The sequence below is a fragment of the Malus domestica genome, chromosome 11 (genome assembly GCF_042453785.1).
Source record: "Malus domestica chromosome 11, GDT2T_hap1".
Taxonomy (NCBI): Eukaryota; Viridiplantae; Streptophyta; class Magnoliopsida; order Rosales; family Rosaceae; genus Malus; species Malus domestica.
Genome location: NC_091671.1, coordinates 9,008,549 through 9,062,607, shown reverse-complemented (window position 1 = coordinate 9,062,607; position 54,059 = coordinate 9,008,549). Strand labels below are relative to the sequence as shown.

At 39.1% G+C, this 54,059-nt stretch overlaps 1 protein-coding gene and 1 long non-coding RNA gene across 2 annotated transcripts; both read right to left on the bottom strand.

Moving 5' to 3' along the window:
• Positions 1-20,659: 20,659 nt before the first annotated feature.
• On the bottom strand, positions 20,660-25,314 carry LOC103429895 ((R)-mandelonitrile lyase 2-like). The gene is made up of 5 exons (XM_017330807.3): positions 25,196-25,314; positions 23,200-23,332; positions 22,421-23,080; positions 21,194-22,031; positions 20,660-21,019 (listed from the first exon to the last, which is right to left on the bottom strand). The coding sequence occupies exons 2-5, from the start codon at positions 23,300-23,302 to the stop codon at positions 20,968-20,970; spliced, it is 1,653 nt and encodes a 550-aa protein (XP_017186296.1). The 5' UTR covers positions 23,303-23,332; positions 25,196-25,314; the 3' UTR covers positions 20,660-20,967.
• Positions 25,315-27,103: 1,789 nt separating this feature from the next.
• Positions 27,104-27,949, bottom strand: LOC139189132 (uncharacterized). The gene is made up of 2 exons (XR_011572687.1): positions 27,587-27,949; positions 27,104-27,504 (listed from the first exon to the last, which is right to left on the bottom strand). It is a non-coding gene; the product is annotated as an uncharacterized lncRNA (long non-coding RNA).
• Between the last annotated feature and the right edge of the window lie 26,110 nt (positions 27,950-54,059).

Here is a 54,059-nt window from a genome sequence, read left to right as displayed (position 1 = left end):
ACATTACAAAGGGTTAGAAAATTAGGAAAGGAAGAACCATTTGTCATATATATTTATAGTGTAATGCCGTGTTTAAAATGGTAACTTAGAATCCTATATTGACACTAAGACAATCTCCAACTCCTGCGTTAAAACCTAAAACTTTTAACCCGTTGTCGATGCACAAAACCGGAGATCTTGAAACAACGTAAATCCGACCGTGAATCTGCAAGTAATGTAAATGACACAAGATGTATCGTGGTTCACCCCAAGGTTTGGGCTACGTCCACATTGATTATGTATTTATTTGAGGTGTTATGGAAGTGAGGGAGAGAGATTCAGAGCCTCTGAGGGAGAGAGTGAGATCTCTGATGGCCTATGAATTGGCCTCTTCTAATTGTGAGGGTGATGGGTCATTTTATAGAATAAGGACTCCTCACTTATTAAATATTTGCCCATTCCTTTATCACATAATTACATTTAAGTCCCCCGAGTATTTGTACGAGATCTAAATATGAGGCCCTAAATATGGTATAAATAGTAGTCCCCCAAGTCTTCAGTCAAGAGAGTTTTTTGGTTGGAGACTTGAAATTTAGTCCATGTGTGGGCCGAAGTAACTAGATGTTGCCTTGAACTGATGTTCGATATAAGGCAGTGCTCAATCTGAAATGATGCTTAACTAGAAGTAGCACATGCTGCGAGGCTGCTCGGCTTGTGACTTATGTTGCCTTGGTTGGCTCGGCTTGTGGCGTTTAAGGTGAGGGAGTCTCTTTTATAGAATAAGGGTTCGCTCCTCAATACATAAGTGATGAGATAGAGTTGATGCTCGCGGCGAGGCGGTTGCTCAATAGGTGGCGTTGCTCTCTAATGAACGTGAGGGAGTCCCTTTTATAAAATAAGGACTCGCTTCTCAATACATAAACGATGGGCTAGAGTTGATGCTCTCTAATAATGGTGAGGGAGTCCCTTTTATAAAATAAAGGCTCGTTCCTCAATACATAAATAATGGGCTAGAGTCCCCCAAGTATTTTTCATGAGGCCCAATATATGGTACATAGTGTAGTCCCCCAAGTCTTCGGTCAATAGAGTCTGTTGGCTGGAGACTTTAAATTGAATCCATGTACGGGCCAAAATAGTGGTTGTTTAGAAGCGGTCTTTGTAGACCATGCACTGAAGCTTTGTAGGTGAAGCTTTGAAGTTGGAGCTTTTGTAAATGAAGCTTTTGATGCTACAGCTCTGTAAATGAAGCTTTTGAAGCTAGAGCTTTTGTAAATGAAGCTTTTGAAGCTGATTGACGTGAGTGATGCTCATGAATGTTTATGTTGATTAACATGAGTGATGCTCATGCTCATGGATGTTGTCATGAGTGATGCTCATGAATATTGACATGAGTGATGCTTATGAATGTTTATGTATGATTGATATGAGTGATGCTTATGAATGTTTATGTATGATTGACATGAGTAGTGCTCATGTATAATTTTGAAGTATTGGGCGTACTTTTGATCACCTGGTTGGTGGTAATAGCGGCAGGCTGCCGAATAAATTTGGAGTACTGAGCGTACTTTTGATCACCTGGTTGGTGGTAATAGCGGTAGGTTGCTGAATAATTGTGGAGTACTGGGCGTACTTTTAATAGCCTGGTTGGAGCTATTTTGGGCATATGGGTCTTCGCCCTCCACATGACATTGCATCCTATTATTTTGGGCTTGCTTTTTTTTTTTAATTTTTTTATTACCCTCTGGTGGGGTTTATACAGATGTCTCCGAAAGATAAGAAAAATAAATTACATCATTCAAAAACAAGAAAAGTAAATCACATCATTCTGGTGGGGTGTTTATTCCTTACTTTTGCTTTCTGCTTTTACTTTTCTCTTTCTGCTTTTGCTTTCTCTTTTTTGCTACATGGTCTACGAGTCCTCCGTAATTATCTCTGGTCCTCCCTCACTTTTTTTCTTCTTCTTTTTAATGCTTTTCCAATCACTTCCCATGTGAAAATCCACTATGGTACTTTGAAAAAGCATCTAAATTTGTTTGACATTGTCCCACGCGGGGGCTTTGCTGGTATTGCCCAATACTAGGGTGTTGCTGGTATTGCGCATAACTGAATCTATAACATGTACCTCTCGCTCCATCGCTTCAATTTTCACTAGAGGTGAAACAAAGAACTGGGAAAATCTTCTCAAGGCACCCTTAAGAAACTCTGGCTTCACTTCAAAATGGTAGAAGGTATGATCTGCTTCTGTGTATGCATTTGATGAACCTCCATGCTTGGACAAGTAACTATCATACTCATTTTCATCTGGACACCCTGTACTCCCTATGAAGAGCATGTGTTTTAGAAAAATGCGCAAGCCCCTTTCCACGCTTTGTGTATCCAGCCTCGTGAAGATATTGGGGTATCTGTGTAGTTTTTCTAGAACCGGTTTCACCAACAATAACAAGGACCTGATGTTTTTCAATAGCAGCGAGCAATGATTCACGGTATGTGTAGATGGGTAATGTTTTTCTATCTTCTCGAAGCTTCTCTAAGGCTGATTTCGCCCTCGACTCAAGTAACTTTGAGGGTTCCCCATCCTCATCAAACTTATCACCATCCATCACCGATGCCTTGATAAACTCAATCTGGTCCTCAAATACAAATCTCTGCTTCCTATCTCAACGTACATTGCTGCTGCTGCTTTCTTAGTCTGAGAACCTCCTCCCTTCCTGCTTCCGGTTATCGGCAGTCGGCGGCGGCTTCTGAGCTGACATTGGTTCCGTGCTCGCGCTTGCACTCGCGTTGGAGCCTCCTGGCGACGACATCAGTGACATCTCACACGCTAGAGCTTCCTGGCGTTGTTGGGTTTTGAGCTGGAGCCAACGATAGAGGCAGATTTGTTGTCGGTCGGATCGGTATGATCGATGACGTGGCCTTGAGGAGAACACGATATGGCGGACCAGTTGCATGGATTGGAGTGGTGGAGGTTCCAGTGTGAGGAGAATGAGGGTGGCGGTGAAGTAGAGGAGTGGAGCCAGGAGAAGAGAAGGGTGGTTTCGGGGTTTCCGGCTGAGGCAAAAGTGGGTGTGTAAATAACAGAAGAGTGGGAGGAAGAGGCGCCTAAGGGGAAGGATTGCCTTGAGCTGGGCCGCAACACTGTAAACATTTTCCTCATTTTCCAAACCTTTCTTCTCGGGTTGTATCATTTGGGTTTTGCAGATTTTGCGGATTCACGGTGGAGGTGAAAAAATGAGAGAGAACCGACACAGCTTTTCGTGTCGTTTCCCACAGACGGCGCCAAATGTTGATGCACAAAACCAGAGATCTTGGAACAACGTAAATCTAACCGTGAATCTACAAGTAATGTAAATAACACAAGATGTATCGTGGTTCATCCCAAGGTTTGGGCTACGTCCATACTGATTATGTATTTATTTGAGGTGTTAGGGAAGTGAGGGAGAGAGATTCAGAGCCTTTGAGGGAGAGAGTGAGGTCTCTGATGGCCTAGGAATTGGCCTCTTCTAATTGTGAGGGTGATGGGTCCTTTTATAGAATAAGGACTCATCAGTTATTACATATTTGCCCATTCCTTTATCACATAATTACATTTAAGTCCCCTGAGTATTTGTACAAGATCTAAGTACGAGGCCCTAAATATGGTATAAATACCCGTAATATTTAGGTTTTAACACATAAACAACTTTTCTCGTTTAATCCTTCTAGATTAAATTTTTAGCCCGAAATTATTAAAGAATGAATTTAGGATACTTTTTTTTTTCTTAAACTAACATTAAAAAAAAATTATGTATACTATCCTAATTTAATTTTTTGAACATTTTAACGTCAAAACATTTAGATTCCGATAAATATTAAAAAATCAATAAACCGACATCATGAAACACTATGAAAGAATATGAAACACATAAAATAATTTTTTAAATTACTATAACAATTAGATTTAAATTTGGACCGTTTAGATTTTTTTTACCATTGGATTTTGTTGATGCACAAAATTAGTGGAAACTTCGGTACAACAGAAAATGTTAAGTTTATGACATTCGCTAGATTTCTCCGGTCACTAGTGTTGATATGTATGTAAATGGATAGAGATAGGGAAGCAAACACAAGATGTACGTGGTTCACCCAGATTGGCTACGTCCATGGAGTAGAGGAGTTCTCATTAATTGTGAAGGGTTTACACAAGTACATAGGTTCAAGCTCTCCTTTAGTGAGTACAAGTGAATGATTTAGTACAAATGACATTAGGAAATATTGTGAGATAATGATCTTTATTTATAGAAGAGAGTTTCTAGTTTCATTCTAACATTGACACGTGTCGTGTTGTGATTGGCTTCTGATGTTGACACATGTCGCGCTATGATTGGCTTCTGATGTCGACACGTGTCGCGCTATGATTGGCCTCCTGGTTGGAGGGAAACTCTTCTGGGTCCTTGACAGTATAACGTTAACCGGTGCTCAGTAGTTTCGGGATTGGTCAAGTATGGTACAAACAGTGCTCCCCTAAGTTCCCGAGTGAGGGAATCTCCACGGTTGGGGACTTGCAAGATCCAAGCCATTCACGAAACTTCTAAGTACTGAAGTGTGGTATCATTTTCACTTGCCTTATCTGTCTCATACGTAGCTGTGGCATCTTCTCTGGAAGTACTTTTCCTCCATCCAGGGGTGGTATCTTTAACCGATGAAGATGCACAAGGTAATGTATCAATTTCACTTGAAGCTTACTTGTAGTTTCGGCTTGGTCAAGTGCGATACAAAACCCTATAGTAGAAGTCCCCCAAGTCGCCGAGCTAGGAGATTTGCCGAAAGAGGTAACAGACAAGGTAAGCAATCAGACTTCCAAGCAAGCAACCTGGATTGGAGGTTCGACTTCGGATTCTGGTTGATTGTTCTCCTTCTCCTTGTGTCGTAAACAGCAACAAGGATAAGGAGAAGCAAATGGAGAAGAGATGATATAAGATACTTTTGCTTTTGAAGAAGTAACTTTCCACAGGCTTATTCTTGAACTGGGCTGGAGGGTTTTCTGGTTTCTTCCAGAGTATAAGGCCAACTCAAGAATTTGAGGGTCAAAACAAGTCCATCAAATCAAGAGTGCGTTTGACCTTGATGATATGGGATACTTTTGCTGTTGACGAAGTAATACATGAATCGGCACATGTTCCGTTGCGCTTGTCTCCACATGCTTCCTTGTATCCTTCTCACTTGTCCTATCTGTTCCTCATGCAGATGTGGTATCTTTTCTGGAAGTATAAGATGTTAAAGATGAGTACTCGAGAGCAATGCCAGGTAAGTAATCAGGCAAGGGGTTCCAGGTAGTTAGTTCATGACTGGAAGCTTGATTTCAAGTGCTAACTGATTGCTCTCTTTCTCCTTGTCTTGCAGGTAAGAACAAGGGCAAAGGAAAAGACAGGGAAAAAGCATGATATGAGATACTCTTACTTTTGACCCTGATTATATGAGATACTCTTGCTCTGGTGTGGCTGGTTTGCATAGGTATTATTGGGGGGGGGGGAAGAAAACTGAGTATTTTGAGAGTCTTCGTTGGGAGTGCCCTCTCAGATATGAGGAAGGGTTGAGCATTTTTGCAGGTCTGCCTGTCCGTGGAGGATGGATGTCGACATATATAGGAGTCTCCCTAACAACAAGTAGTAATGCTATTCCTTTACCCTTCTTGGTCGTAGCAATGTTATGGGAGCTGCAAGTTTAACGTGTTTTAACTTTGTCAGAGCACTTTGAAAAAGTGGTATGTGGTATCTGGAAAACTGATGTTGCGTGTGAAGATTACAGACAAGCTTTATCCAAGGGAATCTGGCTCTCGAAGTTCAGAGAGCGATGCCTCTTCGGTTTTCGAACAACCAATCATGTCGGGAATGTGGCTCTCAAGATTCGAAGAACGTGCCTCTTAGATTTTTGAGAAAACAATCCTGTTAGGAGTCTAGCTCTTGATATTCGGAGAGCAGTGCCTCTTTGATTTTTAAGAAAGTAATCCTATTGGGAGTCTGGCTCTTGAGATTTAGAGGGCGGTGCCTCCTCGATTTTTGAGCAAGTAATAATGATATTCCTTTACCCTTCTTGGTCATAGCAATGTAGTGGGAGCTGTAAGTTTCACATGTTTTAAATTTGTCCGAGCGTTTTGAAAAAGTGGTCTGTGGTATCTAGAAAGCTGATGTTGCATGTGAAGATTGCAGACAAGCTTTATCTATGAAAATCTGGCTTTCGAAGTTCGGAGAGCGGTGCCTCTTCGGTTTTCGAACAAGCAATCCTGTCGGGGATCTGGCTCTTGAGATTCAGAGAATGGTGCCTCTTCGATTTTTGAGAAAGCAATCCTGTTGGGAGTCTGACTCTTGAAATTCGGAGAGCAGTGTTTCTTCGATTTTTGAGAAAGTAATCTTGTTGGGAGTCTGGCTCTCGAGATTCGAAGAGTCATGGCTCTTTGATTTTTGAGCAAGCAATCTTGTTATGAGTGTTTTCTCGAATGTGAGTAAAGGTTAGACATTTTTGCCAGTCTACCTTGCCACGGAGCACGGAGGTTGACACACATTGGGACTTTTTAGTTATCAAGCGGTGGTGCTGTTCCTTTACCCTTGTGGGTAATAGTAGGGTAGCTGGATCTTCAAAATTTATGTGTCTAAACTATGTCAGAGATCTTTGGCAAAGTAATATGTGGTACCCGATGAGCTGATGTTGCCTGTGGAAAGTGGTGCCTCTTCAAAATCCGAAGAGTGGTGCCTCTTTGATTTTTGAACCAACGGCCCTGTTGCCATTTCTTTTATAAGGGCACCAATTGTGTGCAAGAAGTACATTCAGAGAGTTATTGCTTGTAGGAATTTTCCCCTTACTTCAGAGATTTATTGCACCTCATTTCTTCTTCATCATTTCTGATAATGTCTGGCCCATCCGACCGTCGCTTTGACTTGAACTTTGGTGAAGAGGCAGCCATGCCTTCTCAAGACAACATATGGCGCCCATCCTTCTTATCTCCTACTGGTCATCTTACCATTGGGGACTCTGTGATGAAGAATGATATGATCGCTGCGGTGGTGGCTAGGAACCTTCTCACTTCCAAAGTTAACAGACTATTTTCCAAACGGTCTGATGAGTTGGCTGTTAAGGATTCTCTGGCTCTCAGTGTTCAGTGTGCAGGTTCTGTGTCTAATATGGCCCAACACCTATTTTCTCGAACCCGCCAAGTTGAATCATTGGCGGCTGAAGTGATAAGTCTCAAACAGGATATCAGAGGGCTCAAGAATGAGAATAAACAGTTGCACAGGCTCGCACATGACTATTCTACAAACATGAAGAGGAAGCTCGACCAGCTGCAGGAATCTGATGGTCAGATTTTACTTGATCATCAGAGGTTTGTGGGTTTATTCTAAAGACATTTATTGCCTTCGTCTTCTGGGGCTGTACTGCGTAATGAAGCTCCAAATGATCAACCTTCGATGCCTCCTCCTTCTGGGTTTCTGCCTAGTACTGAGGCTCCGAATAATCACCCTCTGGTGCCTCATTTTTCTAGGGCTCTGCTGACTGCTGAGACTTCTCCTGAGCAACCTTTGTGAAGGCTCTCTCTTGTTTGTTTATTTTGATTCATGTATTTGTACATATTTGTAACTTATCGGAGATATCAATAGACAAGTTTTGCTTCATTTCAACGTATTGTGTTAAATACACCAAGGCCTTCTTCACTAAGTTCTTTGAATTTTTCCTTTTGTTGAAGCTTGTATGTTGAAGCTTTGTGAGTGAAGCATGTAGGTTGAGGTAGTGCTCCCTTAATTTCCCGAGTGAGGAAAACTTCTCGTTTGGAGACTTGAAAAATCCAAGTTACTGAGTGGTCGTGAGACTTCCGAGTATCAAGGTGCAGTAACATATGGTAAGAGTCCCCCAAGTCTCCGGTCAAAGGAGTTGACGAATGAGGCATTTCCTTTCTAAGTGGTAGCCCAAAACTCCTTCTTCATATATATTTGTTATGAAAGTTATTAGGCCCAAAGAAGAGGAGGTCTAAGCAAATTTTTTTTTCGAATTTTCGAATTTTTGAATTTTCCAATTTCCGAAAAAAAATATATATATATTTTTAAAGCTTTGTAGGTGAAACTTTGATGTTGAAGCTTTGTAGGTGAAGCTTTGAGGTTGAAGCTTTGTTGGGCACCATGAATTGATTTTGCTTCACACTATCTTGATCAAGATAGTGTGAAGCTTTTGTAGGTGAAGTTTTTGTGTTGAAGCTTTGTAGGTGAAGCTTTTGTGGGTGAAGCTTTTATAGGTGAAGCTTTTGTGGGTGAAGCTTTTATAGGTGAAGCTTTTGTGGGTCAAGCTTTTGTGGGTCAAGCTTTTATGGGTCAAGCTTTTGTAAGTCAAGCTTTTATGGGTCAAGCTTTTGTGGGTCAAACTTTTGTGGGTGAAGCTTTTGTAGGTCAAGTTTTTGTGGGTCAAACTTTTGTGGATCAAGCTTTTGTGGGTGAAGCTTTTGTAGGTGAAGCTTTTGTGGGTCAAGTTTTTACGGGTGAAGCTTTTGTGGGTCAAGCTTTTGTAGGTGAAGCTTTTGTGTTGAAGTTTTTGTGGGTTAAGCTTTTGTGTTGAAGCTTTAGAGTTGAAGCTTTGTAGGTGAAGTTTTGGAGTTGAAGCTTTTGCTAGGTACCATGAATTGATTTTGCTTCACACTATCTTGATCAAGATAGTGTGAAGCTTTTGAGAATTTGTAGTTGTCCTCCATTGATGAAACTTTGTTGAATTTTTTTTTTTTTTTTGGGAAACTAGAAATTTGAAAATATGGGAGACACAACATATACAAATTTTGCTTCCATACTGTTGAGCAAGAGATTGTGATGCAAGCCACACCTTGTAATAGTTGAAGGTTTGGATGAACCATATAAATTGAATTTGCTTCGAAGGTCTGAGAATTGTAGTTGCCCTCCATTGATAAAGCTTTTGTTGGCACCATAAATTGGTTTTGCTTCACACTATCTTGATCAAGAGTGTGTGAAGCTTTTGAGAATTGTGGTTGAACTCATTTGATGAAGCTTTTGTTGGCACCATAAATTGGTTTTGCTTCAAACTGTCTTGATCAACAGTGTGTGAAACTTTTGAGAATTGTGGTTGCTCTCCATTGATAAAGCTCTTGTTGGCACCGTAAATTGGTTTTGCTTCACACTGTCTTGATCAAGAGTGTGTGAAGCTTTTGAGAATTATGACTGCCCTTCATTGATGAAGCTTTTGTTGGCACCATAAATTGGTTTTACTTCACACTGTCTTGATCAAGAGTGTGTGAAGTTTTTGAGAATTGTGATTGCCCTCCATTGATGAAGCTCTTGTTGTTGGCACCATAAAATTGTTTTGCTTCACACTGTCTTGATCAAGAGTGTGTAAAGCTTTTGAGAATTGTGGTTGCCCTCTATTGATGAAGCTCTTGTTGGCACCATAAATTGGTTTTGCTTCACACTGTCTTGATAAAGAGTGTGTGAAGTTTTTGAGAATTGTGGTTGAACTCCTTTGATGAAGCTCTTGTTGGCACCATAAATTGGTTTTGCTTCACACTGTCTTGATCAAGAGTGTGTGAAGCTTTTAAGAATTGTGGTTGCCTCCATTGATGAAGTTCTTATTGGCACCATAAATTGGTTTTGCTTCACACTGTCTTGATTAAGAGTGTGTGAAGCTTTTGAGAATTGTTGTTGAACTCCTTTGATGAAGCTCTTGTTGGCACCATAAATTGGTTTTACTTCACACTGTCTTGATCAAGAGTGTGTGAATCTTTTGAGAATTGTGATTGGCCTCCATTGATGAAGCTCTTGTTGGTACCATAAATTGGTTTTGTTTCACACTGTCTTGATCAAGAGTGTGTGAAGCTTTCTACGAGTTGTAGTGTTTGCATTGTTACAGAGGGGAAATGTTTGAAGCAGATGCAAGAGGGCTGAATAGCTTAATTTTCGTATGCAATACACTAAAGTTGTTGTTAGCTTGCAATAAAACTTTGTTGGTGACCATAACTCTTGTTGGGCATAAGTGCTCCCATAGTTCAGTTGTCAAGTTTGAGGGTTTTTGATTATTTGTGAATGCTAGGAGTTCACATGTACAAGTTGTACCACTCGTCTTCTGGTAGGTGGAATGAATGGTAAGTTGCTTTCATCACTTGGTTGGTGGTACGAATGTGAGTTCTTTCTTCCCCTGGTTAGTGGCATGAATGGCAAGTTGCCAAATGATATTAGAGTACAGGTTGTACATTTCATCACCTGGTTGGTGGCATGAAGGATAGTACAAGTTGTATACTTCATCACCTGGTCGGTGGCATGAAGGAGAGTACGGGGTTGTACATTTCATTACCTGGTTCGTGGCATAAATGGCAAGTTGCCAAATGATATTATAGTACGGATTATACATTTCATCACCTGATTGGTGGCATGAAGGAGAGTACGGGTTGTACATTTCATCACCTGGTTGATGGCATGAAGATGAGTTCCTTCTTCACCTGGTTGGTGGCATGAGTGGCAAGTTACCAATTGATATTAGAGTACGGGTTGTACATTTCATCACCTGGTTGGTGGCATGAAGATGAGTTCTTTCTTCACATTTAATTACCTAGTTGGTGAGAATAAGGGCAAGGTGTCTAGGCACATTGTAGCAAGTGTCGAATGACACAAAATATGTTGAACCCTTTCAAAGCACAGTTAGCTTATGTATGAATGTGTTGGAATGTATGATTGAACGAATATTCTATGAAGCTGCTCGTTTATTTGTATAGTCTTGTTGACATATACTTAGACTTTGTTTCATGTTGGAAGCATTCATGTTGAAGCTTTGAATCCGAGTGTTTCATTGCTAGGAATGTAAGAAGATTAGGATCGAGTTGTCTAAATCACCTTTTTATTGAATTCATGCCAAATAGTCTTCGTTACATAGGATGCCGAAAGGCTGAAGCTTAACACTTGTACAATGTGAGTTTACTTGTAATAGTACTTCAAGTGATCAGCGTTCCATGGATGGCCAAGGGTCTAGCCATCAGAGCTTCTAAGCTTGTAGGAGCCAGGGTGACTGATGCCAACAATTTCAAACGATCCATCCCAGTTTGGACTAAGTGTTATTTCACTCGGGACTCTGTCGCAGAGTAATCTTTTCTTTAATACCTAGTCCCCTACTTTGGAAGAACGAGGTTTGACCCTTGAGTCATAGTAATTGGAGATGCGCTGCTTGTAGGTGACATTCTTCAAGTGAGTCTGGTTTCTGTGTTCCTCGACTAGATCTAAATTGAGGGTAAGTTGTTTGTCATTTTCTCTTTGCACGTAGTTCTGGACTCGGAACGTTGCTTGCTCAAGCTCAACTGAGACAATTGCCTCTGTACCAAAGGCAAGTGAGAATGGGGTTTCTCCTGTTGATGTCCGATACGAAGTGCGGTATGACCAAAGAACTTGGGGTACAAATTCTGGCCAACAACCTTTAGCCTTGTCCAAGCTGGTTTTCAAAGTTCGCTTGATTATTTTGTTGAGGGCTTCAACTTGTCCATTAAACTAGGGATGAGCTGGGGAGGCAAAACATAAGTTGATGTTGAACTTAAAGTAGAACATCATGAACTTATTGTTGTCGAACTGTCGTCCGTTGTCAGTGACTATCGCATTGGGAATGCCGAATCTGCAAAGGATGTTCTTCTATACGAAGTCTTCTATTTTTGCCTAAGTAATGGTTGCCAAGGGTTATACTTCGGCCCCTTTTGTGAAGTAGTCAACTGCTGCAACGATTGCATAGCGAACCTTGCCCTTCCCTGCAAGCATTGGGCAGATCAAATCAAGTCCACATTAAGTGAAGGGCTAAAGGCTGATCATAGGAGTGAGCGACTCGGAAGGGGAGTGAGGAATAGTTGCGTAGTGTTGACATTTATCACATGAACGAGATATTCTGATGGCATCTTAGTGGAGTGTTGGCCAGTAATATCCTTGGTGAAAAATCTTGTGTGCTAGAGATCGAGATCCAGCATAATCTATGCAGACTCCTTCATGCATTTCCCAAAGGACAGTTTCTGCCTCTGCGGGCGTAAGGCATCTTAGGTATGGTAGGTTAAAACCCCGCTTGTAGAATTGGTCAATAATGATCAAGTAACGGGTAGCCTTGTATCGAATCTGCTTAGCTTGGACTTTGTCATTTGGAAGGGTGCCGTGAGCAAGGAATCTATAAATCGGGGTAATCCAACTATCTCCTTGTTGTAAGTTGCACACTTCCGCAGCCATGGTGCTTGGTGCTGCCAACAATTCGACCTGATTTTTTCTCCCAATCTTGTCTTCCACCGCTGAGGTGAGGTGAGCCAAAGCATCTGCATGACTGTTTGCCGCTCGAGGAATTTGGGTGATCTGGTAGTGGAAGTGCTTGAGCAACAATTGTGGTTGTGCCATATATGCTGCCATGGAGCTATCCTTAGCGTCAAAGTTGTTGGTGACCTGGTTAACCACCAATTGGGAGTCACTAAAGATATCAATTTGTTTAACCCCAAGGTGTTTGGCCAAACATAAGCCTGCTAGGAGGGCTTCATATTCGACCTCATTGTTTGACGCCTTGAATTTGAAACGAAGAGCATACTTCATCGCCACTTTGTCAGGGGTCGTAAGGACTAATCCTGCTTCACAACCCTGTTGGTTGGACGAGCTATCAACATATAGACTCCATGCTGGGGCTGTTGGTTCTATTTTCTGAGCTTCCGATGGTAATGTAACCACTTCTTTAGGTGTAGAAACAATGTCAACAGGATATGTGAAGTCGGCAATGAAGTCTGTCATTGCTTGGCCCTTTTCAGCTGGCTTTGGTTGGTAGGAGATGTCAAACTCACATAATGTTTTCGAGCAGACATGACCAATGCTAAAGCTAATTTCTCAATGTTGGAGTATCGTGTCTCCGCATCTTGTAAAGCCTTGCTAACGTATTAGACATGCCGTTCGACATTACCATCATTTCAAATGAGAACGGAATTTACTGCTGAAGCCGATACCGACAGATAGATAATGAGAGTGTCACCAACCTCAGGTTTGGAGAACAAATGGGCTTTACTCATGTAGTCTTTGAGGTTCTTGAATGTCTTAGCACATTCATCAGTCCATGTAATGTACTTCTTACTTCCCTTAAGTGCTTTGAAGAAATGAGCACATCTGTCTGTGGCCTTAGAAATGAACCTAGTTAAGGCTGCCACCTTGCCAGTAAGGCTCTGGATGTCTTTTGAAGTTACCGGTCCCTTCATGTCGAGGATTGCTTTGATTTTCTTGGGATTAGCCTCAATACCTCGTTGGCTTATCATAAAGCCTAAGAATTTGCCAGAGCCTACGCCGAAGGCACATTTGTTGGGGTTCAACCTCATTCGATACCTCTTCAGAATGGTGAAAGTTTCAGATAGGTTGGTGATGTGTTGGTCAGCATGTTTGCTCTTGACTAGCATATCATCAACGTAAACTTCCATGTTCTTCCAAATCTGTTCGGCGAACATTGAATTGACCAATCTCTGATAAGTCGTTCTTGCATTCTTTAGGCCGAAAGGCATGACTTTATAACAATATAGTCCCCTGTCAGTAGTGAAGGTTGTGTGTTCTTGGTCTGGAGGGTTCATGATGATTTGGTTGTATCCTGAGTAAGCATCCATGAAGCTTAAGAGTTCACACCCTGTCGTAGAGTCTATAAGTCTGTCTATGAGAGGAAGAGGAAACCTATCATTCGGGCATCCTTTGTTTAGGTCGGTGTAATCGACACACATTCTCCCCAAGACCTTTTGGAGTAGGAGACTTTCCTTGGTCGGATTCTTCTTAACAAGGACAACATTTGCTACCCACGTTGGATAATTGACTTCGCGGACGAAGCCTATGCCTTTGACTTTTTCAACTTCTGCCTTTATTGCCTCGTACTGTTCAGCGTCATTAGATATTCGCTTCTATCTTACTAGCTTGGTCTTGGGGTCAATACTTAAGCGATGACAGATTATATCGGGAGAGATGCTTGGCATGTCCTCGTATAACCAGGCAAAAACCTCAGTGTTCTCTTGCAAAAAAAAGAGATCAATGCCAACCGAATGGGCGGTGACAAGGTGGTACCAATCTTCACCATGCGATCCGGATAATCTTTTGAGATAGAGACATTCTCTAACTCTTCAGCGGGTTATGCTTGCTGGGTGAAAGAGTCATCTCAAGGATAGTCGGATTAACTATTGCCACTGTGAAGATCCAAGTTGGCTTCATCTGGGCTGGTCTTTATGACTTGGTCATGTATAGAAAGGGTTTCCTTGGGCACATACAAGTGTTGTTGCTTGACCGAAGTGTTGTAACATGATCGTGTACTAAGTTGATTTCCTCTTATGTAACCATTGCCATAGGGGGTTGGAAATTTCATCAACAACATATGTGTGGATACCATGGCCTTGAGATCATTGATGCCTATGCGTCCGAAGATGACATTGTATTCCATTGGGCAAACCACCACCCGGAAGTTAGTGGTAATGGTAGCTGTGTAAGGGCCTGTACCAATGGTGAAAGGTAAGTGTATGCTTCCCAAAGGTTGCACGATATCACCGGAGAAGTTTATCAGAGGGGAAATCGAGTGGTCGAGCAAGTATTCAGCTACATTAAGTGCCCTGAAAGCTTCAGCAAACATGATATTGACCGAAGCCCCCGTGTCTACCAGGATTCGTCGTACTTCAAAGTTGGCTATGTGAGCTTCCACGATCAATGGGTCGTTATGAGGGTAGATGATACCTTTTTCTTCCTCAGGGTAGAAACATATTGGATCCCAGTTAGGCTTTTGATACTTACCTCCCCTGATGTCTTCCACATGAAACACTTGGTGGCCAGACCTTAAAGCTCGTTCACTATTTTTCATGGCCCTGTTGGAAGATTTAAATATGGTTATGCCACCACTTATGGAATATGTCACATTTATCTGGCATTGGTTACGGTTACCCCTTGAAGGGTGAAGGAGGAATTGATCAATTTTTCCTTCACGTGCCAAATCTTTAATATGATCACGAAGGATGATACATTTCTCGCCGTCATGGCCGTTATGTTCGTGGTAGCAGCAAAACGTGCCCGTCTTCTTCGTGGGCTTGTAATTCGGGTGCCTCGACTTTAGCTTCGGTATCAAGTGTGCTATGCTAGGGTAAATGGCCACGCATGTGGCGTTCAAAGGTGTGTATGCCTCATACCTCGGGGTAGGGGTTGTCCTGACATGTGCTTGACCCACTGTGTTAACTGCCTGGGGTCAGGGATTATCATGACGATACCCGTGGTTATCGCGGTAGTGTCCCTTACTCATTTTACTAAAATGAGACTGGTGAGGATGAAAATCTTTCCTTTTGCCCTGAGATTGATATGTTTGTTGACTTGGCAAAGTATTAAGTAAAGCAGGGGGAGGCACCGCTGCCGTTTGGAAGGTCGAGGTTTTCTCATTTGGTTGGATCTGGCTTTCACTCCCTACTTGCTGATAAGGGGTGGTTGTGGGGGGTTTCCCTTGATATGTCCTTGCCTCAACGAAGGCATGGTTGTAAGCTTGTGCCATCACCTCAGAGTAAGTTTTCCAAGTGTTGGCATTGATCATGTACTTGAAGAAACAATCACGTAGGCCTGCCGTGAAAGCCTTAAGGGCAGTCTTGTCATCTGCCTCAGCGCAGCGAGAATACTCATGGCTGAAACGACCAGTATACTCTCGTAGTAACTCGTCCGGCTTCTGGCGAATACTGTACAAGTCATCTGCAGAATGCAAGCGATTGGTCTGGAAGATGTGTTGAGAGACAAACAGTTTCCTCAGTTCCTCAAATGAGTCTACTGTCTCAGGTGGAAAACGGCAATACCAGTTTAGAGCTCCGCCAGAGAGTGTGGAGGGGGAAGAGAAGACATCGTTCTTCGTTGGTGTGCATTTGATATGCCATAGTGGACTTAAAGAGGTTAAGGTGTTCAATTGGGTCATCCCTTCCAGTATAGAGTTGTAAACCAAGCTTTTGTTTTGTCTTCGCTTGAAAGGGGGTGTCAAAGATCCTCTTTGTGAGAGGGCCAGTCCTGGGTTGATTCCAGTCAGATATCTAGGCCTGACGTTCGGCCTTCAACTTGTTTACTTCCTCAATGAGCTGTAGGACAAAAGGGTCTTGAGTGGAGTCATGTACCACTGAGATTTTCTTTCGTAAGTCTCCATCGCCTCTTGGAAGTAGAAAGTTTGAGTAAGGGCGTGTGATTTTTCCTTGGACTCGCCGTACTGACTTCTAGGGCGAGTTTTTTGGAATACCTCAGAGTCCCCTGTACCTTCATGTTCCTCTAGGACATGTCGTTCCTTCCCTAGATTGGTAGCTGGCCTGGGTCGTGGGAGGGGACCAAGTCTTTCAGAAACCCTTGGGTCATTGATCTTCGAGCATATGTGGAGGGGATTCTCTCGACGTTGCTTTAGGAAGTCTCGGCAGTCACGATAAACGGCTTTTGATCATTCCAACCCTTCTGCAAGGAGGTGTCGTCCTCCACTTCTCCTGCTTCGGGTCGAATCAATTGGGTTGAGAGAAGTCTCATGTTGATCAATGTTTTAATGATTAGCTCGCTCATCATCAGTGATACCCATGTCGAAGGAAGGTGACCCTCTGTGTTGGGGGGCACCCAGATGATGGTTGATGTCCACAGGGGCAACAAGCTCGCGTGTTTGAGTACGCATAGTTTCGTGAGCGTCTCAAAGAGCTTCTCATACTGCTCCTGGATGACCTTATTCCTCATTGCTATCTTGTTGTTTTGAGCTTCTAGCTCATCGACTTTAACTTGAAGAGCAACTCTCTTTCCTTCCTTCTTTCGTTGCTTCGCACTAGGTGCAAGATGGGTGTCATTCTGTGTGCTGTGGCTTCATTTGCTCCCCATGTTGGAGAGGGATGCCTGGTCAAAAGAGAGTGTACAAATGGTAGAAACCAGATTGACAAAGCTGAAGAGAGTGGGAATAAGTGTCGTTCCCACAGACGGCGCCAAATATTGATGCACAAAATCAGTGGGGACTTTGATACAACAGAAAATGTTAAGTTTATAACCTTCGCTAGATTGCTCCGGTCACTAGTGTGGATATGTATGTAAATGGATAGAGACAAGGAAGCAAACACAAGATGTATATGGTTCACCCAGATTGGCTACATCCACGGAGTAGAGGAGTTCTCATTAATTGTGAAGGGTTTACACAAGTACAAAGGTTCAAGCTCTCCTTTAGTGAGTACAAGTGAATGATTTAGTACAAATGACATTAGAAAATATTGTGAGAGAATGATCTCTATTTATAGAAGAGAGTTTCTAGTTTCATTATAACATTAACACGTGTCGTGTTGTGATTGGCTTTTGATGTTGACACATGTCGCGCTATGATTGGCTTCTGATATCGACACGTGTCGCGCTATAATTGGCCTCCTGGTTGGAGGAAAACTCTTAAGGGTCCTTGACGGCATAACGTTGACCGATGCTCCGTAGTTTCGGGATTGGTTAAGTATGGTACAAACATATTTAATCATATTAGATCTCAACCGTTGGATTCAATTAATTTATAAATATAAAATTAAAAGAAATATACATATATGATGGGTCAGCCCCACTAACCCAGATGAAATAATGGCCTAAATTTGCCATAGAAATGAGTTATGAGTTAAAATTTATAATTGTTCCAAGAGTAAGAGCAAATTGAAATAAGTTTAGAATATAAAATTTGAGTTTTATTTTAAGAATTGGAGTGAGTTGGAGTGGGTCCACGTGTACCTGTCCGAACTCCTTTTGGGATTAAATTATTTCAAACTTTCGACATTAGACAAAGAAATTGTTTGGAACAACTAATTAAATAATCAAATAGACTCATACGCCAATGATAAAAGAAAGCAGGACTTCCCTTTTAACTTTGTACGAATCATAATACTTCATGGTTATTCACGAGCTTTATTTGGGAATAACTTTAAACATTATGATGGAAAAAGACTATCTCCAGATCTCTTCCTTCCAATTCATCAAATCAGGAAATTCAGACTATTAAAATTTGATTCAACGGCTAAATTTATTATAACTTTTAAAGTGAGCTCCTATTTGTAATCATTGAATTAAATTTTAATAGTCCCCTGATTTAATGTATTAGAAAGAAGAGATCCGCAAATGATTCATTTTCCATTATGAACAACCCTAAGAATTTCTTCGTCACTCCTTTCATATCAGACAGCATGTGGCGCATAAATGATTAGCGACGTTAAGTGTTCGTACAGGGATGACAGCATTGGTAGCCTTTATTTGTTGGACAAGGATTGTCTGCCCTCCCACTTCCGATGCTTTCCCGTGTCCTCCTGTTTTGTGTGGTTACGGTTAAGTCACGTCAACATTTTATATTATTTTTTTTATAGAGATAATAAGACAAAAATAAATAATAATATAAAATGTTGATATGGCTTAACCGTGACCACACAAATAAGAGGGCACGAGAGGACATGAAAAGTGGGAGGACAGACAACTTGTCCTTATTTGTTAGCAGCAGAAAATAGTTCTTCTCTCAACGTCACTGTTTGTCGTCCATGGTACGGTGATTGTTCAAGGAAGCATGTGAATTCATTTCTCAATAAACTATTAATTGTTAGAATTAAATTCGCGCACAATCATTTGTATATGAACAATCGAATAGAATAAGATAACATTAATGTGCATTAAATTCGTGCACAATCATTTGTATATGAACAATCGAATAGAATAAGATAACATTAATGTACATTGAGCTTATAACATTAATGCCCTCTATCTGTAGATTTAGGACAAATTTATTTGAACTCCTATAATTTTACCTTACTCCCAAATTAAACTTTAAATATGAATTGTTTTATGGAAATATTTATTTGAACTCATATAATTTCACACTACACCTAACAACTTTTAAATGTGAATTGTTGTTGAATTTTTTATGTGTATTTCATATCAAAACAATTACAAGATGAAACATTATATAGGAAAAGAAAAAGAACATAAGCCTAACTTGCCTAACTTGCCTAACTTGCCTAATTTCCTAACTTGCCTAACTTGCCTAATTTACACAAAGAAGGTTGACTAGCCTAACTTCACTAGTCATCCAACATGTTTATTTCATGCATGCATTTTAACAAAAGATATGACTTGCATGCATTCCAACAATTGTTTTCAGGAAACATTTATTTGAACCCATATAATTTTACTCTACACCCAACTTAAACTTTAAATGTAAATTGTTTTAGGGTAAATTACATTTGGCATCCTCAAGTTTGAGTGCAATTACAATCTCATACAACAACTTTCGAATATTTTAATCTCATACATTTACTTTTATTTTATTTCAATGTTATAAAAATCTATTAAGTTAACCGTTAAGTAATGATATGGTAATAATGATTTCCGTATTTGTACACGTGACTACTAAACTTGGGTCACATGGCCAAACCATTATTAAAAAATATTTAATTAAAAAAATTAGGTTTTTTTTTTAATAATTAAAAGCTTAAAAATAGAAAATGAAAAAAAAAAAAACCCCCAAATCTGCTTCACCGCCATTTCCACCCAACCTACTGCAAATGCAGAGCCCCACCCTAACCTCAGCGTCTTCCTCAGTAAGAATTTTTTTATTTCTTTTAGCTTTTGGTTTATGGATTTAGCTGGGTTTTTGAGAATTTGAAGTGGAACGGGTGGTTTAGGCTCTGCATGTTGTCTGGGAAGAAAATTGGGTGTGTTTGCTTAGAGGGAAAATGAGAGAAATTGGGTAGGAATTCTCTGTTTCTGTACTGAGTGTGGAAAATTATGATACGTTTTCATTTTTTTGGCTTTTGGGATGGAGATTGACGGATCTGGGGCGGGATGCGGGCACATCGGGGTTCGAAGAAAAAAAATTGAAGACGTCATCTGCTTACAGACGGGTTTGCCATTGACGGACAAGAAGAATCCATATGCGATAGACTTTGCCGTCGGCCATGGAAATGGTGGCTCAAAGCTCTGTGATGAAAGACTCGGACTGGCGTTGAAGTCGAGTAGAGACGCCACCATACCCACCGCCGACGCAGCGGCGATGCTCTGCTTTTTCGGCTTCTTTGCCTTCCTGGAAAGAGAATGAAAGCTTGTTTCTCGGAAAAATTGGGATGGAAATTTGGAATTTGATTTTTCATCATAGAGTATAGAGTATAGAATGAATTTTTTAAAGTGGCAATAATATATGCATTGTTTAAATTGGTATATAGTTAAATTTGGATTCTTTTTTTGGGGATCCTAGGAATCTCGTGATCGGAACCGTTCATTTCGTGATCGGAACCGTTCATTGTACATTATACTGTTAAAAATTATTTTAAAATTTAAAATTTAAAATTAAATATAAATAGTAACTAATAAAAACTGACTGCACGACATATTATGAACGATCGCGATCATGGATCTTTAAAATCCCAAAACTTTGTTCTCATTAATTTGACAAGTCTTCCAAAAAAAATTACTTCGAGAAGTCAACTGATACAAGTATTGTTTGAAAACAATTTAAAAAGAAGAAAAAAACTGATAAAACTTAGGGGAAATTAACAGAAATGAAAAAAACTGACAAATATTGTTTGTAAACAATTTCATTGTTTTTTGGTTTTTTTGGAATACACAATTTCATTGTTTAGTTGCATTTTAGAGGCAAACCTTAAAGAAACTTAGCTAGGAAGAAAACTCAGTCTGTAAAATTTTCCCCTTTTCGTTCAATGCAATAATTTCAAGACATATAACAGTATATGTATATATATACTAAACCTTGTTGAATAATCTTCAACTTATTACGTGACAATTTAACCATGACACTAAACCTTGTTGAATAGTCTTCAACTTATTACATGCCAAATTGGCCATAACTAAACCTTGTTGAATAGTCTTCAACTTATTACATGCCAAATTGGCCATAACACTAAACATTGTTGAATAATCTTCAACCTATTACATGAGAAATTAATCAAAATCTTAAAGAAACGTGTCATTCTGATATCAAAGATATCCAATATACGGTTGAAATGTTGAATTATGATCAACGCCCCTTGCTAGCTGATCTTTCTTCCAGTATTCGAAGGCCAACATACCTGCCCAAAGAACAAAATTTGGAGTGGGAAAACAACAACAATATATTCTTATTATTCACGTCCAAACTAAGGATTTAGTTACTATGATTTAGTTAAATATTGAAAACTAAAGTAGTTGTATTATGTACAGGTAATGTCCATGTGGTTTTATTTGAATGCACTTAACATGCATACCTGCCTAACATCATAAGAGTGGCCTGAGGATTGGTCCCTGGTGATGAATTGAATATAGATCCATCAACAACACGTAATGCCTTGATCCCCGTGACCCGGAGATCTCCATCAACTACCTTTCCGGCGGAGCATCCACCATGGTAATGCCAATGTGTGGCTACCGTATCTCGACAAAAAGATGCATCATCCGACTGGTTCATTGGTAAAGATGGTTTAAAAAGGTTAAAACCTTCTAGACCTGGCAAATCTCGAGTCTTAAACGGTTTCAATGCGTTTGTTTTTAATAGATCACGCATCTTCCCCATGGCACTAACACATTGAGAAAGGTCCCCCTCTTTTGCAAAGTAGTTGAATTTGACATTTGGGGCTACTTTGGCATCATACGATGATTGCAGTTTAAGAGAACCATGGGACAATATGGGTCCTCTAACTTTGACCATAAAGAACCCGAAACTTGAATTTATCGTCACGGGAATAGTTGGATTAGGGAAAATACTATAGGCCTGACTAGAATATGGCGTGCCAGAGATAGACTCTATATCGAAATCACTTGTGAAACCAGCAATCTGAGAATAAGTAGGTACTATTGGAGATGGGGGCAAAATGATAATGTTACTACGAGGATTGTCACGCATAAACTTTCCAACGTAAGGTTGTGGGTGAACAACTGGGATTTTAAGAGATGTAAGGTAGGACTTTGGGCCAACACCACTAAGTAGTAGAAGCTGAGGACTCCCAATTGCCCCTGCACTCAATATAACCTCACCCTTACCACGTATCGATGCCCAGTGAGACCTCCCGTTTGAGTCATTGTATATGATTCCTTTAGCTGACGGATCTGCATTAAATTGTTATCAGAATTGGACATATATTTAGTTTACAATTAAGTATATAGAATAGATTCAAATCCCTCAAATATGCTTCTTTTTAACTCCATGATAGATTTTTTTTATTGTAAAACGATATATTTGTTAAATTAGATGTTAGATTAGAGAGCCGATGGGTTATGAACCCACGCCATAGTACAAAGGCAACACTCCCCTCCACCACTGTGATATGATAGATTTGATTTTTGATTTTTGGAACATATATACAAGATCAAAATCAGAGTTCAATCAAAATCCAATCTAAAGTGGTTTAATGAAAAAAATAAAAAACCTTAACTCATGTTATCCAAGGATGGAAATCTCAATGGCCTTTAATTGTATATATCGAACGTTAGCATACCTGATGCTTTGGAAGAGAAAATGATCCTCTCTACAGTGGCATGAATTGCAACTCTCAGGTTTTTCGGATGTCCTTTATTTAGCAGTTCCACAGCTCCATATCTTCTTCCACGATTATCAAACAACGCACCCGAGATTTTAGTTCCCTCAACGCTATCCAAAGTGAATCCATTGTCTGGACGAACACCAGCTTCTAACAATGCATCTTTCACAACAGATTGCCACTGTGATACATTCGGACGGAATACGATAGTGTCTTCAACCCATTCATATGACTTATTGACTAAGTTCATGTCCAATTTAATTCCTGATTTCTTGTAGAATTCACTGTCGGCTCTTGAGTATGCACCACCACTGACCATACTTGTCCCGCCTAGGATACGTCCTCTTACATTAGCTACACCATCTTCTGATACGAACCTCTGGAGCGGCGTCGTACCGTCATCTTCTAGCATGAAATTTTCAAGAATCCCTTCGACAGTCGACACACTTGGATATGTTGTTGGAATATCGCCCCTTTCTAGAAGGAGCACCGAGTAGTTTGCAGATAAAGTTGTTGCCAATGGGCACCCTGCCGTGCCTCCTCCAACTACAATGTAGTCATATTCTTCTTGTAATGGTAGATCAGTTGCGTTACGTACAAATTTCAAGTAGCTAAAATCTGCATTATAAGAATGAAGAGAAGAGGGAAAAAGTTTATAGAGAATTATTTGTTATTAAATTATTTTTCACGTAAGTTACTTCGAAGAATCAATGGGACTTTCAAAATATATTTAGTACCACGAACGTCAGATGGAGGAGCAAGTGAATGAATCCCTGGTTGAGGACACAAGACAAAAATGTAAAAGACCAATAATATAGCAGCAGTTGTTGATTTCTCCATATTGTTTTCAAAACAATATATACGTTTTTTTCCTGAAAATAAAATATTAAAAGAAAAGTTAGTTTCATGTTCTTCAAGTAAAGACTTTTGAAGTGAAATTACTCTCCATCAAAACTCTAAATTTTAGCTCTACACGGGAGGAGAAAAACAGTTTGGCAACCTAATTTGTCTTTTGTGTGCCGAGTTTTGCATTTGGCAACTCTCCAATGGAGTTAGTCTAAAGAAATTATATTTCCCATCATATCGTTTTATAACATTTTAACAATAATACTACCATAATCCAAGTTACGTATTAATAGAAATTTTTCTATCAATAAAAAATGATGAAAAAACTATTTAATCTTCTATTACAACAAAAAATTAAAAATAATAACATAATTTCACAAAACAAAATCTTGCTGCTTTTTGTTTAAATATCACGTGTAGGTGATTTTAACATCTCTTAAAAAATAAAGAATAAAACTAAACCACCCTCCCTCTCTCGATAAATTATAGAGTGGTACTGTAGTACCATGCGGCAAGGACTTACTAATCAGATTAAGACACGTGTAATTGTGAGATAATATAAATATTTATAATTTTTTTATTTATTTCATTAACTATCAATAAATCTGAAACCTCTCCGGCTGCTTCCCGCTTCTTTCTGTTCATCAAGAAATCTTTAACTTCATCTCTTTCTTCTTCGTCCATCTCCTCCTTGCCTTCTTTCTGTAGCAGAACCTCGTCATCCGTGCGTTCTACCGGTGAATGACTACTGATCAAAATTTAAATGGGACTTTTGAATCATGGAGGTCCCTGTCCGAAATGAGTTGGGTTTAAAACGTTCACCAAATATTGCATATTTTTAATGACCGGCCGACGGAATTAGATCCTCTCCGGACAAATTTCATATGGACCCTCTGGACCACTTAATCCCGACTGTTCACCATAGAACCGACGGTGAGGACTAAAACTTTTTTTTATTTGAACTCTTCGCTCACTTTCGTCAAACTCTTCTCGGTTCCCCTCGGCGACAGTTTAGAAAGAAAAACACGAAACAATGAAAACAAGAAATTAAAAGATGAAACTTGAAACACTTTTCAGATTCTTTGCAGCTGAAAATTAGTGAAAGGATGAAAAATTGTATTTTTGGATTTGTACCAATCTTGAAGGTTTGGAAAATTGAAACATTTTTCAGATTTTTTTGGCAGTTGAAAAATAGTGGGAGGATTGAAAGTTGTAGATTTGCAGCAACCTTCAAGGTCTGGGGCTTTTCTTCAATGAAAGTCTGGAGCTTTGCTTCAAGGAATTGTCTTGTGGGAGGAGACAGAAGACAACCGACGAAGTTGAGGCGGTGAAGAGTTAAACGCATTATTAATAAATTATTAACTGATTATTCAATTCACAATTCCACGTGTCTTAATATGATTAATAAGTACTATCATTTGGCCTTGCCACGTGGTACTACACTACCATTTTATAATTTCTCTCCACTCTCTCTCCATTCCCACGTTCTCTCTTACTCTCTTCATATTTTCTTCAATTTTAAAAACAAAGATAAGACATTTCACACACTTTGCTTGTGGGCATGGGCATATACTAATTTAAAATAAAACATTCTTTTTTCTCAAAAAAGTTATACCATTACAAATTTCTAATTAATTAATTTTTTTATTACACAAATGATAGGATACTTTACATTAAACTATGTGAAAGAAGATTCGAATACAAGGCCTAAACTGCTAGGAAATACTCTTAACCGATTAAATTACAAGACACTTTACCATATTAAAATAGTTTAGAGAGCATAACAACGATAACATGTTTATTGAATATATCGGATTGTATTGTTAGTGAAAACAAAAAAGACTTGAAATTTAGAGCAAAAATAAATCATAGAAGATACAAGATTTACCCGAGACCACAATATTGCCTTTGGTTTTGAAGCTATTTCCAACAACTCCTTACCCGCAATGCAGTGGCGTAGATTTGCTGTGATCTTATTTCCTTATATAGATGCTCGCTAGGCCGCTGAAGATACTAGGCATAAATGCATCTGTCACTTTCCTTTATTATACAAGGGGTTGCTATCCACACATCTCATTTTACTTCTCACACACCCCTTAATAATTTATGTCTGTTGATCTTCTTCAATTCATCCGATCCGACGACCGAAAATTAAAAAGATATGTGAGAAGTAAAATGAGGTGTGTGGATATCGCATCCCTTATACAAGTCTTCGTTCTTCACTTGTTAATTTTAGTCTTACTTAGACTTCTAAGAACTTATGGGTCTGCATTATCTTATCTACTACCATTGAGATTGCGGTCGTTCATAAAATGTCCTTGAGAACAAGTAAAATAGCGACGAAATTAATATGTATAGTTTAATGATCAATGTGACAGGTACCCCGTTTAAATATCAATTATGTGAATTCAGTACATAAAATATTTCCATCTAAGTGAAAAATGGCGCGGCATGGAATTGTGCAATTTTGACTAAACTTTGGTTATATACATATAGTTATTCCACCAGTCTGCACTTGGACATTTGGTGGCTTTGGGGGTTTACTACTTAACAACACATACATTTTCTTTATCAAATTACTTTTCAAATCATTTTGCTCATTTCTTAAAAAATCTCAATTAAATAAGGATAAAATGATAAAAATACCCTTAATTTTCATCAAATCATTTCTATTATTTTGGTCCTTATTTAACAAAAATTTTCACATAATAACTAAAATGATTGATGGTGGCAAACTCAAGGACCACTTCTATGGATTACTATGCTTATTTTCTATTGGTGACATCACATAATTTGTAAATTTGATCTAAAAAGTTGGTCTACCTAGAATCACTCTAATTGTTTCCATCGAAGCGAAAAATGGCACAGCATGGAATTCTGCAAGTTCAAACTAAACTTTGTTTATAGTAAGGTTTTGTAGCTAAAATGGTTCCTGAGATTAGCATGACTCATCATTTTGGTCCATGAATTTGTCCACTATTAATTTGGTCATTCCGTGAAAAAATCTCCATTAAATAAGAATAAAATGACAAAAATACCCTCGATTTTCATCAAATCATTTTGACTTCTTGTTTATTAAATTGAGAGTACTTTTTAGTTGTCAGCCCTCCTCCAATCTATTCAAACTGAAAAAAAAAAAAAAACGAAGGAAAAAATGAAGACATGATATATAATATGAATGAACCAGATTAAAAGAAGTCTCACCAATTAAGTGTAGGAGAAGGAGATTAGACTGATGTAGATTAATCACGAAATAGACTGAGGATTCGAAAGGCACAAAATCAAGTAGAAGGAATAAACCTTTGTAGATTTGAACTGTAGGTGTCCGATTTGACCCGTTACCTATTGTTTTAAAGAGACTAGCAATGCACATGAAACTCATCGCCTTGCAATGATGTATGGGCTTTTTAAGTTTTAAGGACGTTTTGATGTTTTGTAATTTGTTTAATTTTATTCGTATTTAGACTTCAAAGAATTTCTAGGCCTAAGAGGTGTTATAAATATGACCTTTTTAAAAAAAAAAAAAAACAATATTATCTATATTAAGGGAGAGCATGTGAGTTTAGGCTCACAATAGGCTAGTAATAATGTGGTTCAAATTCGTCTGTAGCGAAAATCGAATTTAAAACTTCTCACTTACAAATATAGAGGAATATCACTAGACCGTAGTACTAAGTGGTATAAATATGACATTTAAGTGTGTTATCTTATCAATTATTATTCAATAAAAGTGGAGTTTTCAGTCACCAAATTTTTTTTTAATTTTTGTTATTATTATGGATTCCAATTTAAATATTCTTTAAAATTATCTAAACTACACATTAATGAAACTCTCTTTGTCAGTTGATGAAAATATATTTGTGTTTGCTATCACAACAAAATTAGTTAAGGATAACAACGTAATTTCATAAAACAATTTTTTTTTTAAATTTATGAAAAGGCGATAGATTATTATTTCAAAAGAGTAGCAAATTACATGATAGATCTTCAAACAAAATATCTGAAATCAGGTCGGGAGGAACGCGATCTCAATTACAATTTGAGCTGATAGAAGAGCAAAACGTGCAAGCCAGTGAGCAGCTCCGTTTGGCTGGCGACGGACATGAGTGAGAATAACTCCTGTGATTGAAGAATGAGTGCCTTCCAGTCATGGTCAACATGTGGGATTGTGGTCATTCATAACTGATCCAACATATCTAGAACACACATGGTTGAAATTAGCGGATGAAGATGCCTTTGAAAAAAAAAATGTACATAGTTGATGAATGTGACATGTACCCCATGAAAACTCAACCAAGCGAAAAATGTCGTGGCAAGTTCAAACACCTTTGTATATTTAAAAGTGGTAGGCGAGTCCACCACTGCACTTGGACATTTGGTGTCGATGGTTACGACCTAAAACAACACATACATTATTTTTATCAACTTACCATTCAAATGGTCGTGCTATATGGCCCACTGATTGATGCTTTTAACCCACCACGAAACAAATTAGGACAAAATTTATCCTCAGTTGTCACCAAATTAGAACTAATCCATTATTTAGTCCGGTATTCCAATGAGGTCTCTGTTAATGTAGCAGGTGAAAGTATGAAGAAGGAGAGGTTCGAGAGGTTCAGAGAGAAAGAGGAGAAGATATGAAAGTTTTCTTGTATTGATTTCTTAGCAATTACGAAAGCACGGTGAGAAGGTATTTATCCGTTTCACAATATCCTAACAAACTAACTCACTATCTAATCTTCTAGCAATATCACAATCACACATTTATCTTTATCAGTCTACGTCGCACGATCTGACCTGGAGGTTTAGACCGTGACCAATCAATGGGCCACAATAAAGTCCACGAAGATGTTTGATATTGCATGAGTAGTAGAATGCTCAGTTGACTGAAGTTGTGATATATGGATGAGGATAGTCGAGAATTTTAAGAATCTTCACATTATGGTCATTTATTGTATATTGTGTGATTAGTTTTCGTTAGATACTATTTATGTTTAATTTTAAATAAATAAATTCAAAATAATTTTTAACCTCACGACAAAGATCCCTAAGATTCCCACAACTTGAATCCGAATGAGATCCAAATCCGTGATATGTCATATGACATGGTTTTTACAAGCTGATCACTCAGGTAGGAAAATATTGGCCAAGTGGAAGCTGATGTTGCATTGCATCAGTAGTAGATTTGGTCATGATAAAATGGGGTATGAAAGCTGAAATGTCAAAGCATGGATGCCATTATCTACAACTAGCCTTCAAGTGCGGGCAGAAGATATTTTTTTAATCACAGTGTGCTATGTATGAATTACACGATTTAAATGTATTTATATGCGTGAATTAACAAAAGGAAAGTCAAATGCTTGAAGTAAATGAATAATCATAGATCATGCTAAAAAAACCCCCCACAAACCAATCAAAGTAGCTGAATTTACATAATAAAATTGGTCTTTCAATTTCCATCTACATTCTATTGAATTTACATTAAGAATAAAGAAAATAGTATTTAATAAACAACTGATTGAATCACATTTTTGCTAGCCTATTGTGAGGCTAAGCCTGCCCCCTCCCCCTTAGTTTAGATAATATCGTTTGTTTAAAAAAAAACTAATCATTTGATAACTAATTTAATCACATTATTATGCAAGTGCGAAAGTCCTTTTTATAACCAGCATTAAACGCCTTTTAAGATATTTTGAACGTGTTTAAAATAGAGAAAATAATATTTAATGAACAACTAATTGAATCACATTATTGCTAACCTATTGTGATGTACTAATTAAAAAAAAAAACTGTATAAAAAGAATTAATTATTTTTAAAAAATTGTTAAAATGATGAAAATACCCATACATTATTTGGTGCATTATTTTGGGTTGCTTTTGAAATTTTTTGTTTTGGGAACATTTTTGTCCAAAACTTTTTGGTCAAGCTTGTGACCCCAAAATGAGTTGTTGGCTTTATATATAAAGATTAGTAAGCACTAGCATATTTAGGTTTCACTAATACTACTAATACTACTATACTACTATGCCTTATTTTCTTTTTTGTTTATAGGCTAATTTAGTATTGTTGTGCTTTTTAAAAAAAAACAACATTTGCTCTACTATGAAAATAAACAGCTGTAAAACCATTTTTCGTTTGAACATAACCCCCTATTTTGATAACCCAATATAGTACAACCTAGTAGGTTTATCTGAAAACCCTAACATGCCATAAAACCATTGTAAAACATGTATATATAAAACAGTGCTCAAGAGTGGTAACATAGTCGGCCGAAGGCAAATCCATAAAACCTTCGTAAAGCATAAGATAGTGTACTTAACTAGGGGTATCATAGTCGCCCGAAGGCATAACCATCACCCAAGGGTGAAGCTGTACGACACTGGATTACGCTAGTGAAGAAATATGGTAGGCGCCATCACCCGAATGTGAAGCTGTACGACTCTGGGTTACGCCAGAGAAGAAAAGGTACATAACACATCGACGCTAGTTGTTGCTAGTGAAACTATCCGACACTGGTTTTTCCAACGAAGATGGGAGTATGTCATAAATCTCACTACTCATCAACTGTGTCATATGGCTATATATAGGTACGTACTCGTGTTGTGTGTATGTGTTGTATGATTACCTACTAAATAAGCACAGAAAACATAAATCACATTTTTCATATCAAATCATCGAAGCTCAAAAGCTCAAGCATCATATCATAAATCCATATGAGCATTCTAGCTCAAATCATCATATCATAAACCATATTCACAAATCCATAATATCTTGAAAGGCGTAAAAGCAATAGTTCGTAAATCCTTCATGAAATGTAAATCATGAAACCATGCTTTTCATGTATGCAATCCTAGCATTTAAAATCATGCATTTTAAGAAGGGGTCCACTCATATAAACTTTGTTGCTGAAGAGCCATGCAAACTAGAGAGGATAGAGTCGCCATTAACAAACGTACCTAAGTACATAAAAGGACCAATCAGTAAAACCCTACTAAAACGATTGAATTTGGGAAAATGGACGTCGCATTTGGATCCGTGACGTCGAAAAACCTAAGAAGGGACATCTGTTTCCCCCACGCACCGCCGCACACACTACCACGGGACGGCTCCTTAGGAGGCCACGCGTCACCGCAAGCGCTGCCACACACCGAATTGAGTCGCTGGCGTAACCGTTACACGGTACTTCCAGGAAGGTTCGTGTGCTCCACACACCAAGCACTGCAGCACCACACGCAGCCTCACGCGCTCGCGAGTATAGGCATACTTGCCTTCCTCTCGAGGCCTGAAACTGGTCGATTCCTGGGCTCGACTTCCAAAGCTCCGTTCAAGCTCGATACTCTACCAAAATCAATGGTTTTATTTAATATGGGTTTCTTTTCTTCTTTACCGTTGGAGATCAATGGGGGACAAAATTATATGAATCTCAAATTTAGGGTTTCTACTATAAGAACTCTCATATTGGAAGCAATATTTCTTTAGTGACACAAAAATTTCCTCTAAATCTCTAATCGAGTCTTCAAAAGTGGTGGTGAGAGGCCCTAAATAGATACTTCCGTTGGAGCAACGCTCTAAAACACAAATACCCACAAATAAAAAAGAAAAAAAAAAGAAAAAAAAAACTATCATTTTGAGCTCTATATATGGAGTAGAAAGAGCCTAACTCTAAATTTAGAGTTCTGATTTCATTTTCATTGTCAACTGTGGAGCCAAAAATATTCACAAGGCGACACGTGGATTTTTGGACAAAAAGGACAAAAATATCTTTGCAGTACAACGAGGTTCCTACGCGCAAGCAGCGGGCAACCCTCTTTCAACCAAGACAGAAGTGCCCAAAATAGGTAACAATTCAAAGTCCATCTCATCAAATCCTTTCTACAAGGTAATTCCCAAACACATTCCTTTTAAATTATGTTAATTGACTAATTAATGGGTTTATTGCCTAATTAACCCATTAATTGTCAATTAAACCATCCATTATATCCAAATAACCACAAAATACATCCAATTCAACCCTAAAACACCACATGGCCGGCTATCCCCATTCAAAACCTAATCCATCACTTTTTCTACCTTTTTTCACCATTTCTTCCTTTTTATTAGCCAATTAATTCCATAACCACAAAAATATTTTCTTTTATGTTTAATTAGCCAATTAATTGGCTAATTAAACCAAAATAAAACCTAAACCAACCTAGCCCTATAAATAGGCTCATATTTTCACCAAATATTCATTCCAACACTTTGGCAAAAATCCCAAAATTCTCTAAACACTCTTTCTCTCTAAATTCTAACTTTGGTATCGGAGGTTCTTCGGCCAAAGCCCCCCCCCATTCATCATGGGCGCGTGAGGCTCTTGGCCTTAACCTAAGGTGTTAATTGTTTTGTAGGTGTAAAATTGTCCAAGATCAAGGAGGAAGAAATTTGCATCCACAAATTGGTGCTTTCATTCAGAGTTGAAATCCATACTCGTAGAAGACTCTCGCACAAAAAGGTTTTTTTTTCTCTTTATTTTCTAGTCCATTTGAATATTTTTCATACGTTCTTATTATTAGAATTTTTTGCGTGCAAAGGTTCTTTGATAAAACGTATAAGCAAAATATAATGGCTAGAAATTTAGAAAATTCCACAAGTGAAAATTCTAATGTTCAAGAAATGGGATTGCGGAGATCTGTGGGGCTAAATGCGACAATAAGTGGAGCAGCACCACCACCACGAGTTTCCACCATGGGAACCACCACGGTGGCTACTTCGGTAGCCACCCGTGGCGAGGTCCATGGTGCCTTCACCACGGCTTGAGCCGTGCCATCCAAGGCTCACGGCACCAAGGCCACGGCCCAAGTCGTGCTATCCAAGTTTGCACGGGCCCGGGCCCAAGCCTCGCATTCACATGCATCACATACTAAGCAGCCTACTCCCGCCAAGCAACCTGCTCTCGCGGCCCAGCCTGCTCTTGCCAAGCAGCATGCTCTCGTGACCCAGCCTGCTCCCGACGAGCAGCCTACTCCCTTGGCCCAGCTTGCTTCCGTCGAGCAGCCCACTCCCGTGGCCCAGCCTACTTCTGCCAAGCAGCCTGCTCTCGTGACCCAGCCTGCTCCCGACGAGCAGCCCACTTCTATGGCCCAGCCTGCTTCCGACGAGCAGCCCACTCTCGTGGTCCAGCCTGCTTCCGTCGAGTAGCCCACTCCCGTGGCCCAACCTGCTCTCGTGACCCAGCCTGCTCCCGACGAGCAGCCTACTTCAGTGGCCCAGCCAGCTCCAGTCGAGCAGCCCACTTTCACGGCCCAGCCTGCTCCCGTGGCTTTCCAATCAGCCTAAGTCGGCCCAAGACTATCTCAACCATCCGGACCTACCATCGAGCCGGGGGCATTCTCACCATATTTTTTCACGGATTTGACATTTCCCAACTCAAATCTCGTGCCCGGAGTCTACCACCCTTCCACTGCCCAAGGAGGCACATTCCTTCCAAGCTCTTCCAATCCAAATGGCGAACAACACTTGTCTCGACAAGTCATAGAGTTGACGAGCGCATTTGCACAACAGACAACCTTAGTGAATTAACTTTTGCAACGCATCGGGATCCAACGTGCCCCGGACAAGGTATCCTGAAGTAGGACAAAGGCAGACGGACCTTTCCAACAGCGTCCCGGTAAGTAGCCACTCAACCAGCCACGAGCCGAACGTTTGGGCAGTGTACATTCCCGTCTTAGCACACGGAGGAGCATGCACTATCGACTAGGCCCACGGATGAGCATACATTCACGGTTGGGGTCATATTCCGATAGTTAACATGAGCAACCTTCCGAACAAAGTGTCGATTCGCGGCTAAGCCCACAAGGAGCATCCTTCACCTCACATCAGACTTAAATTTTACCTTCAAATGCAAGCAGTCATCATCATGACGCATTATTCCGCCGAATCCAAACCAGCGACGATAAAGACGTAGACCCTGGCAGATGCAAAGTTTTCTGACGAATGCAACAACTCGGTCCAACGACGCCCCGAAGGTAGCCAAGCACACTTTAGCCGCACCTACTCCCTCAATGGAGATTTCTGGCGTTTGCATGTCGACGATGCATCCAACTACAAAGGCTCGTGAGCAGCCGTGGTTCTTGCCACCCCAGACGTTTCAATGCTTAAACAGGCAATCACTCTAAGCTTCAAAGCATCTAACAACGAAGCAGAGTACGAAGCCCCACTAGCAGGCCTTCGAATGACAAAAGACTTGGTGGTGAAAAAGCTTTCCATTCATTCCGAGTCCTAGTTAATCACCAGCCAGACTACCAGGGACAAAAGCATGATGATCGTGGCAACCGACTACTTCACCAAATAAGTAGAAGCAGAGCCCATGACGATCATGGTTTAGACGGACATAGAGCGCTTCATATGAAGGAGTATAATTTGCCGATTTGGCATCCCTTAATCCATCATCACCGACAACGGCCCGCAATTCGTGGGCTAAGATTTGGCGAAGTTCTTCAAAAAATATGGCATCAAGCAGCACATGTCTACGCCAAGATATCCTCAAGGCAATAGGCGGGCCAAAGCATCCACTAAGATGATCCTCGACTGCCATAAGAAATCCCCCACCAATAAGAAAAGAAAACGGCCAAACGAACTCCAAGGATGTCTATGGGCATATCGCACAACCAAAAGACGAGCAACCGAAAAGAGATGGCCACAAGCTTAGATCTGGCAGAAAAGAGGCGCGAACAGACTATCACTCGCATTGCAGCCTACCAGCATCAGCTCCTCTCCAGCTACAACAAAAGGGCCAAGATCCGGCAATTCCAGCCTGGAGATCTGGTCATAAGAAAAACCTTCATCACTGCCAGCAGAAAAGGTTCCAAAAATATGGATCCCATCTGGGAAAGTCCGTACAATATCAACAGAGTAGGTGGCAAGAACAATTACACCATCGCCACCATAAAACAACAAAAAGATCGAAAAACAGTGGAACGCCTACAATCTGAGGAAGTACCATGTGTGACCTCTCACTACATCAAAGCCCGAAGACTCAAGCAACTCGACGGGCACTACCTCACCAGCCGAGGATTATCCAGTTGTTATGTAGTTCTTACCTTACATCTAAGTTCTCGTTCGTTTAACTCATTTTTCAATGAGGAATTCAGAAGTAATCACGACTTGGCTTGGCTTCATGCTTACAACAACTGATCACTCCTGCACTTCAAAAGAAGACCGCGCCCTTCTTAGGGACTTACCATAGGAATTACGCCCCTCGAGGGACCAACCATGCTCTCCAGTGCGAGAGGGTAAACTAATTGCTCTCCAACGCGATAGGGTAAACCAATTCCCCGACACCCACATGGGTCAGCTCTCCAAGAACAGGAGGATAAACTCTACACTCCGAATATCCAGACGTGGATGAGCCGGGCTGCCCTAGTATAACTAGATGCATGATGGCTTGCGCCAGGATTCCTAGAAGTAGCCGCAATGGTCTTTTTCAAGGCTTAGCTAAATGAAGGATTTTGGGTCTCTTGGCCTAATCCGTGGGGAACTGGGCCCTAGAGACGGAGAGGGCACATTACGCAGTACATCCGATGGACGGCTGCCTTGGAATCCTAAAGCTGAGGTAGCCTACGGATTCCGGAAGACTGCCTATGGCTTGCCCTTCGAGCAGTAAAACCGCACTAGACTTATACAACCGCACATTCTTGTGAAAGGTTAAACAAGCTAGCACGCATATACGAAGTTTTATCCACTGCCGACATGCTACGTAGTCGATAAGCTTCACCTCTACCAAGCGCGGAACAACCTACACCAAGTCCTAAAGTGTTGTGATACTTACTACGCAACCTACGGAATTGGAGAAAGTCAAGGTTAACAGCCTAGTGGTTACGCGGACTTGTCTGCTTCTGTAAGTAAGGTATCCGGCTGCCAACCCAATGGCTAACAACTTTGCAAAGTTCTACACCAACACCTACGGCTGCATAGGCTACGCGAGCTTGTCTGCTTATAAAAAAGTAGCATGTTTGCCACTGGTCTATTAAGTCTAAAGGTTAGGGCATGAACAAAAGAAGCAAAAATGAAGAAAAGCTAAGGAAAACATGTTTATAAACGATTAGCAAAGGCCGAAGGAGTTCAAGCAAAACAAGAGCTACAAGGAAAAACAAAGAAAATCTTAAAGGCTACCTAGATGACTACACTTTAGCAGCCTGGACATCCCACGACTATTCGGTCGCCACACCTTCAGCAACCGCGAAGCTCTTAGCAGCGGCATCACCCCCGACTGCTCCAACCTGGGCACTAACTTCTCCAACTACTTCACCAATACCAACATGGACGTGCTGCAGCTCATCCACTTCTTTCTTCAAACTTTCGTTGATCTTCAGTACACCTTGAAGTTCCAACACTTGGGGTTCAAGCCTATCAACGATTCTCTTGAAGTGGATCACTTGATTATAAGTAGCAATCAACTTTTCATCCTTTGCATAAGCAGCGAAAAAAGTCTTTGGTTTTTTCTCAGCCGGCATCTCTTGAGCAGGCAGGGAAGATCCATTTTCCCACCTTCACTTGCAGCAGAATCCACAACGGTGATTAGACGAGCCAATGCATCCACCTTGATCCTATTTACCTCTTATTTTGGAAGCAGCCCACGTTTCTCCTGACGAAGAGAGTTAAAGTAGCCAACGCCATTCGTGCTATCCAGCAGGGGAGTTCAACCCAACATTCTAGCAGCTCATGAGGCCCGCAACCTCTTCATTTCTCTCAGTCACCTGCCTAGCTCGCGTCATGTCCAAAAGCCTAAAAAGACATGAGCCATGTGACTCGCCTAGCACTGCGGCACAACGCCACAATCCGTGACCCCAGCCATATAAGCTGCCATTGGTTCTAGCCAAGTCGAGCAGCTTAAAGCAGTTGTCCCTGCCATAATACCTCATCGGCCCATGCCGAGCCGACTCCTGGCCCATGCCAGCCGACGTGCCGCACCACCCCGAAGGCTGCCCCGAGGTAGCACCATCCAAGAAGAAGACAAGGAAAATTAATTTTTTCTTACCTCAGTGTGGCGCGAAGAAGACGAAGAAAGCAACGAAAGACGGTCCTTTGCACAGGCAAGATGTAGAAGATTGCTAGAGGAGGGGGAACAAATATCCTCTAAGCTATCTCTCTCTTGTAGGGTAGAATAAATCGCTCTCCAAAGTTGATTTAATAATCCACTTAAGGTGGACTTAAATAGGCTTTGAGAGAAATTTATTTCCCTTTCCTAGAAGGATCTAATTTCCTATTAAAGAGAGAATCTACATCAAAATATGAAGCAGTCATAAGTTTCCTAAAGCAAGAAGATCTCTACACCTGCTGCCCTTTTCTGCGAGCAGCTCAACAGGTGTGGGGGCATTTGTGGAGCCAAAAATATTCACAAGGCGACACGTGGATTTTTGGACAAAAAGGACAAAAATATCTTTGCAGTACAACGAGGTTCCTACGCGCAAGCAGCGGACAACCCTCTTTCAACCAAGACAGAAGTGCCCAAAATAGGTAACAATTCAAAGTCCATCTCATCAAATCCTTTCTACAAGGTAATTCCCAAACACATTCCTTTTAAATTATGTTAATTGGCTAATTAATGGGTTTATTGCCTAATTAACCCATTAATTGTCAATTAAACCATCCATTATATCCAAATAACCACAAAATACATCCAATTCAACCCTAAAACACCACATGGCCGGCTATCCCCATTCAAAACCTAATCCACCACTTTTTCTACCTTTTTTCACCATTTCTTCCTTTTTATTAGCCAATTAATTCCATAATCACAAAAATATTTTCTTTTATGTTTAATTAGCCAATTAATTGGCTAATTAAACCAAAATAAAACCTAAACCAACCTAGCCCTATAAATAGGCTCATATTTTCACCAAGTATTCATTCCAACACTTTGGCAAAAATCCCAAAATTTTCTAAACACTCTTTCTCTCTAAATTCTAACTTTGGTATCGGAGGTTCTTCGGCCAAAGCCCCCCATTCATCATGGGCGCGTGAGGCTCTTGGCATTAACCTAAGGTGTTAATTGTTTTGTAGGTGCAAAATTGTCCAAGATCAAGGAGGAAGAAATTTGCATCCACATCAACCTGACTCTAATATCCCATGTTAAGATAGTTATAGAAAGCATAAAAGAAAGCAGAGAAGGAAGAGGAAAGCATAAGAGAGATTGTATATGTCCTAGATTGAAGGGAATGAAAAACAATCACCAGTAGACATGTAAATTTCTGTGAAATAATTATTCATCAACAAATTAAAGTTTTGACATTTTAGGGCTACGTAACCAGGGAGTGTCACAAATCACACGCATGGCATGTGTCTCATAAAAAAAGGGCGAGTCATCATGAGTGACATGTGCCAACGTTTGGCAAAAAAAATTAAAGAGTTATCTTTAATTAATCTTAATTTAAACCAAATAAATCAATAGATTTAAACTAAAACAAATAAAATGAATGCCACATCGAGGGTGATTAGCCAAATTACGGATGACCTAATTAAGGATGAAAGGTGATTGATTGATTTGATTAAATTAAAGATTATTTGATCAAATCGAGAATATTTAATGAAGTCAAATCACGAACCAAGTCCAAATCAAGTCTTGTTTCTTTCATTAATTAATCAAGTCAAAAATCAAGACCAAATCAAATCTCAATCAAGACATGGAGATACCTATAAATACAAGGCTCCGAGACAAAGAAGGAGTCCTCAAACTCGTCCTCATACACATCCTCACACTTGAATAGCAAGAAATAACTCAGACGCTTAAACTCTCAATACACACTCAGAAGACTTAAAAAGCTCTTTGCATCCTTCGCCACACTTGTGAAGAACCATCAATCACCACTACATTTGCCGGTTCCTCCATCGCCATAAGCCATACTCTTGCAGTGTTCATTCGTTCAAGAACACACTAGAAGAAAAAAAGTCATCTATCACAGTTGATTCCCATAGTAGATTGCCATCCAATACAGACATTGTGCCCGTTAGTAGTCTGGACGTGATAAAAAGTTTCAGTTTCTACCACATGCAATTCTTGTTGTCAAATGTGATGTAACCACAGATTGTGTCCATGCTAGATTGTAACTATGTGTTATGACCTTTGTGAATTACTTATTGACCACGATCAATGTCCGTTATATTTTTTTTTCATAAAAAAAAAAAACTATTTATAAATATATATTTAAATATTTATATACAAAAATAACCAGCAAAATTGCATATTTGCCTCAAGGGTTTGATCAAGTTGGGGTAGGTTTAAAACTTAAAATCTGAATTTTACTCCAGAGGTTGGAGTATGTCTCACAAGTATATGGTCTAAGTTCGAAAGGGTGTTCTTTCTCCCTTTTGAGATCAAGAACACACAACCTAATCCAACCCTAGCTAAATTTTTTGTTTTTGTTTTTTAAACAAGCGATATTTTCTACATTAAGGGGCTGGAGGATTGAATTAAGCCTCACAATGGACTAGCAATAATATGGTTTAAATTTGCGTTTGGCGAGAATCGAATATAGGACCTCTCATTTATAAGTGAAAATGAATACCAATAGACCCTCGGATCAACCACCCTACATATACATTTTGCATCTTGGAGATTGTATCCGAGGATCAATTTTTTGTATTAGAGGTTGTAACCTAATTTCTCGTTTAACACAAATAATTCTTTTGTACGCGTATTTTGTTTCATTTGTCACAAAAATTTCATTACACGGCTAAGAAGCTATCGCAGTCGATGTAAAAACCAACATTTTTTTACAGACTTAGCCTTCCCTTTCTGTACTTATTCACGGCCCTTCATTTCTTGCACTTAACAACAATAACATGTTTATTGGTAATATTGGATTATATTGTTTGTTAAAGAAACAAAGTTCAAATTTAGAGAACATTTAAATCATAAAAGAGGCAAGATTTACCTAAGACGACAATATTGCCTTCGGTTTTGAAGCTATTTCGAACAACTCCTTACGCGCAATGCAATGGCATAGATTTCGTGCAACTTGCTGTATCTTATTCCTTCTTATATAAATGCCCGCTGGGCCGCTGAAGATCCAAGGCACTTTGTCATACGAATCTTCGTTCTTCACTTGTTATTTATCTTTTTTTTTTTCTTTTCAAGGAAGCAGCTGGTTGCTAAGTTCATTTTGACATGGCAGGCCACATTTTTGAGAGCCAAAAAGATTTAAAGATGCATTTCAACCTACTCCGCTATTCAATTTCACTTATATTTATTACGAATTAATAAACAAACCATTGAAGATTTGTTGACCTGTGATTACGACTTACAACAACACATATTTTTTTGTTAATTTAGTGTTAAAATCGTCATGCTATATGGCCCACTGATTGAGTTTTCAGACCACGAAGCAAATTAATTAGGACACTACAATTAGCCTCACCCGTCAACAAATTAAAACTAATCCATTATTTGGTCACATGATCCAATGAGGTCTCCGCCGCCTCGATCTGACCAGGTTTAGACCTGCAACCAACGAATCCAAGAAGAAGGAATTGCATCCCCTCCTGAGCAAATGAAGGGGATCCTCATGATACTAACATTCACCGTTGGATTTTGATCTAACGACTACAAACAAAGAGTTCTTCTAAAAATTATAATAATTGTAACCGTTAGATCAAAATACAACAGCTCATGTTAGTGGGTCATGAGAATACCCATCATTTGCTTAGGAGGGGATCCAATTCCCAAGAAGATGTTTGATGTTGCATGAATACTTTATTGCTCAGTAATTGTCATATATATGTCATAGGACATGGTTTTCACAAGCTGATCAGTGGTATATTGGTCATGATCCAATGGGGGTTTGAAAGGTGAATCGGGATGACAATTGGGCGGATTGAATTTGGATGTGCCATTTTCAAATCCGAACCGTTTATTCTTTCTAAACCCGAACCCGTAGAATCCACGAACGTGTTTTTTTCATAACTGAACCCGTTGGCTGACGAATTTTTTATCGGGGAACGGTTTTCCCCATTATGATATTTATATATTTATTTATGTTATTAACTAAATGAAGAATATTAAGAAAAAATGATATTAAATAAATTGCTATTATTAATACAATTGATACAATGCATCTAATAAGTAATATTAAAAATTTATATTACTAAGAAAACATTTACACTCTTAAAAATTATAAGCATATAATTCCTATTATTAATGATATAAAAGTAAATAATTAATTTCATATTTAATAATGCATGATGGTGAACAACCCCTTTTCATATAATAAATATTTATATTTTTTACTCATAAATGAAATGGTTCGGTTTCAGATATGTGTTTGGGACGGATACCCCAATAACCATAACCGAACCCGAAATCGAAAATTTACCCGACGGTTGCCCATAACCGTAAAATACCCGAAATTTTATGCTCGAAACCGAACCACATTCAGATTGGTTACTTACGAGGATCGAATTTAATGGGTTAAATTGCCAACCCTAAAACTGAATTGGCAAAGGATGCACGCCATTATCTACAATAGCATATTTAGGTGTCACTGATACTTCAATCCTTAATTATTTTCTTTTTCATTAAGTTTAGGGCACCAACTTGTATATCTACATTTTTAAAACCTGTGAATGTTCCATTCGTTTGTATTTGTTGGTACCTACAGTTTGTAAGCAACTACCATATTAAATATTAAATGTCCTTAGTACTACTATTTCTTAAGGTTGATTCGGCACCAACTCGTAAACAACTTTTTAAATCTAACTGAGCTAGCATAATTTCACTCCTTTGTGTTTTGACTACTATTTACAATTGGAAAACAACTGCAATATTAATGCGCCAACTAATATTCAAATTTTTAAATTTTAATTATCCGATGTAGCATAGTTTAAAGAGAGTTTTCATGAAAATGACTTAGACTAAGTTTATTTTAACAAAAAACCATGCTATAACTTTATTTAAAGAAAAAAAAACTTGGATTTTAATGAAATTTTTTAATAAAGAGGACAAAATAATTTAAATTTGAATGAAAATGACACAATTTTAATATAAAAAAAATTAATAAAAACCTGACGTGTGGGATCCGCACCGCGAATCCATCACATACATTGTTTATGAAATTGAACAGTATTACACTGTTTATGAAACTTAATGGTACTACACTATTTATAAAAATGAACGGTACTATACTATTTATGAAATTGAACACTGTTTATGAAACTGACCAATACTATACTATTTATAAAACTGAAGGTACTATACTAGTTATGAAACTGAACGGTACTACACTATTTATTGGTCTATATTCATAAATAGTGCCTAATATTTGGTTCACTTTTATAAATAGTACCTAGTTATTCAGTCCCGTTTCATAAATAGTGTATAGTAATTAGTACAATTACATAAATAATGTCTCATTCTTGGTCAAGTTTCATAAATAGTGCCTAATTTTTTGTCCACTTGCAAATATAGTGCCTAGTTCTTGGTCATGTTTAATAAATAGTGTCTAGTTCTTGGTCTAGTTTCATAAATAGTGTATAACAATTGGTACAATTTCATAAATAGTAACTCAGGTCCAGTTTCATTAATAGTGTCTCTTTCTTGGTCCATTTTTTTGTTTAGTTTTAGAAATAGTGTCTTCTCCGATTTCGCTGCATCCTCTAAGCAACAACCATGGTGATGCCCTTGCTCTTGGCATTCTTCATGAGATATCCAGTGCTTCCTCCTTTTTTTACATTCTTTTCATGAAATACTCAAATCCAAAAAGCCAAAATCAAGTTTCAAGCATATCGAGGACTAAACCTCAATCACAAAAGCCAAAATCACTAAAACCATAGCCAAAATCATAGTAGTGCTAGCACTGCTGGAAAAGGGAGGTTGGTAATTAAGCTTGGCCATGATGCTTTGTGACCCTTGGATCTTCTGACCTTCGAGGCTCAACATTGAGCCTTCATGGTATAGATTAGCCAAATCAAATATACGTTCCATCTTGTGCTGAAACGAATATACCCAAGAGTCTTCCTTGGATCTTCTGACCTTCGAAGATCAACATTGAGCTTTCCTGGTATAGATTAGCCAAGGTCGCGCGGTTAGCATAAAACAACATGTAGTAGTGCTCAACGAAGGCCTTGAAAAGTGTGTCTGAATCGCACCGCACCTAATCGTTGCGTCATAGAGGAGACTCGGCTATGAAATTTGTTAGAAGGGATTGCTGCAAAACAAAGTGATGGGAGGAGACAGAGCAAGTTGGCAACTAGGTTTGAGTTGCACGTGCTTTCATTAGTTTTTTTTTTTGTCATTTTTCTTTTCATTTTTTATCCTTATTTTATCACCAATGGTCCATAAGATTGACCAAACTCATTATTTTGGTCCCTCACTTTCAAAATCAATCAATGTCGTCCCTGAAATTGACTACCACACATCAATTTGGTCATTCTGTTTAGATTATGTCAATTATTCTGTTAGTATGCATGTGGGACCCACAAATCCAATAAAATGGTGACATGTGGATTATACAAAAAAGGGTTTTTATTGCAAATGGTCTCTGACATTCATCAAACTCCTCATTCTGGTCCATGAGTTTCAAAAATCAATAAATTTGATCCCTGACTTTCACTATCGCACATCAATAGAGTCATTCCATTAAAATTTCGTCAATATTTTTTGTTAGTGTACTGATGTGGTCCCACTAATCCAATCATATGGTGCCAAGTGGATTAACTATCAGAAACTAATTTTTTTTAGAGTGAACCAACTGACGAATATTCTGCGCTGACATTTCTCTCGCATCCCACATTTTCAATTGGAAAATAAGATTCAATCTAAATTCAATAAAATTGAATCCAAATTTGATAGGATTATAACCAACTAGAGAGATTGAGAAGTGAGTTCACGGAGGACAAGAGCTTTAGTGGTGTCATGGTGCATTCCTTTTCTTTTTGAGCATACCTACATGAAGACGATGATGTCTTTTTTCTTTCTTTTTTTTTAATTTTAAATTTCTTATAGTACTTTTAGTTTTAAATCTTAAAAAAAATATTTTTTTATAGTTAATCCATGTGGTGTCATATGATTGGACCAGTGTGACCATATTATTACACTAACAAAAAATATTGACGAAATTTTAATGGAATGATTAAATTGATGTGCGGTAGTGAAAGTCAGGGACTAAATTTATTGATTTTTTAAACTCAGGGACCAAAACGAGGAGTTTGATCAATGTTAGGGATCATTTGTGATAAAAATCCTTCTTTTGTGTAATCCACATGTCACCATTTTATTGTATTTGTAGGTCCCACATGCAAATTAGCAGAAAAAGTTGACGAAATTTAAACGGAAGGACCAAATTGATGTACGATGGTGAATGTCAGGGACGACATTGATTGATTTTGAAAGTGAGGGACCAAAATGATGAGTTTGGCCAATCTCAAGGACCATTGGTGATAAAACCCATAAAAAAATATTAAATATTTTTTAATTAAAATTTAAAATTTTAAAATCCTTTTCATTAGATTTTTTTAATTAGTTTTATTCGTTTGTATTTGGACTTTGTTTTTTCAAAATATTAGGGCCGCCAACTTTGATCCAAACTTTTTAATTCCTAATTGTGCTTGAATAATTTCATTCCTTTGTATCTGGACTAATTTACACTTTGTAATCAATATTCATATTAGGTCCTTTTTTTTTTCCTGAACAAATGATATTTTCTACACTAAGGAGAGAGGATGGGCTTAGTTTCACAATGGGCTAACAATAATGTGGTTCAAATTTGCCACTAGACCATAGTATAAGTGATGATGAATACCACTAGACTATAATACTAAGTGACAAGTCCTTAGTACTATCTTTTCTTTATTTTTTTATTAAGGAAAAACATTAAAAGCAATTTTTCTCCCTGTTTATAAATACAGAGAAGATTTGTCCGAATAATTTGGATTAAAAACAGGCTCCCCGAATATACGTAACTAAGAAGAGTACATGGTAGAGACAAAGTTATCTTGGCCAAAATCCAAATATTTTTTTCCAAAGCGGTATGCAAATGCAAGAGTACATTTCTTGCACAAAATCAATTATTGTGTTGTGCTTTGAAAGTATATATCCAAATTCGTATTGGCCCAAAATATATTTTATATTAATTTAATTTAAATCGTGTGGTAGGAGATTCGAACTCAGTTGCATAAAAATAACAATTTTCGCTTTAACCAACATGCCTACGCTCACGCCTACTACATGTTTTACCAAGATTAACACAAGATATTGATCCATCTAGTTTATTTATATCTATATTTCATTTAATTTCCTTGTTTAGTTGCATTTTAGAGGTAGGGTTGATTCAAATTAATATTTGATTATTTTTAATTTTTGCATTGCAGGTTTCAGTCCTAAGATGTCTCCAATTTCCGGCGAAATGAATGTTTTGCACTAGTGAGTTTGAGTTTTGTCTTCATTAAAGGTTCAAATTTATGAGAGATTTTTTTTTGGCTTTTTTTTTATCTTTTATTTTTTTTATCCTTTTTTAAAGACTTGAAAATGGGTTAGAAAATTAGCAATTGAAGAACCATTTGTTGTAGCACCTTTGTAGCACCTTAATTTACTTTTCATTTTGCCACATAGTATTACGATCTAGTGGTATTCCTCTTCACTTGTAAGTGAGAGGTCTTAGGTTTGAGTCTAGCCAAAGGTGAATTTGAACCACATTATTATTAGCTCATTATGAGTCTAAACCCATCTCCCTCCGCTTAGGGTAGATAAAATCCATACGCTCTTAGAGGAAAAGGCCTTCTCAAAGTTTGATGCTCAAGGGAAAGAAATTAAGAAAGGGCTTGAGCCAAGTGAAGCTCCAACCAAGGATCTAAGCAAAGAGCAAAAAGGGTATTGGAATTAATTTGAAGAAAGTTAAGGTTCCATCATAAAACCAATTGGCAAAATGAGTAGTAGTCACCCTCTTATAAGCACATGCAATGTCCATCTTCTCATCAATGTGTGATTCATTCTCAACATGCTCCTCACATGTGGGAAACTTTCAAGCCTAACACGTGAACAACACAACTCAGGTGACTTGGAGCACGTGTGGTTGTTAGGCTTCACACATGGGACGACAACCTGCTCTGATACCATAAAGAAAGTTGAGGATCCACCATAAAACCAATTGGCAATATGGGGGGTAGCTCAACCTCTTAGAAGCACATGCAAGGTCCATCCTCTCATCAATGTAAGATTCATTCTCAACATAATTTAAATCAATTTACTTTGGGGGTTGTTTGGACAAAATATAATATGCAGATTTCAGTTCGATTACGTACTTGATTTCGTTTCAATGCATTGATATTGGATTAAACGTTCTGAAGTTTCCTTTTGCATTTTTCTTGTTCCAATCAAGAAATACTCATACTCATCTTTATTCGTTTGTAGAATTATCAAAGATTTATAGAACAACTCTGTCCAATTTGTAGAATTTTCTCGAAGATTCGACCACCTCTCTTCCATGCTATCTATCTTTTAGTTCTCCCTTTTGTGAATGTAATGCCGTGTTTAAAATGGTACCTTAGCATTCATGTAATGCCGTGTTTAAAATGGTACCTTAGCGTTCATATTGACATTCACTGTCTGAACTCCGTTCGAATAGGGTAATAGCTCCAATGAGCCTGCCACAGAACCTGGCAGTCTATTTCCTTATGGATGTAGACTGAGTAGACCGGCTCTTTAGGTTTTTTAATATTTAGTGACTGATCTTTATTTCTGTACAGAACTCACCAGCTGAATGCAATAGGGAGAAGAACGTTATCCCTGAGCCAACCTCCACTGAAACTCCTGAAGAAGTAAATTCCTCTCCTTTACTCTTCTTTAAGATACTATACTCAAACTAATCATTCCTCTCCTTTACTCTTCTTTAAGCACTCTAACAAACATTTCAACAATCCTAACTGACATACTAACCACCTGCTGACATGCCATTGCTGATGCTACATGCTAACCAGCATTTTGTTCAAGTGTGGTGAATTATCTTCTACACAGAGACAGGCACTGAATAAGATTGAACATCTCTGGCAGCCGTATGAGACAGCCATGAGTAAAGCTGAAGCAACTCTAATGATCAAGAAAGATCTCCTCTTTGGCTAACATTTTGTAAGGCGAAGACTTCTTCCACTTATGCTCTTTGGGAAAGACAACATGCTTTGCAAGTAAAACTTGCATATTTGAAACGAGAAGAAGCTACTCTTTGCAAGAATTTTGAGGGTGAGGTTGACGATTTTAATTTCCAAAGATTCTCCTTCTACAAAAGCCTTTCCCCCCACGTCAATTTTTCTTAGCACTTTTAATTGCTACCGCCATTATTAGTTTTATTGACAAGACAATACAAAACTGGTCATAAGAGATGGCACATCTTCTTAATACACCTACACCAGCCCCCTTCTCTCTAGAATCTCTCTCTCTCTCTCAGCAGAAGGAAAACCCCAAAAGAAAACATCACATAGCCGCCGGCCCTAGCCTTTGGCTTTAGGGTCGGTGGCAGCCCCCTGATTTCTCTTGTTTTCTTCTTTTATTCCTCCCTTCTTCTTCACCTATGCTTTCATCTGAATTTGTTTCAGTTTTCTGAGCTCTTATCTCAGTTTTGGACCATCTCCTCACTCAATGGTAGTGCATCGCCAAAACCATCTTCCCTCCCTATCGCACCCCTCTTTCCTTTCTTCCCCTTGCTCCCCCTCATATTCCCCAACCTTTAATCAAAAATTAGGTCTCGGATTGTTGGGCTCTATCTTGACAATAGTCCCAACTCACACAGCATTCACCCTCCCCTTATCCCATTACGGTTTGTGTCCTTTCTTGTAGGTGCTGTGTCAGTTTTGGTTATTGGGGGATGGGTTCTGCACAACCTCTTAGATCTATCTTTTGGTTAGTGTGTTTTTTTCAGTTTGGGGCGATGTTTTCCTTCGTGGCGGCTGCAGTGGTGGTGGCAGCAGCAGTGACTGTTGTTGTGATGATGGAGAATAGGGTTTTGCTGTTGTCTTTTCTTACTTTGCCTACGGACCTAAGTTTATGTGGGCATCCCATTATATATTGGGTTCTTACTCTCCCTTTGTTTGGGCTTGTTTTTATTTTATGTCTTGCTTTTTTATGTAGGGTCTTATGTTTTTGTGTTTTGGTTGGGTTTAGGCCTATCTTGCATAGATTGTAATGTACCTTTCATGAATGAAGCTTTATTTTCGATCAAAATTGAAATGACAAATCTATCCAATACTTGAGTAGACTTTATCATTTTTTAAATGTTATGTGTTATCTTTTAGAGTTGCATAGTGATAGGGTTGAAATTCCTATTTTTCAAACAAAAGCTCATCTAATTTTAACATCGAATAAAAGAGAGATTTTTGGAACAATTACTACAAACATGTTTACAACTTCTTTTTTTAACAAACGATATTATGCATACTAAGGGTGGAAGAGTGGGATTCAAATTCATCTTTAGTGAGAATTGAACCTAAGACCTCTCACTTACAATTAAAGAGGAATATCAATAGACTGTAAAATCTCTTGTATTTGGTATTTCTATTAACTTATTATTTGGTATTTGGTTATTTGCTAAATACTTATCTATTATGTCATTTTTCTTATGATCTTTCATACATTTATGTGATCATACCTATGTGAGAATTGCAAACTAAGCTAAACTGTGAGTTAATCAGTTTGTAGTTATCATCTAGCCTACACAAAGAAAATGTTTGAAGTCCCTTCACAAACAAGGCATAGAAAAGAACCAAACATGGATCTAAACCCCATTCATTGCACAACCTTTGGATTAGAAGTTGAATTTACTTGTGGTGCAAGTTTACATTCAAATAACATTACTATTCAACAATTCTGTTGGTATTTGCAAACAGCACGCCTACCATAGCAAATCACTAATTTAAAAGAGCCTCATGCCTACTTAAGGTGTTACAAGGCATTGTAAACTAATAAAAGTTACAAACACTCGCATAAGGAATTGTGTCTCCAACATAATGTGACCTAGTACTTCTCATTTACATCTGCTTCTCTAAATTTGAGTGATGAAAAATTGAAAAGTTAAATGATGAGTTCGGCGATGAAGTTTACAATTCTCTATCTTGTGGGAATTGGATGAGTAGTGGTAAGTATCCTTGTGGGTCATCTGTAATGGTGGAAAAGAATGTAAATGTTCCAATACTTATTGTGGTAGCAAATTTCCACCCTCTTCAGTTTTGATTAAAATGTAACTACAAAACAATCAACACTTTTGATCAAATAACTAAGCTTCACGCGCCCACGAGGTTGGGGGAGGGGGTTAGGCTAATGGATCCTTGATGCCTATGTTAGTTTCTCTGAAAAGAGTGAGTGCTTAGAGCATTTAGGTAGCAAAAGCTTACCAAAATTTGATAGAGATGGAAGTATTTATAGGAGGAGAGAGCCGGACACAATGTTAGGGTTTTATCCTACACGTGGCAGCATCATAGTGGCCAAGGTGTGAGGAAAAGGAATATTTTCAAGATATTAAATAGAAAAAATATCTTGAGATAATGGTGGAAGTATCCCAAATTGATTGAAATAAGGATTACTTACTTGATAGAGTTGATCTTTAATTGGAAATGTATTAAAGATATGATTTGGTAATTAATCCCTATATTTAATTGTAACTTCCCACATCGCCCAGGGGAGTGGATCCTCGTAAGCTTTATATGTATATTCTCATCTCTACATAGCACGAGGCCTTTTGGGAGCTTATTAGCTTCGGGTTCCATCGGAACTCCAAAGTTAAGCGAGTTCGCGCGAGAGCATTCCCAAGATGGATGACCCACTGGGAAGTTCTCATCTGCGTTCTTAGAAACAAAACCGTGAGGGTGTGGTGGGGGCCCAAAGCGGACGATATTGCGCTATGGTGGAGTCGAGCCCGGGATGTGGTAGGGGCTCGGGCCGGGATGTGACAATTTAGTATCAGAGCCAATCCCTGGCCTGAAGTGTGCCGACGAGGACGTCAGGCCCCTAAGGGGGGTGGATTGTAACATCCCACATCGCCCAGAGGAGTGGATCATGTAAGCCTTATATGTATATTCACATCTCTACCTAGCACGAGGCATTTTAGGAGCTCACTAGCTTCAGGTTCCATCGGAACTTTGAAGTTAAGCGAGTTCATGCGAGAGCATTCCTAAGATGAGTGACCCATTGGAAAGTTCTCATTTGTCCCATAAACAAAACCGTGAGGGTGTAGTAGGGGCCCAAAGCGGACAATATCGTGCTACGGTAGAGTCGAGCCTGGGATGTGGTGGGGACTCGGGCCGGGATGTGACATTAATGTTTTTGACTTCCTTGCCATGAGTAGGAGAGCTATGAGCAATCAAATTCAGTTGCTTAAACATTCTGGGATGCTGAGCTGTGTGTGGGAGTATCTAAGAGACCTACCATCTAATGAGTGAGGGCAATCTTATCTTTCTTGAGCAAAAGTCCACGTGTCACCTCCAGAATTTTTAGGATTATTTTAGACTCCACACTTATAAATGTCATGTCCCACAAATTGGGACTTAATCCAAATAGAATAAGTTCTATAATATAATAGGTTATTTTTATAGTGTTCCTTAAAGTTGGTATTTTTTTTGTTAGCACCTATATTTAAATTGAACTGTTATTGACATTCTAAAAATCTCATTGTGCACCTTTCACAAGTGTGTTTTTCTTTTTAAATATTAAAAAATTGTAGCACATAATGAACATATTGGAGTCCCCATAACAATCTTTTATTCAAATTTGTATTTAATATAACGAAAAATTAGTATCTGGTCCTTAGTTTCTAATGTTCTTTGACTGAGACTTTATCAGTTTTTAGATTTTGATCAATGTGACAACCCATCCCTAGTTCTAGAATTTTATAAATTTTAAAGGTGTGAGTTTACGAAAATGCCCTGAGAGGCGAGGGTATTGACTTACGTTGTCCAACGTATAGTGAAACGTATGACTTATTCCTTTAACATACCCTCGTAGTACTCATTAGTACGCACGCATAGGCGGAAGCCGTTTACTAGTACGAATTATAACGGTATAGTTACGGACGTTTGATTTTGGGTTATTCAAAGATTAGTTATAAATTATTTGAATTCCCACCTTGTGGGATGAGGACCAATTAAATTAAAGTACAAGGGACCAATCAAATAAAAGGGAACTAAGGACCAAGCAACCAATGAGAAAAGAGATTAAGGAGGGAAATGAGGGAACCAATCTCCCCTCTTATTTTTGGACTAGTGTACCTATATCACCCAACCCGTTCGGCCGGGGTTATTCTGGCCAATTTCCACCCATTTCCAGGTGATTAATGTCAAATTAACACTTAGGAAACACTTCATGACCTTTCCTCTACCAATTACAACCCAAAATTTATGGAGTTTGGCTTTGATTTGATGAAAACCGTACCTATGGGCGTGATGAATCCGTGTCTTCGATCCTCCAAATCTGAAATGATTTCATCCAATTACTACCACCATTAGACTCTCCTTGAGGTCTAGAACAAAGCCCAAACATTGATTGGAGCGTCGAAGTTGCTTTGGAGTCGAATCAAGAACACCCAAATTCAAGGGTTTCCGACGGGTTTTGGAAAAATTGAGGCTTTTCTCGGCCAAATTCTAGAAGCGTCATGTACATCTTTGGAAGTAACGGATTGGAAATCCATGATGCGGATCTTCCGGATCAAATCTTAGGGTTGTGTTTTATGTAAATTATGTATTTTTATCGGTCAAAATTCTGAGATGTGATTTGATAATTAGTCATAGGTGATGATGGTTCGTGACGTCTCGATATGCGTGCTAGGGAGTCGTAGTGCGGACCTCAGGTGAATGGATCTCTTCCTTTCTATCGTATATATATATATATATGATTATGATTGACAATTCCATAAACGTTTATAAATTGAATTATTGCATATAATTAATGTAAATGCTTTGAAATACTATCGTTAACTACGAATCGCTTCATTCCTGTTTAGGGTACGTAGGCAGTCTAACGAGACGTTAGATGCAGCCATAGAAGAAGGGAGACTAAATAATTGAGGCAATAGTCTTGTTTAGGGAATTGAGTAATGTGAGGGACATTGGTGGAAAATGTGAGAGTTAACATTATGACTTGGTGATTAATTGGTGGTCAAAAATCAATGTGTGAAGAATTAAGAATTTGAAGTAAGGAAACGTAAGTAATGATAGTTAATTAAACTAGTGTATAGTTGGGCTTATCACCGATAATTATTCCTGAAAATAAATAGTTCGAGAGTAGAGCGTTACAGCTTATGCATTTTTATGCCATATTATATATATATATATATATATATATATATATATATATGTACATAATTGAAAATGCTATAACATGGTTGAGTATTAGATTGCATCATGGTTTATCTATATGTATATTACCTGCACATAATTAGTGTGAACGCTTGGAGTGCAAAGGTGAACACATGACATTTAGGTAAGTTCAGGTGAGTTTATGGTATTAGTTGAAATGATGGAGTTATGGCATGACCATATAATATTTTAAGCAACTCCGACACTGTCGTACAAGTTGCCCATGAATCGTACATGTTATGTTGAGATGCATTGAGAGCTCATAAACCTGCACCCCGGTGTTAGTGCTCCCGCCCATGGCCAGGGCACAGTCCTTCACGTGATGTTCACCTCCCGCACCTTACGCTCACCTTGGATCTAAGGTAGGTGCACAGTCATGTCGTACAGACCACTATAGGTGGTTCCGAATCGTAGGTGACCCGAGATTATTCGCACAGTCTTCACGTGATTGGAGCACTTGAGCGTATTTATTTACACTCAGTCCTGTTGTACAGACCATCTTAGGTGGTTCCGATTCGTGTGCAGGTATACTTATTGAGCTATGGATAAGTCGTACAGGTCATTAGAGGTGACTCCTGTGGAGCCAAAAATATTCACAGGGCGACACGTGGATTTTTGGACAAAAATGACAAAAATACCCATGCAGTACAACGAGGTTCCTACGCGCAAGCAGCGGGCAACCCTTTTTCAACCAAGACAGAAGTGCCCAAAATAGGTAACAATTCAAAGTCCATCTCATCTAATCCTTTCTACAAGGTAATTCCCAAACACATTCCTTTTAAATTATGTTAATTGGCTAATTAATGGGTTTATTGCCTAATTAACCCATTAATTGTCAATTAAACCATCCATTATATCCAAATAACTACAAAATACATCCAATTCAACCCTAAAACACCACATGGCCGGCTATCCCCATTTCAAAACCTAATCCATCACTTTTTTCTACCTTTTTCACCATTTCTTCCTTTTTATTACCCAATAAATTCAAAAACCACCAAAACATTCATCTTATGTTTAATAGCCAAATAAATTGGCTAATTAAACCTAAATTAAACCTAAAAACCCTAGCCACCTCCTATCCCTATAAATATACTCCCATTCTCACCAAAAAGCTAATTCCAACACTTTGGCAAAAATCCCAAAATTCTCTAAACACTCTTTCTCTCTAAATTCTAACTTTGGCATCGGAGGTTCTTCGGCCAAAGCCCCCCCCATTCATCGTGGGCGCGTGAGGCTCTTGGCCTTAACCTAAGATGTTAATTGTTTTGTAGGTGCAAAATTGTCCAAGATCAAGGAGGAAGAAATTTGCATCCACAAATTGGTGCTTTCATTGAGAGTTGAAATCCATACTCGTAGAAGACTCTCGCACAAAAAGGTTTTTTCTTTATTTTCTAGTCCATTTGAATATTTTTCATACGTTCTTATTATTAGAATTTTTTACTTGCAAAGGTTCTTTGATAAAACGTATAAGCAAAATATAATGGCTAGAAATTTAGAAAATTCCACAAGTGAAAATTCTAATGTTCAAGAAATGGGATTGCGGAGATCCGTGAGGCTAAATGCGACAATAAGGGGAGCGGCATCATCATCACAAGCTTCCACCATGGGAACCACCGTGGTGGCTACCTCGGTAGCCACCCGCGGCGAGGTCCATGGTGCCTTCACCACGACCACCATGGGAACCACCGCGGTGGCTACTTTGGTAGCCACTCGTGGCGAGGTCCATGGAGCCTTCACCACGGCTCGGAGATCCGTGAGGCAAAATGCGACAATAAGGGGAGCGGCATCATCACCACAAGCTTCTACCATGGGAACCACCGTGGTGGCTACCTCGGTAGCTTTCCGCGGCGAGGTCCATGGTGCCTTCACCACGGCCACCATGGGAACCACCGCAGTGGCTACTTCGGTAGCCACTCGTGGCGAGGTCCATGGAGCCTTCACCACGGCCCGAGCCGTGCCATCCAAGGCTCACGGTACCAAGACCACGATCCAAGCCGTGCCATCTAAGTTTACGTGGACCCAAGCCCAAGCCTCGCATTCACATGCACCGCGCATTGAGCAGCCTGCTCCCGTGATCCACCCTGCTTCCGTCAAGCAACCCACTCTCACGGCCCAACCTGCTCCTGCCGAGCAGCCTGCTCTCGTGACCCAGCCTGCTCCCGACGAGCAGCCCACTCTCACGGCCCATCATGCTCCAGTGGCTTTCCAAGCAGCCCAAGTCGACCCAAGACTATCTCAACCATCCGGACCTACCATCGAGCCGGGGGCATTCTCACCATATTTTTTCGTGGATTTGACATTTCCCAATTCAAATCTCGCGCCCGAAGTCTACCACATTTCCACTGCCCAAGGAGGCGCATTCCTTCCAAGCTCTTCCAATCCAAAGGGCGAACAACACTTGTCCCGACAAGTCATAGAGTTGACGAGCGCCCTTGCACAACAGAC

Coding starts and splice junctions, on each gene's coding strand:
- LOC103429895 (XM_017330807.3), bottom strand. CDS start 23,302: ATGGAGAAATCAACAACTGCTGCTATATTATTGGTCTTTTACATTTTT. Junction 23,081..23,199: donor TCCTCCATCTGACGTTCGTG/GTACTAAATATA, acceptor CTTATAATGCAG/ATTTTAGCTACTTGAAATTT. Junction 22,032..22,420: donor TTTCTCTTCCAAAGCATCAG/GTATGCTAACGT, acceptor AATTTAATGCAG/ATCCGTCAGCTAAAGGAATC.